The sequence below is a fragment of the Silene latifolia genome, chromosome Y (assembly GCF_048544455.1).
Source record: "Silene latifolia isolate original U9 population chromosome Y, ASM4854445v1, whole genome shotgun sequence".
Lineage (NCBI taxonomy): Eukaryota > Viridiplantae > Streptophyta > Magnoliopsida > Caryophyllales > Caryophyllaceae > Silene > Silene latifolia.
The window spans coordinates 472,140,427-472,212,515 of NC_133538.1; the positions used below are offsets into that span (position 1 = coordinate 472,140,427).

The 72,089-nt window shown below is 37.8% G+C and overlaps 1 long non-coding RNA gene and 1 other non-coding gene across 2 annotated transcripts; both read right to left on the reverse strand.

Moving 5' to 3' along the window:
• Positions 1 to 23,035: 23,035 nt before the first annotated feature.
• Positions 23,036 to 26,660, reverse strand: LOC141627224 (uncharacterized). Its single transcript, XR_012536787.1, has 5 exons — positions 26,449 to 26,660; positions 25,326 to 25,392; positions 25,033 to 25,113; positions 24,070 to 24,168; positions 23,036 to 23,153 (listed from the first exon to the last, which is right to left on the reverse strand). It is a non-coding gene; the product is annotated as an uncharacterized LOC141627224 (long non-coding RNA).
• Positions 26,661 to 58,183: 31,523 nt separating this feature from the next.
• LOC141634724 (small nucleolar RNA R71) lies at positions 58,184 to 58,290 on the reverse strand. The gene has a single exon (XR_012539449.1). It is a non-coding gene; the product is annotated as a small nucleolar RNA R71 (small nucleolar RNA).
• Between the last annotated feature and the right edge of the window lie 13,799 nt (positions 58,291 to 72,089).

Here is a 72,089-nt window from a genome sequence, read left to right on the forward strand (position 1 = left end):
ATTATTAGAAGAGAATAGAGCGGATTTTGGTGAAGATCAATTCAATGAAGTAAAGAGTATTTATACTCGGTAAAATTAGGGTTTCAACTGCAACTTGCAGAGTATTTATTGAAGAAGTTGCAGTAATTGCAACACGCATCAACAAACCGCCAATTAGCCATTACAGGATCCAATCAGTCATAATCCAGCCGTTGTAAGCAGTTTTTCAAAGTTAGAAGTTATCTCCTTATTTCTGGCCTGACCCAGCGAAGATAAGGAGATATGGGGCAATTGTTAGGCCTGGAAATCCGCAGATACTTCAGGATGACATTTTACCCTGGCCTGGCTATCAAGGTGTCAGGGCGTCAAGCTACCAGGGTGCAAGAAGACAGGCGTCAAGCCACGGAGAGGACAACGGTCAAAACAGCAGGGTGATATTTGACCAGATGACAATATTATAAACAATATTCGCTTAATAATTAGAACATTAATGGAGAACATTTAGTAATAAAGGACAGCAATTAAGGGAGTAATAATGAGCATTATTCCGGATAATTAAGGCAGAATATTCAGCATTGATGAATGAAGATCTGGCAGCCGTTCAGCATTGAACTATATAAAGGAACACTTAGAGCATTTGCAAAATACTACACAATACTTTAGCAGTACTCATTGATACCCGTCGTTGTGAGTACCAAAGATAAAATTTATAATTCCTATTAAGACTAACCTAGGCTAGTGGCAACAGGGTCGAACCACAAGGAGGCAGATGTAAATTCTAGTTGATTTATATTTAGTCTAAGGTAACAATTGTGGGGGTTGAGTTGAGATGAACTATAGCTAAGAGCAAATAAAGATAATAAACTAAAAAGACGGTTTAACAGATAAAGAAAGAGGTACTTGGATGATCGGTTCATTATAGCTTCGGCGGCAGCAAACTAAGCCGGTCTGAGTCAACACAGGTGAGGCGGGAAATAAAGAGGTCCTCTCGGTCCACTCTTAACAAATAGCATATCTCGATCTCGCTATAGGTCCCTAATATCACTAATACTAACTTTCGTTCTGAAAAGTGACTAATGGTCTAAACTATACCTATCTTTCGATCTTAGCACAGTTTAGTCGATTCAATTGATGGTCTAATAACTTTCCCTATCTTTCGATCTATTGGGTTAGTCACAAAAGGGTATCTAACTGGTCGCATGCATTCGATTCGTTAAATACAACATTAAAACAATTAAAACGAATATAAAACCCTACGAGGTCAGTCGATCGACCTACAATGTCAGTCGATCGACCAACACGCGAGACAGTCCGTGTATAACCTATTGCCGCCTATGCCATATATCACCTACATCCTAGCACTATAGAATTAGCTACTCAGGCTAAGGGTAGAAACAACAACATAAACTATAAAGCTAACTACTGAATTCATGCTTAAAACAGTAAAATAAACAATGAACATAAACAATGATAACGGTTGCGGGAATCTACTTAGCAATTCTAAACTATTGATAAAATAAAGATGAAATATAATTAGGGCAGAAGAATACCGAATTGCAGAGGAAAGATTAGTTATTAAGAACCGAAAATCCAATGCTCAACAATCCCAAACCCTAACTATCAAGAACCGTATTAAACTTAATCTAAATTACTCAATGTAATTTCGATAAAAAAGCTTGATGAAAACTAGGTATTTTCAGTTACGTTATATAGAAAGTAACGTAACTTCTTATTCCAAAACCTAAACTTAACGGGCTTCAAGATTCACGGTCTTTTAATTCACGCCGGAATAGCAATCTGGTCGATCGACCGATAGGACTAGTCGATCGACCGCTTGGCGATGAACGAGAGCTTCAGAACCCGAGGGTTGGTCGATCGACCGATTGACTGGTCGATCGACTACTTGAATCGCTACTTGACTTCTTAAAACTCGTGGACTTGTCTTTTGGGCCTTGAATTGCGCACCAAGCTCGTTCCTTAAGTGATTCCTTTACGTTATTTGCAATGCAGATTACTCGGGGACGGATTTGGCTTGATTTCCCGTTGAATTCTTCACAATTCTGCAATAATGTACAAAATACGAAAGTGGACGGAAATAGGGAGAAATGTAGCATAAACTACAAGAATGAGCTCTGAAATGCGTGTAAAATGGGATGTAAAACATCATATAAATGACACGTATCAAACTTCCCCAAACCAAACCCTTGCTTGTCCCCAAGCAAGAACTAGACTCGATCTAATGACCTAATGGAACGAGTTCAATCTCAGAGCGAAATGCAAACTGTTAAGCCTAAACCAAATTTAATGCACAACCAACAATCAACTAGCAAATGAATCATGCAAACGAGTTATGAAGCCGTCAAAAACTGCTGAACCGCCAACCGCAGAGACTTATCAAATTGGACTCTCACGGATCGCTCAAACCACTCAATAAGTACAGGTGATTATATATAAGATAGAAAGAATTAATTTTGTAGTGACTCTCACCTAACTACGACCTATGAAGACATGCCAGCAATGAAATATGAAAGAAATCTCTATGACCGTACATATGCATTCCAACCAAACAGATGACCAATGACACATGCCGAGGTATATATGGGATATGTGAGGTATGGGTAAGAAGAGGCAAAACATTTCATGGTAAAGTGGAGGTACAGGTGATCAAGCTAGTACCAAAACGGAACCAAATGGCAACATCCAACTTCTTGCTCATAATCAAACGAAACGGTGCTATAGCAAGCACAAAACTCACAATCTCCAAACTAACAAATCAATAAACTCCCCATAGGATATAAATGAAACATGGGAGCAAAAATCGCCAAAAGATAAGGATTAAATTATGCGAATTGACTTTTTCCTCGAATCTCAGTCGATCGACCAAAAGGGGCAGTCGATCGACCGCTATGAACAGTGCAGAACCTCTTTTTTCTTTCTTTTTCGAATCATTTTTTTTTTTTTTTTTTCATTTCTTTCTTTCCTTTTTTCATTTTCCAATCATCATCTCAACAGAGCAAATGCCACCAAAAACGAGTAACAATCCCAAGAACACAGACTACTAGCTTGACAAGGGTAGGCTAAATGTAGGATGTAGTAAACGGGACAAAAAGGCTATTTTTGGCAGTGTGGAGCTTATGGGCAAAATGAGAAAAGGAAACCTCTACCACATGTGTAAACAAACCACAAACCGAATGCATACAGGTATTAAGTAGATCAAATTCATATTTATGCAAATTAAGGAAACATGTCTCATAAGGAGTACTACTCACATTCCTAAACAAACCGGTCATAGATGTCACCAGTTATAGGCTCTAAATCTCAGAATGTATGATGTAGCTTGCCAATTTTCTAAGTCAAATCTCGAGTTCAGCAAGAATGTAACGAAAACTCGTAGATATGCATTTACGATTCTACTAATAACATGTTAATCTAGCAAGGCTCAGGCAAAACAGGTGCAAATGCAAAATCATCATAGAAATACTACCGTTCCGACTCGAACTACGTGCATTTTATGGGAATTTTTTTGAAATTTTTTCAAGTTTTTTTTTGGGATTTTGTATATATAAGAGAAATGAAATAAACAATGCAAAACAAGATTAAACGTGAATGCAAACAAATGATATGCGACGCAAAACCCTTCCCCAAACCAAATCACACAATGTCCCCATTGTGCAAAATCATGTAATGAAGAAAAGAGAAATGGGAATTTGCGAGAAAATAAATAAACAGGACACAAAGGAAATGTATGGAACTCACAAGACTTTAAGCGCAGCTAAAGGAAACCTCCCCAAACCAGCGTGAGCTAGGAGGTTTCAGTAGCTAGCAGTGCTACTAACAAGAGTGCCTGAAAGACAGAAAATACCACGCATAAGACTGAGAAAACAATTTTGAAGCGGTAAAATTGTGCGTAAATGAGAGAACAGAAGAAATAAGTAATATGACGGAAAGTAAAGCGGAGTAGAAAACTCCGCTAGGTCCGCATATCGACCACTCACAGCAGGGAAGAGGTCGTGAATAAGTACAGCAGCCTCAGCGGTCGATCGACCACTTAACCCGGTCGATCGACCAGGTATACATGAACTGTGTCGTCTGGAACCGCAGATCAGTCGATTGACTATTGGAACCAGTCGATCGACTGAAAGCACTGCTGCAACCTCATATTTCTTCGTAATGGCTCAATGATTGGAGCTAACAAGCTCTAAATACCTGCAAGTACACAATAATACGCGCCCAAAATTGCGCAAAACCCAGAATAAAGTCTAAAGTACTTAAGAATCCTAAACAAGCGAAATAAAATGCGAAGTTTTCGCGCACACAAAAAAGCAATAAAAAATTGTTTTACAAAAGCAAATAAAATGAAGTTTATAACGAGCTCGATCAACTAATAGTTAATCAAGAAGGACCACAGTATGGCCCACTTCGTCGGCTTCTGGCTACTAGAGGTAGCCTCAATGGTGCTCAGTTTATCGGTTGCACCCTTCTCAGCTTCAACGATCGGAGAGCTCAACGGATCAACTTCGTCATCTCCCAATCAAGGACTTCCTTGGAATTGTCGAATCCAAATCACCCATCTCACCTTGGCTGGCTCATCTTCCACTTCCTCATCAATCCCATAGCTTAGGCATCCAAGGCCTCCTCTTTGAATGATAGGCTTTGTTGCGACTAGAGTGACTGCACTCATCCTTCCCCAAACCGGCTCCTGCAATGTCTAAAACAATAGATTCTTCCTCCTTTTTGCTCCCGCACGGGGCGGAGGGGTTAGCACGGGGAGTAGTAATAGAGACAGGCAATTCAAGAAGCACAAAGTACGATTTTTTTCGAAACCGTATTACAAGTAATGAGGCCACATGGGGTCCTTCTTTTTAGCAGGTTGGGCAAAAATGATAGAATGTTTCCCAACTTTGAAGGTCAAAGTTCCGGAGCCTACGTCAATAATCGCACCAGCGGTGTGCGTAAACGCCTACCTAGGATGATCGGTATATGGGCATCCTCGGGCATGTCGGGGACAACAAAGTCAACAGGGAAGAAAAACTTCCCTATTTGGACGGGTATGTCCTCTAGGACTCCTATAGGCTCGACCGCGGATCGGTCGGCCATCCGAATGTCATGTCTGTGATAGCAAACCGGTCAACTTAAGCTTCCTAGCTAAACTCAAGGGCATGACGCTTATACTAGCCCCTAAATCACACAATGCCTTCTCAATAGAGAAGTTACCTATTTTGCAAGGAACAGAAAAGCTACCCGGATCCTCTAACTTATGGGGCGCAGTGTGAGACAGATAGGAACAAGACTCCTTACTAAGTGCGACAGTGTCACTGTTTCAAGTGACCGCTTTTTGGACAACAGTTGTTTCATAAATTTAGTATAAGCGGGTACTTGGTTTACTAACTCAAGGAAGGGGACTTGTACATTCAGACTACGGATAACTTTTTCAAATTTCTTTGAAAGATACTGTTCCTTGGTCGGCACTAGCCTCTCCGGGTAAGGGGTCGTAAGAAGGACCTTAGCCCTCTCCTCCAATTCACGCGCCGCATCCTTGGACTTAGGTGAAAGTCCGTCACCTTCTCTTTGTTGAAGATAGACCCCTCTTCAGACCGTCTCAAATGTGAGCCATTAACCGTCATTGGGTCGAACTTGGGCGGGGGATCGACCCGTCAAGCATTCGGGTCGGCACCCAATATTTTCGGGATGTGGTACCCCGAAACAAGTGGTCTCATGATTATTTGGCATCAAAGGACGAAATTCCTCAAGATCGCAGCGATCTCGTCGATCGACCCATCGTCCTCGATCGATCGACCGAGATGTACAGATTCGAAGCTCAGTAACCCGTGCTTCGATCGATCGACTAGGTATATCGTCGATCGATCGATACCTGGTAGACAATTTGTTTCTTTGATTTATTCGTTGAAGCTTTCTTTTGACTTGTTTCCGCTTATCGTTTTCAATGCGCCCTCGACCATGGCAGGACCATCAAGGGTGGACCCGCTCCTCAAAGTGATGGCATTTAGGGTCTCCTTTTTTTCAGGTTGAGTCGGTAAGTGTCCGGGAGCTCGAGTGTTACTTTTGCTAGCCAATTGAGCAATTTGGCTCTCTAGTAGCTTCATCCGGCCTCTCTTGCTTGGGACTCCTTTAGCAACAGGTTCTTAAGCTCGGAAAATTCAGAATTCTGCGATTGTTCCTGCTGCGGCACATAAGGAGGTTTACGATATTGTTGTTGCTTTTGATGAGGGGCACATAGGGTTGTTTGCGGCGGAGCTTGAGTTGGATTCGGGACATTTTGGCTTCTCCAACTCAAGTTTGGGTGGGTTGGCTCGTAGTAGGTGTTGGTCCGCCTATAGTGTTGAAAGGCAAGACAAGATTCAAAGGGGCTAGGCGCAGTTTTTCGAGACATGGCCCTCACCTCCACACCTTTCACAGACGAAAGGACCGTCTGACACAGCATTGACTTGGTACATCCCACCTTTAGAAGCTCCTCCTAGCTCATACTTGTCAAATCTCGCAGTGAGAGCCTCAAGTGCAGCAACAGAGGAGGATTCAGCAGCTCTCCTCTGATTCCCTCTAGAATTCCCATACTCGGCCTTGTGGGTAGCTAGATTGTCAATGATCTTCCACCCCTTGGTTGCTCCCAAATTTTCAGCGAATCTTCCATTGGCTGCAGCATCCAAAATGGCCCTCTGATCGTCGTACAACCCATTGTAGAAATGATTGCACAAGCTCCACTTTTCGAACCCATGGTGCGGTATGGTTCGCACCAACTTCTTAAATCGGACCCATGCTTCGTGGAAATTCTCATCTGGCCCTTGTTTAAAGCCCGTGATTTGAGCTCTAATAGCAATCGTCCTTGAAGTAGAAAAGTACTTCTTGTAGAATGCCAATGCCAATTTATTCCAATCAGTGATCCCCTGAACGGTCCGGTCCAAATCTCTATACCACTCCCTTGCGGCATCTCGAAGGGAGAAGATGAACATGGTCTCCTTGATCTGGTCTTGGGTCACGCCAGCTGGTGGGGGTATGAAACAACAGTAGTCAATAAAGGTCTCCATATGCTTAGTTGCATCTTCATTTCGCAGCTCCCGAATCAGTTCTTTTCAACCATGCTAATGTATGAAGGCTTTGGTTCGAACTTCCTGGCATCTCTGGTAGTTCGAGCCCCTTATATAAGTTTTCAATTTGTCGGCTCAGAATGACTAGCTATACTCGCTTCCTCGGCCATGACCGGAATTTCGGAGAAGTAAGCTGTCTCGGTGAAGAAGTGGAAACGGTGAAGATCTGTGGGTCTTCTTGACAGCATTGTTCTCGTAATAGCTTGAAAGAGTACTCGGCTCTTCCTCGTCGGTAGTACTCTTTGTGTTCGTCTCAACTCGCGCAAGGATTTCTCTATCTCAGGGTCAAATGGCACTAGTTCACCACCCTGTGACCTGCGCATAAGAGGAAACTACAAAAAGAATATAAGAAAAGTTTAAGGAACAGAAGTCCCTTAAACTAAGAGAGACTAAAAATAAAACAACTAAAATTAGGACTATTGCCTCCCTAAGCAACGGCGCCAAAATTTGATACCCGTCGTTGTGAGTACCAAAGATAAAATTTATAATTCCTATTAAGACTAACCTAGGCTAGTGGCAACGGTGGTCGAACCACAAGGAGGCGGATGTAAATTGTAGTTGATTTATATTTAGTCTAAGGTAACAATTGTGGGGGTTGAGTTGAGATGAACTATAGCTAAGAGAAAATAAAGATAATAAACTAAAAAGACGGTTTAACAGATAAAGAAAGGGGTACTAGGATGATCGGTTCATTATAGCTTGGCGCGACAAACTAAGCGGTGCCTCGAGTCAACACGGTGTGAGGCGGGAAATAAAGAGGTCCTCTCAGTCCACTCTTAACAAATAGCATCTCTCGATCTCGCTATAGGTCCCTAATATCACTAATACTAACTTTCGTTCTGAAAAGTGACTAATGGTCTAAACTATACCTATCTTTCGATCTTAGCACAGTTTAGTCGATTCAATTGATGGTCTAATAACTTTCCCTATCTTTCGATCTATTGGGTTAGTCACAAAAGGGTATCTAACTGGTCGCATGCATTCGATTCGTTAAATACAACATTAAAACAATTAAAACGAATATAAAACCCTACGAGGTCAGTCGATCGTCCTACAATGTCAGTCGATCGACCAACACGCGAGACAGTCCGTGTATAACCTATTGCCGCCTATGCCATAAATCACCTACATCCTAGCACTATAGAATTAGCTACTCATGCTAAGGGTAGAAACAACAACATAAACTATAAAGCTAACTACTGAATTCATGCTTAAAACAGTAAAATAAACAATGAACATAAACAATGATAACGGTTGCGGGAATCTACTTAGCAATTCTAAACTATTGATAAAATAAAGATGAAATATAATTAGGGCAGAAGAATACCGAATTGCAGAGGAAAGATTAGTTATTAAGAACCGAAAATCCAATGCTCAACAATCCCAAACCCTAACTATCAAGAACCGTATGCGAAACTTAATCTAAATTACTCAATGTAATTTCTGATAAAAAAGCTTGATGAAAACTAGGTATTTTCAGTTACGTTATATAGAAAGTAACGTAACTTCTTATTCCAAAACCTAAACTTAACGGGCTTCAAGATTCACGGTCTTTTAATTCACGTCTGGAATAGAAATCTGGTCGATCGACTGATAGGACTAGTCGATCGACCGCTTGGCAGTGAACAGTAGCTTCTGTAACCCGAGGGTTGGTCGATCGACTGATTGGACTGGTCGATCGACTACTTGAACTACTACTTGACTTCTTAAAACTCGTGGACTTATCTTTTGGGCCTTGAATTGCGCACCAAGCTCGTTCCTTAAGTGATTCCTTTACGTTATTTGCAATGCAGATTACTCGGGGACGGATTTGGCTTGATTTCCCGTTGAATTCTTCACAATTCTGCAATAATGTACAAAATACGGAAGTGGACGGAAATAGGGAGAAATGTAGCATAAACTACAAGAATGAGCTCTGAAATGCGTGTAAAATGGGATGTAAAACATCATATAAATGACACGCATCACTCATATACAATACTCAAGCTAAATTATAGTCATTTGTGCGAATTACTCAATATTATAGTGAAATCCTCTCCTGGTTTGGTGTCTGTGGTTTTTTCCCATTTAAATTTTTTCCACGTACAAAATTCCTTGTCTCATTATAGTTTTATTTACCTTGTTTTACTTTGCTAGTTTCGTACCCTGCCCTACATATTCACGGATAAGTTTGAGCTAGTTAACCCTGCCTAGACCTACCCTGACCTGATTTCGCCTTGCGTAAAATCCATACAAAACAGTACCCCTTAATGTAACGGTCTTTGGCGGAATATTAACTTTTAATGACGTGACAATAATTATTAAAAATTAATAAAAAAAATATGAAATAAAAATAAAAGTTTGAGCATTTTCCATGGTACCCCTGTAATCTATACACTTTCCCCATATCCCTAAGTTACAACAATAGAAGCATCATTTTATGCCATTACAACTCACCACCCAAAAATTTAACAAGGTTATGAATTGAAGAAGAGATTATATAGCAAATGAATCACGACTTACTTGCCTATGTTAACTTAGTACAAAAAGCTAGATAACTGTTCAACATGGCTATGTAATTTAAAAAAAAAAGATTTGAGAAATTAAGTTAATGATGACATGAAGGCAAAGATGAAGATTTTGTTCAAACTCTTATATTTTAACTTAAAATTAGCATTAGTTATGTACATGTTGAAGTTGAGTAAGAGTAAATCGAGATGACACACATAATTATAGCAAAATGACTACCTTATCAAGCTATTACATTGGTTAAATAAGGAATCTAGTGGAAAAAGTGTAAAAGAAAATTGCTAAGGGTACCATGGGAAAATTGTTACATCTCAGGGATATCAGAGGAAGAATGTATCAAGTACAGTGGTATCATGGAAAATGCAAAACTTTTATTTTTATTTCATATTTTTTATTAATTTTTAATTTAATAAATATTGGCACGTCATCAAAAGTTAACGTTCCATTTGCCGTTACATTAAAGGGTACCATGGGAACAAAAATGGCACCTTAAGGTTATCACGGGCAGATTCATAAAAGTAGGGGTAATATGGAAATTCTGACAAAATTAAAGGGTACCATGGGAAATTTCCGTATTTTTAATGATTTGAAGTCTTAGGAACCCATTATACTAAAAATGGCTATGTCACAAGTGTAATACCTAGATATTTTGGGACCCACAAAGGAAGCTTGGAATGTGTGAGATGACCCTAGGGTTTGATGAGTCTACTGGGGAGTGAAGTATGACTATAAAGTGGACCGAGTATAACCTATACTAGACTTAGTGGAGTTGTTATAATGTCCGCCTATAGAAGGGTCGTCTTAAAATTGTCATAACTTGACATCTAAACATGGTGTTTATGTTATTATAGTTTGAGGTGATATATTGTTCTCTTATGATTTCAACGGTAGGTCACGCGCCCAAAATAACAAAGAAATGAGTGAGATATGACTGTTTTACGAAAATTGTTCATTGTTGAGAACTGCGTTGTACTCGACCAAGTGGATTGAACACTCGACCAAGTGAGGGTTACTCGATCGAGTGGGCTCGTTACTCGGTCGAGTGCACTCTGGTCAGACGGGTTTAAAACCCGTAAAACCCTTTCTCCTATTTCATTTATATCTTCTTCCTTATCTCTCCAAACTCTCTCCCTTCTCTCTAAGACTCTCACAAACACCATATTAGAGGATTCAAGCATGGATTAGAGGATTTCTCACCTTCTCCTTCATCCTTTCACCTTGTAAGTTGAGATCTACCCTTTTCTAGTCTTATGAACCCTAGCTTTTAGGGGTTTCTTATTGGCTTATTTATTTATTAATTAGTAGGTATATATGGTAATTAATGGGTAATAATAAGGGTTTTTGCATTATGTTATAACGTAGGACGATTTGTGATAGTTATTATGTGATATTGTAGGATGAGACGGTCTTATGAGACAGATCTTGCTTATTAATTGGATTGCTTGTGAAGAATGTTAAAAGGTAGGTTAATCCTAATTAGTTTCAATAATGTGGTGTTGTTTATGTTGTTGTTAATGTTGTAATTAGTCTCACATGATTAGAGCATTTGTATTATAATATGTTTAGTGGTTAATTGCATCATTAAGGAGATGATTGTGATATGTTGGGTTGTACTTTATGTATTAGTTATTATCGTATATGTTGAGGATATGTTATTGTTTAGGAGACGTAAAACGGTTGGGAGACCGTCTTATGCTGTAGTCGCCTCTTGGATCTTCCGACTCCAAGAGGGATGTGCACATTAATGACTTGAGTACGGAGGGACTCATGTGGTTGAGGCACGACATCTGGCAAGGGATCCGGTTGGCTTTCGGACCCGGTACGTCTGGGCGTGTCCTGGTACCTTGTTGTGAGGTGGTGTCGTGGGCGTGTCTCTGGCAGCTGTGGTTGTGGGTACGTCTGGGCGTATCCCGATACCGGCGTGGTGATGGTATAATCGTGTCTCATTCATATAATTGGTATATTGCACATTTGCCTATCATGTTATGTCATATGTCTAATTATTAAAATTGACGTGTTGTGTGTATGTGTAAATTGTCACCTATTTCCGGAGTCGCCCGTGTTGATCCATATGATATTTCCGATCATATGGGTGTTGAAATATGTGTCCTCCGACAATAATGCGATCACAACTGTTGATCATGATGATCACATGTGTAAGTCTCATTATAAAGAATACAATTGGGAAGTAATTTTTACTGTCAACTGGTCAACATATATCGGTAATGATTGGCTGACTAGAGTTTGACATTCTTCGTCGTGCGACGGTGGTGATCGATTGACCCCTAGGTCATACCTATAGGGCAACACTCTTAATTGATCATTTAATTAATCGTAAAACGTTACGAGTTAATTAAATTACTTGAAAAATTGACGGACGATTTTGGAAGTAAAATTTACGTATCTCATTGAAATTTGATTAAATGAGATACGGTCTGAGTAATTGAATTGTATCATTACTCAGATGAAATTATTGTTTAAAGAAACAATTGAAATTGAATGAATTATTATAAATACAATTTATTGTGATTTGTAAATTGGTAAAATATTTTGGTACAAGTAATTATGAATTACTAAGTCGATTTTTGTATATGACGTATTTTTATTAATACGTTGATTTTTAATATGTTAAAAATACATAACAAATTTATGTTACATATGACATGTGACATATTGACAAATTTGACAAAAACAAAATGGGTTCCATTTTATGGAGGTGCCGAAATAAGGAGGAGGTTTAGACTAATATTGTGTTTGTTTAAATTAGTGGAAAACATAATCATTCACTAATAGCCTAGCCATGCAACCCTAGTTTGCATTGTGAAGACAAACAAAGGCATGCATTGGCTCCCCTACCCTCCTCCTACCCGGTTTTCTTGACAAAGAAAGGCAAGGGTTTTTGCCTTATATTTTTGATAAAACAATACATAATGTTGTTGTTGTCACCACAATTATTCATTCATCAAAAATTAAGAATTTTAGAAAGATAAAAATACTTCCTCTCCTCTCCTCTCTCAACCGGTTTTTGGGAGATTAAAAACCAAATTATTTTTGGTCAATTTTCATACAAAAATTAATATTATCTAGTATTCATAGTATTAATTTTATTAAGAGTAAGCTTTGGGTATAAATCCTTGGGAGAGATCCTACACTTGGGTCTTTGTTCATCCAAAAGGAAAGCTCAAGAACAAGAGAGAAAGGTGATCTATCTTGTGCCCATTTGAACCGAAAATCCAATGTAAGAATGGATGTTTCTTCCTTATTTTGTTTATTTGTTTGCATGCATAAGATCATTAGTTAATTTTATGACAAATTAAATTAAAACATATATGAGTATCTTAAGTATATAGATCTACTTTTCCTTCAATCGGTATCAGAGCCATGGTTGTTTGCATGCAAATCGGTTAAAAGTTTTTCCGAGTTATAAAGATTAACATATAAAACTTGTATAATTTGTGTTATTATGATATATCACGAAATTAATTCATGCATGTTAAAATTTCTGGTCCTAAAATGTTTAAGGATATTTTGGTTAAATTTACGGATTTTTATTGTTCATATTATACTATAATGGCATTTAAATATGATTTTACGAGTAAAAATGTCATTTTCGGTCTAAAATTAGCTATGCTTCGAATTTTCCAGTGATTTTTGGATATGTTGTTACATATATTATTTTGAGATAACCTGTAAATTTTCATAATTTTTGGACTTATTATGCTCGAAAAATGGATTTTTCATTATTAAATTCGGATTTAGGTGAAAAATAGGTTAATATGAGATAAATTTCGAATCTGATCATAGAAATTTAGTATATTGTTACATGCAATTTTACAAGATGTGTGTAAAATAATAGGCTATAGTGAAGTCTTTTTGCATGATTTATGGATTTTTGAAGAAAAATAGCATAAATAGTGACATTATTAGTAAAAAAAAATTAATAAAACATAATCTATGACTAAGGAAAAACGTCCAATGTTGCATTTTATTATCTTTTTCAGATCTAAAATTGAAAAGTTAATGTATATAATTTTTCACATGTTTTTATGATTATTTTGGTTAAAACCGATAAACCGCAACATTGTTTTTCCGGAAAAATTCGAAATTTTTAACCTAAGGTTTTGAACATTATGAGTGTCATGGTATTTTTTCCAGAATGTTCATGAGTTTAAATTTCAAATTTTGAATTTATTTGAAATTTTGTGATTTATTTGAAGTTTATAGCTTATTTTTGTAATTTTAAGTCCATTAATGAACAAATTTTATAAATATGAGTTAATTATGGTCAAATAATTAGTGAAGACTAAATTTTGAGTCCTAAGATGTTAGGGTAATTAACTTATGCATAAATATGAATTTATGTAATTTTTGTGATTATAAAATGTTGAAATCACGCAAATCCGTAAAAACCGAGTAATATACGATATTGGCTAATTAAAGGCGATTTAGCATAAAATTGGGCATGTTCATACATATTATAATGCTGCATTTTCTTTATGATTGTCATAATTTTAATTTATGTAATTTTTGAATTATGTAATTTTTACTTAGTATGGCCGTAGATTTCAATTGGTATTTCCCGAAATGTATGGGAATATCGATTCGGTTGTAATTTATTGTGATCTCGTATCACCGTTTTTTAATTTAATAGATTTATTTTATTTTAGTTACAAATGTATAATAGGAAATTATGTAATTTGCTATGTAATTTAATTTATCTCGGAGTTCCCAAAGACGGATTTCTTCAAGATGGCGATACATAAAGACGGTGTTACCTCGAGACGCGTGCCACAACCGAAGTTCAAGGGACCAATGTAGTTGGTTTCCGAATATGTAATAGTTAAATAGTTTTTCTATTTTAGGAAGGCCATACTAGGATTTATTTTATGTTTGCATTTTATTTATATGTCACATGCATCGCTAAATCGCCATAACTAAAACATGCATCCTCATCTCATCGAGTTTATCGACCGTGTCAATTAGAATTATCGTAGTTCACCGCTTTAGTTCACTTAAAACGTGATAGATAATAAATTGACATGACCTCTCGCTAAAACAATTAATTGAGACATAGCCTTACCAAATAGTAGAAACCATGAAAACCTATTTCGCGAGGGAGTGCACTCGGCCCTACCGGGGTACAAACCTTGTTACGTAGGGGAAGTGGGTGATTAATGTTAATCCACCGAGTTCATGTTAATGAGGGTTTCATCGGCCATACCGTGCCTAAATTGATGTGGATTTGGATCATGGACACATTTATTCGAAATTTGGATTGAACTCAACAAAAGTTTTTCGATAAGGGTTTCATCGGCCATACCGTGCCCTTGTCGGATGTGTTTTGGGCTATAGATAATTATTAGAGTAATTTTATCGACCAAGAGTTCTAAAAGTAGAATCGATTAAAACGTTAATCCACCGAGTTATATTGATAAAGGTTTCATCGGCCATACCGTGCCTAAGTCGATATGAATTTGGGTCTTGGAATCATTTATCTAGTTGGGTAGAGGTCACTAGAAAAATGCATAAAACTTGTTTAAATCATACATTTTTACGAGTATTATTATTAAAACGACATTTGTTTTACTCCTTCTATCTTGTTTTGTAAACCACTTCTTTTTCTCATAACAAATGGCAATACCAACCCCTAACGCCACGCCTCTCGCTAGTTCATCATGGCTCCGATCCTTCATGGATCGATGTAAACTTGAAAAGAATGGGTCAAATTTCTCCGATTGGGATGCCCAACTCAAATTGGCCGCCCAAGGTGACGACAAGCTTCGTTACCTTACCGAGGCCTCTCCACCCGAACCTACTACTAGGTCGACCGCCGCCACTAGGGAAGCATATGAGGCTTACCAAAAGGAGTCCGCCGCAATGAAAAATGTCTTGATATTTGCGATGGAGGCAGACCTCCAAAGGAGAGCCATTAAAATGGGCAATGCTAATGAGATTTACTCCAAGCTTGTGACAATGTTTTCACAAACTCCGCGGATCGTCCAATATGAGGCGGCCGCGGCATTCTTTGATCTCGACTTCAAAGAGGGCCAAAAGGTTAGCCCTCATGTGCTCAAGCTTATGGAGCTTGTCGAGACCTTGAAGATTCAAAAGGTTGAAATCCCCAAAGAACTTGTTGTAGATAGGATTCTACACTCCTTGTCCAAAGTCAAAGCATATGTTCAATTCCGGGTGAATTTTAACATGCAAGACAAGGATGTGTCTCTTGAAGAATTGCACAAGTTACTTGTGCAAGCCGAAAGGGACATGGGGTTAAATGTGAACCCACCCAAGGATGTGCTTAACATAAGCACTAAGAGTAAGGGGAAGTTCAAGAAGAATGGGAGGAAGGGTAAGAAGCAAGCTCCCACATTCACCAAAGCTAGGACTTGTGAAGCTAGCACTTCAAAAATCAAGAAGGGTCCTCTTGATAAATGCCATTATTGTAATGGTATTGGACATTGGAAAAGAAATTGTTCCAAATACCTTGGTGATATTAAGGCTGGAAAGATTACTCCAGTAGGTAAATGACTATCCTTTCTTTTATGTTTCTAATTCAACTATGGCATTATGATACAAAGTTGTGATAATGTATCTCCCTTTTTATTGTAAATAGGGCCTCCACCAAGCAAAGACAAGGGAAAGGAAAAGCAAGCATAAGATACCACCAAGAAGCTAGGAATAGCTTTCATGGAGTTTCGCTTTTTATTGTCTTATTTTATTCATGTTTTGAATTTTAGAACCTTAAGTTTCCGTGTTCGACATGGAAAGGTATTTTGGATAATGGGTTGTATTTTGGATAATGGTGACTTGGTTTGCAACCCAAGTCACCCGTTTTATCATTTTATCCTTTTGTTCTAAAATTCATGTTTAAATGCTTAGTCTTAGAAACATAGAACTTAAAGTGATCTAATAGACAAATATAATGACGGGTTTCATTATATGTCCACATGCTTAAGGCATGTGTATGATCATTTATAAAGCAATTTTTAGTCTATGAACTCTCTTAAAGGAATGTCAATCACCAAGTACACTTACGAAATCTATAACTATTAGTCAATCTATGAGATAGTTCTCCTTATAACTTCAACATCATTATTTGTGTCTCATATGCTATCTTTGAATCTCTAGTGTATTTATTCTAAAGACAGAGTGGGAGAAAAATGAGGACACAACCCACAAGACAAGATAAATTTATGTACTTGTGTAAATGAGATCTACGCAAGGTAGAATGATTTGAATGAAGGGTATATCTATTCACATAGTATACCAAATAGATGAGATCTATGGTCTCAAGTACGTCCTATATGACTAAAGAGACCAAGTGAAGTAATCATAAGAGCATATTCTTATGATAACTACACGAGGAGACCAAAAGAAAGTTTTGGAACAAAATGACTAATGTAAAGTCTTAACAAGAGTTTTGACTAAGTTTATGAAAATTATGACCAATAGTTTCAACCTTGAGATTTACTTAAGAGCCTAAATGAATCAATGTAACATCCTAGTAATAAGCGATATTTATGACTAGAGCTTGCAAGGATTGATATACCGATATCTTCAATAGCCAAAGTTTTAAACCACGCAGATGTCATTACTTGACCTCATTATGAAAGTGAATTGGTTAAAACCTCCTTCTAAAATGGATATTTTGAAGGATGTGTATTAGGTATTACTCATATTTAATAAATGACATTGCCACACATCATTATGACATGAGTGTGTTGGAGATTTAAAATCTCTTTCCATAAGGTTAAAATGAGACCTCTTCGAAATAGGAATTTTGAAAGGATATGATGGGAACATATATGGTTTCATCTTAATAACTTTGCAAAGCAACATACATTCCAAATTTTGAAATATGTTCAATTGAGTAATCAATTTCGAAACATGTGGAATTAAGTGGGAGCATTAGAAATTTTCATGTGAAGACATGGAATTTAGTGGGAGCCTTCATCCTTTGAATGTTTACAACTCATCACTCATTGAAGAATGACGAGCTAATATCTTCTTTCACAAAGAAGTATTTGAGTTTTCAATTCTGGATGAATTTGGACTATGATGAATCCAATTACATCAAGAAATATTGGATTAGTATTAAGAGATACACATCGTATCAACATATACATAGGTTATTCATGTAGATCAAAATGGAATTGCCATTAGCAGTCATGGTCATTCATTGAACCTATGAACGGTTGATCTCATGATTATTAGTAACTAATGTTTCCACCATTAGAATAATCATGCACATGTCCAATGGTGAATCATATGCATAAGAGCATGATAATTCATTGGTAAGCCATAATAGAAACGTCATGAATTCTCGAGTAGAATCCGATGAGCGATTTCGGTGTTTGACCGAATACTCTATTATGTGTTAAGAGGTTGCACATATTATAGAGAGTTCGAACACACACGTAAAGATTTATGAAAATCCTAAACTTTTCAAATCAAAAAGAGAAATAAGAGGTTATTGGAAAGATACTTAGTTGAATAAGAAGTTACTCAAAACTAATCTTTCCTAACTATGCTAGGACTTGTAAGAAGTGCTAGGCTAATAATCTTGACAAATTGTTGCAAGACTCTACAAAACATGTACCTAGTGCATTGTGTGTGGATGGAGTACTTGATCAGTACAAGTTATATCATTCACCACGAATTCGTTCGTTATGTGATAATCGATAAGGAAGTTATTTCAAGATAAAGAACCAAAACCGAGGTCGGGAACCTTGATGTGTACTTGGTAAGATTCATGCTATGAGAGAGAACATGAATGTAAAGGAAAATGCGATTATAAGAAGTTTGAACACATGGACACATGACATGTTAAACTTCTATTGCAATCAACAAGTGTTTATACACTTACGATTTGCATCACAAGGTTGTAATATGGTATTGACTACCCGAGTGTGATGTAGACATTTGTCGTTTGAGTTATTATTAACTCACCTTATACATTGTTATATCCAAACGGGTTGTAGAGACAATTGAACCCCGTTAAAGTGAACATGGATTAACATAGTATTTGCCCATAGTTACTTACATGAGGTGACGTCTCGAAGTGACTAGAGTGTGATGCGATTGATGGCAATTTCAAGTGCCATAGAGTCATGTGAGATGACTAGTCGATCACATAGGCAGACTGTTAGGAACATTTTGTCGGGCCTAATGACCGCTTATAGAGTTCTGGCAAATATATATAGCCTGGTCGTGGCGATAGATGCTATAGTATTCAAATGAGTCGATTCTTTTGACTAAAGACTATTCGCCTAAGATGGCACAGTTTCAGATTAACTTTGATTTGTGTTACTACGACCTTCGTAAATGGGGTCAAATGGGCATATTTTGGGTTATGATGGTTGTGGCTAGTCGAAGGGAATGAGTGCGATAGGAATTGTCCATTCCTAGTCAGGGTTATAAGAATATCTCAGGGCCACTCGAGGAATAATGAACTGGAAATGCGTGGCCACGCTCGGAATATATCCATGGTGGATAAATCCGGTCAATCAGTTATTCTCCAGATCGAGGAAACCACTCTCGATATGATCACTTGCAAGTACAACCTGAAAGACACCTTGCATTGAGTGGGAGATAGTAATAGGACAAGAGAATTGGTGACGCACACTTGTCGAGGACAAGTGGGAGATTGTTGGAATATGTGTCCTCCGACAATAATGCGATCACGACTGTTGATCATGATGATCACATGTTTAAGTCTCATTATAAAGAATACAATTGGGGAGGTAATTTTTATGTCAACTGGTCAACATATATCGGTAATAATTGGTGACTAGAGTTTGACATTACTTGTCGTGCGACGGTGGTGATCGATTGACCCCCTAGGTCATACCTATAGGGCAACACTCTTAATTGATCATTTAATTAATCGTATAACGTTACGAGTTAATTAAATTACTTGAAAAATTGACGGACGATTTTGGAAGTAAAATTTACGTATCTCATTGAAATTTGATTAAATGAGATACGGTCTGAGTAATTGAATTGTATCATTACTCAGATGAAATTATTGTTTAAAGAAACAATTGAAATTGAATGAATTGTTATAAATACAATTTATTGTGATTTGTAAATTGGTAAAATATTTTGGTACAAGTAATTATGAATTACTAAGTCGATTTTTGTATATGACGTATTTTTATTAATGCGTTGATTTTTAATATGTTAAAAATACATAACAAATTTATGTTACATATGACATGTGACATATTGACAAATTTGACAAAAATAAAATGGGTTCCATTTTATGGAGGTGCCGAAATAAGGAGGAGGTTTAGGCTAATATTGTGTTTGTTTAAATTAGTGGAAAACATAATCATTCACTAATAGCCTAGCCATGCAACCCTAGTTTGCATTGTGAAGACAAACAAAGGCATGCATTGGCTCCCCTACCCTCCTCCTACCCGGTTTTCTTGACAAAGAAAGGCAAGGGTTTTTGCCTTATATTTTTGATAAAACAATACATAATGTTGTTGTCACCACAATTATTCATTCATAAAAAATTAAGAATTTAAGAAAGATAAAAATACTTCCTCTCCTCTCCTCTCTCAACCGGTTTTTGGGAGATTAAAAACCAAATTATTTTGGGTCAATTTTCATACAAAAATTAATATTATCTAGTATTCATAGTATTAATTTTATTAAGAGTAAGCTTTGGGTATAAATCCTTGGGAGAGATCCTAAACTTGGGTCTTTGTTCATCCAAAAGGAAAGCTCAAGAAAAAGAGAGAAAGGTGATCTCTCTTGTGCCCATTTGAACCGAAAATCCAATGTAAGAATGGATGTTTCTTCCTTATTTTGTTTATTTGTTTGCATGCATAAGATCATTAGTTAATTTTATGACAAATTAAATTAAAATATATATGAGTATGTTAAGTATATAGATCTACTTTTCCTTCAATGGGAAGCTGTCTTTTAGATGTTGTTTTGGCATTACGTGGGAGACGGGAGAAGCCTTGGACGAGGAGTCGAGTACATGGATAGTTGTTAGATGACATACATGGTAATCAAGTTGTATAGTTCACATTTATTCATTTATGGTTATGTAATTCACTAAATACTTTATTTATATTTAATTATTTCTTAATTACAACTCCGATTTCACCGCCTCGGGAAACCGAGATGGTAACATTCTCCCATTACCTTGGCCGGGTAAGAAGGGGGTGTTAGAACAAGTCCTGAAACTCAATTTTTTCATTTATTAAATTATTTTATTTTCCTAAACTAAATGTAAAATAAAGTCTTTTAAAAAAAATTGTAAAAAATAAAATATAGTACTAAAAATATATTGAGGTTTTGAGTCGAGCTTGACTCATAAAGGACACGAGCCGCACCTTGACCAAGCTTTGAACGAGCCGATCCCGAGCTGCTTACGAACAATCCCACCACATTATCACCCCTAAATAAGATAGATATTTATGTCTAATACTTTATCGAACCGCTACATATTTTCTAATCATATATCATATATTTCTTTAATGCAGAGGCCAAATTCGCCGACTTGGCATTCTAATTAATTAGCATAGTCCTACGTGACGGTTAAGGAGCACCATTAGCAAATTCTAAAAAAAATAAATAAAAATAAAATAAAAGGATGATTCCTAATTCAAACTAATCCTAATTCAACGGAAAGTAAGATCCTGAATCATTGAATTGTGAATCATTTCACATTGAATATTCGATATACAATTCCTTGACTATATATTTTTTTTTTCACGATGGTTTAAAAGAAGTAAATAAATGTTGATTGCTAATTTGACGGAAGTAAATAAGAAATGAAATAGTCATCTCATATTGAATATTCCATATAGAATTCCATTTGACTATATTTTTTACGATAATTTTACTTTTTTTTTTAATTTGATTTTTATTTTATTTGACGATATCCTCCAGAAAATATAGCTAATAAGTTCTGAAAACAATTCTACGAGAATAACTATATAATCAAATTTATGTTTTTAACCGAACTTTTTGTATTTATTTTTATTTACCGAGTCTTCTAACAATTTGTAATACACGAATTTTATTGTACGATTATTTTACATATTTTAAAAATGGCGCAATGGGTTATTAAATATATATTAATTTTATTATAAGTCTGGATCACACTAATGAACACGATATAACTCATGTGCAGTTAATAATTCGAAAATAATAGCTCCGTAAATCATTAATCTGTATATCTTTGTTGTTATTAACCATATGCATCTAAAATTCTAAAGCAGACTCGTAAATTTCACGGATTTTAACCTAGTAAAGTGAAATATTAGTATCACTCGTGATTTTTTTTTCACTAGTTGTCTCTCCGCGCTCGTTGCGCGCGGAGATCCAAGACGCGTTTCTATTTGTTATTGCAGCGAATTACCGAATGAATGTAGATGTAATTGCGTTTTGTTCTAGTGTAGAAACCTTTTTTTTACGTGTAATGTTCAACGTAGTTGCCTTAATTTGACGTTTTAGTTTCTTAATCTATTGCACTGTCTTCAAATATTTAATGATAGAATTGTCATTTGTGCTCTCTATCAAATTATTTGGTGCACCAAGAAACAATAGAATTGAGCATCTTTAGCTCCAAGGACCATATTCGTCTCTTCTGAAAATATTTAGCTTTGCCATGAACTGCAAATAGTATCTGGTCACGTACACCTTTTAAGGTAACAATTGTTAATAATAACTACAGCTTTGTATAGCAAAAACATTATTAGATAATTAGCTAAAATTCACGGTACATTCTATGAGCATTCTAGGTTATTTGACCCACATTATATATTGAACGTATACATTGACTGTCGTATTTGACCAACTCTTAAACCCCAACATTAAAGTATACATACCCAATGTACTACCATCACAAAGAATAGTATCAGCTTATACATCATGAAACCTACATAGTATAAATTGTAACATTTCGCCATCGCTGCTTGTAATTAACGACCGACTTGATTGTTTACTTTTGAAAGTGTTTTACAAAAGTGCCATTAAAATAGGATAAATGAAAGAAAGTTATAACAAGCAATTTTCAAAAAAGTCAAATGTATAAGACAATAGTTATAGCTAAAAAGTAGCGACTTCTGCCATTCTCACTATGATAACCTAATTCCATAAAATGAAATGCATCATCCTTCACTCTCCGGTCCTCGTCTTCTTCTCCCTATGCATCTTCATTATCTATGAACACCACCAGTCCTGATGTAACTGAACTCAATCACCAGTCTAAAACCATCTTCATTATCTCGGCTATGGTGCTCCACATACCAAGAGCTGCATCAACAACCATACATAGCAGTAAAGCTACATCTCACGGAAATACTAACAGCAATCGCAAAGTTGGGGATAACAACAGATTTGTAGTCCAAAGCCAACCCGAAAATAATATTTGGTGTGGCTTCAGTCTTGCAAGACACTTGTCAGAAATTGAATAAACTATTGTTCTATTTTTCATATTAATACCCGTATTCATTGCTATTGTAGCATTTCCTCACAAATCCAATGATGAGCCCAGACCACAAGGCAATGGCAACATATAAGAACAGTTCCCTCACTTCCCTGCATAGGTAAACGGTAAAGTCACCATCAGTACGGAGACACGTAAGATTGAGATGGAGTACCAGAAGAATGATTTTAATGGGGAGGATGTTGAGAAAAGCAGGGAAAAACTGAGTACGACAAATATCCTAACAGATTCATCATGCAAAGACAATCCGATCAAAACAATGCACAAACTCTATCCCTCCTTCCTCTCACTCCCACCGCCACCCTATCCCTCTCCATTCTATTTCAATCTGAACAAAACTAAACAGGGAGTCTCCCTCCCCCCCTCCCCCCTCCTTCCCTACAACCCTCTCCACTTCTCTAAATCTGAGTTAAACTAAGCAAATACTCTCTTCCTTCCCTCCCTACCTTCCTCTCTTTATCCCTCTCCCCTTCTCCTCTTCTCCCTTCCCCTCCCCATCACCTGTGATTCCGTGATGATGTGATAGGTATACCCTATACAGTTAGTTGTATAGTTCTCCTTCCTAACGTATCCCTCTCTCTTTCTCTCCCTCCCACCGATCACCCTCCTTCCTTTTCACCTCTCAATCTGTTATGCACATACCATGAATTTGGATACTCTAGGAATATATAGAATAAGAGAGGCACATAACAGAGCAATTTGTGGTGGTTGGCCACTAACAACAGAATACTGCTGTCCAGGCATAAAAGTACCTATCTAAATGTTTATTTAGACTACTCTTTTTTAGAGATAAAAATATCATACGAGAGAAGAGAAAAAGGGGATTAATACTGATGTCCAGACAAACACAGTTGAATAACATTAGCTTGAAAACGAAACACACAATTAATACTGAACCAATATACCATACCAGAGAAGAGAAAAGGGGATATGCCAAGGAAAAGAGCGTCATGAAGAGTCTTAACCACCAGCACCAACCCTAATCAGACATGAAAATAATACTATCACCTGATTTAACTTTGCTTCCTCTAATTCTGGTATCTCCATGATCAGTGTCAATCCTGCCGCCACCAGCCCCAGACTCCTTCATCACCATCATCGTCGGAACTGCAAGCCAAAAGAGTGAACATTAAAAATTGACAAAGGGGAAGCAGAAGAAACTCATCCTGAAATCTTAAATATAAGAGTAGATTAATATGTTAAACCTCTCGTCGGATTGCCTTCCTCGGCAAAGATATGCAACAGGTATAGTATTCATAATAGTTAACTATTAAACAACGGAAGACAGGATGTATATACAAAGAACCAAAACGTTTGATATGAAAGCCGTTGGTGCTTCATATAATCTCAGTTTCAAAAATAGAATAAAAAAAACTTAGACCATCCAAAATGGAGTTATTCATTGCCAAATCTAAAGAGTAGTGGTTGGCTGGTTGTGGTGTCAACAAGCTCAGTTGATAAAATCATTGACTAGTTCTCATGACATTGGATTTGAAACTGGACAGTACGACAAGTACCTTAGTGTCCTGTAAACTAATGCATAAACTAAAACAAAAACACATATGCTAGGCACACAATTCATACCGCAAATTCTTCTGCTTCATAATACATATCACCATTGTTTGTCACTACTTTCTTTTGTTTTATTTTTGATACTACAGCATTCACAATCCATTGTTGTAATTAGAAGCAATACAAGGAAAATCGAGATGAATTCATTGATTTAATTGACTATCCTTACCCTTAATACAGCTGCAGATAATTACTAATCACCCAAAACCCCTCAATAACCTGAGATCAATTTATTAGCACCGAGGCTATTACCATTAGATCAAATCAATACTGATTACGTACCAGAAATTGCTGCACGTGATTGAAAGGGTTGTCGCACATGATTTAAAGGGAGTTTAATTTCATGTTAGTTAAATAGGATGGTATCGTCTAGAACAAGGAACAAGGGAGGGGCAATACCTGAGAAAGGGCTGGGTTTGCCGAATTGGAACCGAAAGGGAACCACAAGGGTAGAATCAACAATTTCCAGCGCAGCAAAAGCTGGAGAATTTAGTAAAAGAAGACAACAATTAAGATGAAATTCAAAGTAGATAGATGGCGAAATTAGTATGTGAAAAAAACATAGTACTAAACATTCAAACTTCAAAGTAGATAGATAATAATATTTCTGAGAAGAAAGTATTGGTACAATTCATTCCACAAATGTGACAATATAACAGAGATGCATATATTGTCATTGAATAGAGGAATACCTAATCGACTGTTTTGTCATTGAGCCTAAACTGGAGTCCAATTCTCTTCGTCTTCAAGAACATTCACCTTACCCATAACAAAAACCCAAATATAAGAAATATCTTAAAGAGCACATGAAAAGGAAATTAAATAATAAATAAAGATGAAAAAAATTCAAATTCAATATCCTTTATAATAACAGATCCTAACCTTTTTTCTTCTCCCTCGTTTCTTCCTTCAATCACTCATCATAACATCATAACCTAACCTAATTTTTTTTCTCCTTTTTACAATTAATTATTTTCTTCACCGCTGACTGCCTCTCTCCCTCAATCCCCAAGTATCCGATAGTGACTCAATTATACAACATCTATATAAGAACCAAATGAAAGACCGACTCAAACCAAAAAGGGTGAGCTCGTAATATATTTTTAAGATTTTGTATCAGCTCGTGTTCCATAGTAATGAGTAGAGTAGTATATAACCTGGCACTTACAAATTGAAACTCTTAATCCATTAAATTGTACATTTGAAAATAAAGACAAAAGGAGCTAGATTTCACACCTATACACAGCGAACTATCTTAGAGATAGTCAGACAAGCATACTTGATTTATTTCAAAATCTTTAAAATGCACCACATATGATAATGTTAAGAAATGCCTATGTAATTTGGTACCATCTAATTGTCTATACCAATGTAGCTACATACTATATGAGCAACCCAAACGTACAAACACTTAATACAAAAGAGAAAAGGTACAAAGGATCTCCCCGCCTCTAATTATAAATAAAGTAAAATAAAAAATAATTTTTTTTTTCTTTTTTTATAAGATGATTCTAATTAAAATGTGATTCAACAACTGCTTTTGTAGTTGTTTCTATTTGATGCAAAGAAAAATATCGTATATAATATAAATCAACACGAGGAGCGTTATCAAGCTCCGATTCCTATATCTTAATATAAGTCTTTCGCGCCAAACCAAGAAAGCGCATTATTGAATTCATATTAAACCAAACCAAGCGCATTCCATTCTTACTATCATCTTGCTTAGATGGAGAGTTATGCAACATGAATTTTGATTTAGTAAACAAATGCAAGAGTAATAACAGGCTATGTTAATGTGATCAAGCTGACACATACCTAAGTCGCTCCTTTTTTGTCATTTTTCGGACATATCACTCTCTTCATCAAATTTTATCACAGCCGTCTCTCCCTGAAATTGAGCACCTGAATGTCCATAACATTAGGCAATATCTAGACTCTAACCGCTTCAGCATTGTCAATACGATAGAAAATTGAACTCCTAAAAATAGTACTCCAACTATAGCCGATAAAATACTCCACAATTTGTTTTTTTTGCTTGCTTTTGTAACAAGGGCACTACCCTACAATGATCTCACTCCATAGCCAACTTCACATTCACAACATAATATGTGGTCGGAGTATATCTACCCAATTGGTACCCCAGTTTCTGTAAAGATGCTCCAATCTCAACAGAATAATCAAAGTCTAAGACATAGCATGCTCTTTCTAATGATAACAAAGACCGAAAGACTGTTACACAGTATGTTGTTATATAGCTCTGCTTCTGAACTGATCAAAACCTGAGTCAAATACGACAACATTACCTAGGTTCCTAGGCGATTATAATTATATAAGTAATGATTATATGAAGTATATCTAGGTTCCTAGCCGATTCTTCGTAGTTAGTTTCAGCAGCCCAATCAGATCCCCTGATATCTAATGTCACATTCTGGGTGTCTCCAATTATAGAGGTTCTTGATCACACAACAAACCGAACACGGGGGGTTGACACCACTTAGTAACGCATGTTATAAATATTAGCATACCACAACACAAACAACTAAGGGTATTGGAAAGGGCAGAATGCACAAACACATCTTAATTACGAACACAAGACACAACCAATTGAAATTACTGAACAACTGGTGTGCAGACGCTTAGATTATCAATATGCCAATCTAAATTAGTACACCACAACACAAACAACTAAGGGCATTGGAAAGGCCATAGTGCAAAAATACATCTCAATCACAAACACAAGACACAACCCACTAGAATCATTGGGCAACAGTTGTGCACATGCTTAGATTAATATATGATCCATTGATTTTAATATTTTCTTTCCTAATCTCAGAATTAACAGAATTTGCAAGTTGATTTAGTTGTCTTTCTGTATGCACCGAAAATGGAAGGAAAGATGACCCGTAGGTCAAAAGGGCCTTAAAATCTGAAAGTCAAACCTCTATTTCTGATACATATCTCGGCAATATAATGGACTGGCTTTGATCAGGGTCAATACACAACCTGAGACAAACTCACAGTATAAGTACTCTATGAGATAGAAAAATTGATTAAAATAAAAAACAAATAAATAACTACAAGGGAGAAAAATAAACACAAATACACTCTCATCTTACCATTGTCGCATCTTCAAGTTTTCAACTAAAGTTTCGCAATGTTTGACAAGGTGTCAAGGAAGATGGGCACTTTCTTATGTACCTACGACATTATGATCATGTACTGCATAGCTACCCAAAGTTAAGCTCCCAACAGTTGCTCGGCTAAAATATAGTTGCCGATATTAGGGGTCTCACAAGGCAAGACACCAACCAATAAGAAGCTACCCAGCAACGTATTCCTCAACTACTCCCTATGACTGGGTCAAGCTAAAAATCCACTCTCACTTACATCAATTAGACAACAAAGACAATTAGTTTATACGGAAAATATCCCCTGTTTTAGACATGCCTATAACTGCAATTACCGTATAGCTCAGACATATACCACAAACCCAAAGTCTAAGGCTTTTTAAACCGCATTATAGCTAAGAAGCATGAAAGGGTGTTCTGTCTCCGAAGAACGTTATCTTTGAAAGGGTGATAAAGTAAAAGTTTCATTGGTGGAGATTGCAGTGGATAGTTGAGGTGCAACGGATATAAATCCTTAAAATTTCAAAAAACAACAATTAATAAGACTCCTTCGAAAAAAGAAAAAAAAGAAATAAAGGTGGTTGGGAAATTATCATATTCGGCATTGAAAACCTGAAAGTGCTTCATTGAAATTTGGAAACTCTGGACAGTATAGGATAGCAGTAGCACTGAACTTTGGAGTTTACGGGGTGAAATTTTGGCATTAAATTACACTTGACATGAGAGCATTAAACCTTCCTACATGTTACAACTTGCAACAACATGATGTTATACAGTGGGATTGGGAGAATCTAGTAACCTCACCTACAACCATTGGACATCCGATCTATTTCGTGATTTTGTCGCATAGGATCACTAAACTCTAGCTATCTTCTTCACTACAAGACACTGTGACATCCCTGATTTCTCCGCTACAAAAACTAAATCAAGTGTCACGAAACCTGGAGCCTGCTTTGTAGATGTACACAGTCAATACTATGGACACGGTCAACTCCGCTGCCATCACCAGGAGGATGGTTATCGGGATTATGTACATCGTCGACACTATGGACACTCTCAACTCCGCTCCCATTATCTGAAGGATTATCAGAATTTAGTAAACCGTCAATACTATGGACACTGTCAACTCTGCTGTCATTATCGGAAGGACTATCGGGATGTGAATCTGGTGAATCTTTAGATGAATTGACAAGGGAAAGACGACATAGTGGACAAGTAGTATGAGTAACAAGCCAGAGGTCGATCACCTAAAAAATGGAATCGTAAAGCCAATAAATTCATGCTAACAAACAATAATAAATAAAATTACCAGAACTTTTGAAATCCACCATTGAAATGATCCACGAAAGTTTGAGAACATCCAGATTCAAGTAATCAATCAACCAGCTTCAACAAACACAATATCTAAAAATTGTACCCAAACGAAAAATACATCAAAACCCTAATTAAGTGATTGAAAGCAGTAGATGAAAAAAAATAGGAGATGAGTGTGCAATAAAATGATGAGAGATGATTAAAGATGAAGAAAAGGAGAATGAAAGAGTAGAAACTAACCAGATCTAGGAAAGAAGGAGGAGGATAGACGAAGAGAAGCAAGAGAGCAGGAATAATAGAAGTAGAATACAGAGAGAGCAACAGTGCATACACTATATCTCACGTGAGCAGCACGAAGTTTACTGCCCTACTATTCATAAGCCCCCAATTTTCACAACTTTAGACATTTATAAGGGTTTTAGAAAAGATAAGGCAATTGTAAAATGGACGCACAAAGAGTAAAAAAAAGTTGATCAGCCGATTGTAAAAAGAGACTAATTACTTGAAAATCGGTGAAAGTGGCTCAAAAACAAAACAATTTAGTAATAGTGATATCCTCTTTCTGCTTTACCCAGCTTTAAACTTTGTCTTTTTGACTTGGGAGATTAAACCTCTTTCATTGTACAATTAGTCGCACTATAGACGAATTACATGAATATATCCAAAAGTAAAAAAAATGGGTCAAATATACTTAAAGTGGTGATATTTTTTAGCTCTATCATACAACTTGTTGTTTGTCTTATGATTAAAGTATGTGAATATTTAACCCGTTTATAACTATAGATGCATATCTCCCATATATAATGAGTATTTGTGTCCATTGTATCATTAACCCTTTAACTTAATCAAATAATTAAGTATGTCACGCTAGTTTTAGCTTTATGCCCATTCCATCATTACCCTCAGAATCATCCAAATTTATGTCTGTTTTCGACAATTAAATATTATTACAATGATCGTCCAGTAAAAAGTCGAGCCGTGGCATAGTTGCTTATGAGTTGTTTTTTTGTCTCTCTTTATCATTAAACAAGAAACATGATCAAAAGTCATACTAGGTTAGAAAAGACCCAAATTTTTATTATAGACAGCCACTATTCGTCTATAGTTATAGATGGATAGTGGTCCTCTCCTAAAATGAAAGTAAATTGATAGTGACCGTCTATAATAAGACGGATTGTGGAAAAGAATATGTACATAAAGAGGTGTTATTGCAATTGTAATTAAGGCCCTTTTCGTTTGGATATTTAATTCAATTCTTAAAAATGTAGTTCAGTTCAATTTAATTCATTTTAGATCTATTAAGTTCCACAAATTCTTGTTTCAAATGGGTTATTTTTGTCTGAAATAATAAGGAAGAGATTTTATTACCATTATATGGCCAAATGTAACCACAATGGTCCAGCCAGTGTTATAGCTTATGGTAACATATTTTCCAAGGAAGAGATTTTGTTACCATTATATGGCCAAATGTAACCACAATAGTCCAGCCAGTGTTATAGCTTATGGTAATTTATTTTCCAGAAATGGTAACATTTGGATGTCAAATGGTTTCAAAATCTCGTCTTATTGTTTCAAACCAAAATGACCTGTCAAGAAGGAAGACCAACTCATTAAGTTCCGCTCAGATCCATTAAGGCTCTGTTTGGTAAAACTAACTGAAAAGGTAGCTGAAACCTAATAAGACATCTGAAAAATTGAAAAGCTAACTAAAACCTGAAAAGGTAAATGATAAGGTAGCTGAAATTTTAAAGCTGATATTGTTTTTTGGTATAGTAGAGGTGACGAACCCTGAAATTAAACGGACAAAGAAGCTATATAATGAGGGATCGCAACCCCTTGAACGTCCTCTCGTATAATGACTCGAAGATCGGGGGAGGAGCATCAAACACCAATATCTCAGTAGAGGAAAAACTCCTTGATTAGTGAGCCAATCACTTGCTCGATTTGCCTCCCTATAAGAGTGCTCTATCTTGACGGTCCAACTATCGCTTCTAATGAGCTCTTTGCACCTTTAAGATCAAAGGACGAATACGTAACGCCCTGTAAACAACAGGAGTACAAAATGGTATATTTTATTAATTGCAGCGGAAATTACAAAACGTTACCGCTGTATTTCCCCATACAGAAAAATACAAGACTTACATTATTTTTCAGTACAACCAATTATCTAGCAACAAGTCTTATTGATAAGATTTTCTTATTATGATACATTATTCTTATTCCATTTTGTTGCATCAACCTCACTCATGCCTTTCCTTGTTTCCTATACCTGAAAAAACTAATAAAATAAGGGTCAACCAACCACAGGTTGAACATATTTCCCATAACCTCTTGTAATACCCGCCCTATTAGGCACCCGTTGACCGACCTGTTGACCTTAAGTGGCTTTTGGTAAAGGAGACAAAGGTAGACTTGTGGATATGGGCCACCCGCGCGTTGTGGTTTTGAGGCGGAGACACTTCTCACACGGAACCTTGGTTTGCCAAAGCACGTCATGGGCCGTTACCGATTTGTGAGGCATTGAAATCGGTGAAAGGTTGAATAATCCTGCATTTGTGGAGTCGCCACCATGTTATTGTGGAAAAATTGGAAACCGTTCAAATAGCTCGTGCCATGTCAAGACAGAAAGTAATGACATGAACACTAAGAACTCGTTACCCTTAGCATTCTATGTCTAGAATGACTCTCGAGATGCCAATGGACACGGATGTCCAGAGATAGCTCGAGTAAGGGGTGAGGGTACGTATTAGGAAGTCTTTTAATTCGAACACCTAATCCCGCCCGCCTCGATAGTGGCCTCGACTAATGATTAGGGAAGTTGTTCATATTTGATATGTCGTCGATGTAATGCATGCAATGCAACAAACATGGATTAATCCTAGCATGTGAAATTTAACTATGTCGGTTAACACGTATTTTAGCAAACAATTTAGACGAAGTAAATGTTAGATTCAATACATGTTAATGCCATATAATTAAATCATACATAGTAATAACGATAAAAAAAAGAATGAATAACAATAATTAAAATTACAAGTTTTATTTGATCTACGTCAAAAGCACGCTCAAAGACGGGATTTCGAAGAAGAAAATAAAAGGAAAATAAAATTAGAATTAAAATATGAAAATACGTCAGATTAGAGGTAATAATACGAATAATAGTTGATTTAAACCGTAATTAGAAGCTACGTCAAAGCGAGAAAGAGTTCAGGGGCAGAAACCAACCCAGAACAGGCGCAACATCTGTTGTGTCCTCTGGAAGAGGCGCAGCACTTCATGCGTCTGTTCTCGAGTTGGGTTCTGGCTGTGAAGTCATAATCGCAATATTGTTATTGTTCATTGGTAGATTTAAGATGGATTATTGATATTAGACTCGAATTAAAGTGATTTAATCGATTATATGTATCTAGGCAAGTCATAAAACGAATTAAAAACGAAAAATTACAGCGGTTTACATGATTATGCGATGAACTCGTGCCGAGAATACAAAAAGGCGAAACTTGAGGTTAGATTAAGACGAAACTAGATAAATGAGATTCAGAAGAAAACTTATGTATCAAATTGGGACTGCAGAACCTCGACATGAACAAGTCGAAACCCCGACGAATCGATTTGAACTAAAACGGCGAAAACCCACAAGTATTGAATTACTCAGAATTAAGGACGAATTAAGCATTGTAATTAAAAAGGGATTTGTTAAAATACGATTTATATACGGAAATAACAAAAGAACGAAGGAAAATGAAAGAATAAGAAAAGAGAAAATTTTGCTGGAAGTCGAGGAAGAAAAAGAGCAGGAGCAGCAAGCAACCTCTGGAAGAGGCGCATTAAAGCTGCGATCCTTCCTGAAGGCGCAGCAGCGTTTATTCTCGACGTCTGACTTCTGCTGTTTTATAAATATGGTTTTAAACGGTGGATTTTAAATTGGTTTTTGAACGTTCTCTTGATATAAATTTACATTAATTGATACAAAATAAAAGTACAATAATAAAATGGGATTTTACACCCCAGACTTACATGTTTGATGAAACGAGATGACTAAAGTTATCGTTTAGTGATTTCTCAACTTGAATATGCATGGAAAGTGCCCTCGTTAGAGGATTTAGTAGATTAATTAAAGGTGGAGTTGGTCAAATTGGTCGGTCTATGCAACGTTACTGGTACTCAGAATGATCTGAGCTTACGTGGGCGATTGATCAAGCACGTAGGCGTCGAAAGGCAATATCATAGTCCAGAATGCAAAGAGAGAGAGAGAAGGGGCGGAACAGCCGCGTGGCAAATATGGAGGCCGAAGGCCTATATTTAAACTAAACATATGGAAGAGTTTAGGAATGACACGGATACGGAAACAAATCTCGGAAATATTCTAAAAAATGCGAACAGAGGACTGGAGGAGAGGCGCATCAACTACCGCGGTCCTTCGAAGAGGCGCAACAGTTGCTGCGTCATTTCTCCAGAGGTTTCCTCCTTGGCAATTAAGATTTCTGCGTTTTATTATGGAATTTCTGTAGATCTACACTTCTTTATTCCATAAAATACAATATTACGGAAGATATTTACTTAAAATATTAATTTTAATTAGGAATAAATATATAGTGAATTCTAGAATATTCTGGAATATTGCGACTCAGCATTTAAACAGTTTTTAGAAAATGAAGCGGTTTTTGACCCGGACTCCAAATGAACTCTAATTACTGTCAAAACGACCATACCAGTGCGTAGATGACAACCCAGGGGTTGACTCGAGTGTTTGAGATATCACTTAATGATGAACTTACGGATTATAATAAATCGTTGCGCGTATCAGACATGCGACCCAATCATCACTGGGTGGTTGGCGGGAGGTGTAGAAATGAGGTATCTACAGAGCCCCCACTTTGACTGAGGCTTGGACAAGGCAAAATTCAAAGTATAGCCATCAGGTCAATCGAAGATTACAACCTGACGACTATGGCGACGCGAGGTGGCTCAAGGGGTCTGAACTAAGGACCTGTCGTCGGGAACATTTTAGAGTCTGTCGACTATCGGAGAGGTTCGTTTAAAGTCCATTAGACTATGTAAGGAAGCTCGCCATCCATAAGAAGAAACCATACCTAAGACACCCCTGGGTGAAGGATTCGAAGGTACAAATACTCCTCGGAGAATTTTATCTTAAACTCTGTGAGGAAGAATTATATGTTGAGTCGAAAACGTCGCGTCCTCAGCACTGCTGAGGAGAAAATAATAGATCGACAACGACGCGTCCTTAGCATCGTTGAGGAAATAAAGGTGTTTGATCGACAACGGCGCGTCCTTGGCACCGCTTAGAGAAAATCCGCTCAGGTCGTCGCAAGTAAAGTTCCGATAAAAAGGAGAAGCCCATGAACTGTATTTAGTGATCATGAATTCTCATCGGGGAACAAAATGTCATGGTTGTCTGCAGTCTGTTAAAGAGAAAATATCGATTCGGACGAAGAGAACGCCAAAAAAGAGCCATATGTTGAAGATAAGATGTCGGGGAAGAGAAGGCTATCATCGTGCGGGGAGCCTTTGGTGCCTTGGTACAAGGCTCGGGGGAGATCAAGGAGAGGAAGATTCAAGCTAACCTCAGCCTAATTCGAGCCTTTTTTGATCGGTTCTTGGACAAGACCTCGACTTTCTACATGCCTTTTGGAGAGATCGGGTTCACCATGGAGGACTACGACATGATCTCTGGTCTTCCATGTGGATAGGAGCAGTTGGTGTGGCCATTGACGGCCATGAGAGTAGACTCGGTCGAGGCGAGAAGTCTGGTTGGCTGGAACCTGGTTGCGGGTGCGGCCCTACCTACGTCAGAGACTATTTCGGTGGTAGGGTTTCGGCGAAAGTGAGGATGGATGGACGCATGGTGCCTCCACCACCTTGTACTGCTGAGCAGGGGGCCCGTTTGTGGTTGTGGTGGTTCTTGTCTTCGATTTACTTTGGAGACAAGGGGGAGAGGCTATCGACAAAGCTTCTTCCGTTTCTTTATGACTTGAGTAGCCTAGGTCGCAAGGACTGGGTTACTCCTAGTTTTTCAGTCCTCACGCGCTACATGAGGGCCATGGTTCGTCCGGAGCTGATATAGAAAGGGACTTCTCCTGCCACTGTCGGTCCTGGACTCCTCTTGGAGGAATGAACATTTCCTGTAAATATGAAAGATCATTTTTGTTGAAAATGATTTGTAATCATTATTATTTTGCCTGCAGGCATGGGTGTATTCTTACTTCCCTAGCTTTGCACCTGTGAGGGCGGCTAACGTACCGAGAGCGTACCCCGTCGTGAGAGATTGGGTAGTGTGTCGTCAGAAGAGCCAACGGTCTTCTTACGATGTTTGTCGGAGGGGCGTGAATGCCCTGATTTTAGACAGCGTAAGTGTCTTTGATCTTCATTTTATTTCCCCTTTATTTTGAGATGATTATAGGAATGACCCCTCGTTTTCCTACTTTAGTGGGTGCCCCGGCCTTGGGAGAGCTACTATGGGGCTCCAGCCTTTGTGGCTGAGGTTCTCCATCCCCGGAGTTCGAGTAGGTTACTGTTGACGACGACCATGGGGCCTGTTTGGTACTTGGGTGAGCGTTTGACTCGGCAGTGCTCTTGTGATGTCATTATGGGTCCCATCGACCCTCCACGGACGGTGTTTAGGGAGCCTTCAGAGGCTGAGAGGGCAGCTGACCTGGCTGGCGCAAGTGGTGACGCCCTCCTTCTCCTTGGTGAGGAGTACGCTGGGTTTGTTCACCGGAGGCTGGCGTACTGGCCGATCGTGGTAAGCATAATTACCGTTTACTCGTCTTTGATAAATCCGATAAATGATGAATGATGAGTGAATAATGAACCACTTGAGTTTTGTAGGAGATCGAGGTAGCGAGCGTCGAGCCCCCAGCTTTTCCAGAGACGTTGGAGTACACTCACTCGACGAGCATGACGATAATCTCGGATTTCAATTCGTTCAGTGAGGCAGTGACTGACGCTGGCTTAGATGAGTGGCAGCACGTTGTGAGGAAGGTAAGCCCCCAACTTTGGCTGTCTTTAGTATTTTATGCTTCATTACATAGGAATGCATTTTCTTGAACCTTTTCCGTTCATTTCCTCATCGCCAGGCTTTACTGCAAGTAATGGCTAAATTGAACGTAGCACACCCATCCAAACCTTTCACGGGCTTTACTGTGAACATGGGCCACCCGCGCCGCGCGCATCCGCACATTGTGGTTTTGAGGCGGCGACACTTTTTCCACGGAACCTTGGTTTTCTAAAGCACGTCATGGGCCCTTACCGATTTGTGAAGCATTGAGACCGGTGAAAGGTTGAATAAGCCTGCATTTGTGGAGTCGCCACCAATTTATTATGGAAAAATTAGAAACCGTTCAAATACCTGGTGCCATGTCAAGGCATAAAGTAATGACATGAATACTAAGAACACGTTACCCTTAGCATTCTACGTCTATAATGACTCTCGAGATACCAATGGACACGGATGTCCAGAGATAGCTGGAGTAAGGAGTGAGGGTACGTATTAGGAAGTTCTTTAATTCGAACACCTAATCCCGCCCGCCTCGATAGCGGCCTCTACTAATCATTAGGGAAGTTCTTTATATTTGATATGTCGTCGATGAAATGCATGCAATGCAACAAACATGGATTAATCCTAGCATATAGAATTAGACTATGTCAGTTAACACGTATTTTAGCAAACAATTTAGTCAAAATAAATGTTAAATTCAATACATATGAATGCCATATAGTTAAATCATACATAGTTATAATTAACGATTAAAAAAAGAATGAATTACAATAATTAAAATTACAAGCTTTATTTGATCTACGTGAATAGCACACTCAAAAATGGGATTTCGAAGAAGGAAATAAAAAAATTAAAATTAGAATTAAAATATGAAAATACATCAGATTAGAGGTGATAATACGAATAATAGTTGATTTAAACCGTAATTAGGAGCTACGTCAAAGCGAGAAAGAGTGCAGGGGCAGAAATCAACCCAGAACAGCAGCAACATCTGCCGCATCCTCTGGAAGAGGCGCAGCACTTCATGTGTCTGTTCTCGAGTTGGGTTTTGGCTGTGAAGTCAGAATCGTAACACTATTATTGTTCGTTGGTAGATTTAAGATGGATTATTGATATTAGACTCGAATTGAAGTGCTTTAACCGATTATTTGTATCTAGGCAAGTCATAAAACGAATTAAAACGAGAAATTACAGCGGTTTACATGATTATGCGATGAGCTCGTGTCGGAAATACAAAAAGGCGAAACTCGAGGTTAGATTAAGACGAAACTAGACAAATAAGATTTGGAAGAAAACTTATGTATCAAATTGGGACTCAAGAACCTCGACATGAACAAGTCGAAACCTCGACGAATTGATTTGAATTAAAACGGCGAAAACCTGCAAGTATTGAATTACTCGGGATTAAGGACGAACTAAGCATTATAATTAAAAAAAAAAAAAGGATTTGTTAAACTATGATTTATCTACTACAACAAAAGAACGAAGGAAAATGAAAGAATAAGAAAAGAGGAAATTTTGCAGGAAGTCGAGGAAGAAGAAGAAGAGCAGGAGCAGCAAGCAACCTCTGGAAGAGGTGCAGCAAAGCTGTGATCTTTCCAGAAGTCGCAGCTGCTGCTGCGTTTCTTCTCGACATCCGACTTCTGTTGTTTTATAAATACGGTTTTAAAAGGTGGATTTTAAATCGGTTTTTGAACGTGCTCTTGATATAAATTTACATTAATGGACACAAAATAAAAGTACGGTAATAAAATGGGATTTTACACCCTTAGACTTACATGTTTGACGAAACGAGATGGACTAAAGTTATCGTTTAGTGATTGCTCGACTCGAATATGCGTGGAAAGTGCCCTCGTTAGAGGATTTAATAGATTGATTAGGTTAATTAAAGGTGGAGTTGGTCAAATTGGTCAATCTATGCAACGTGTCTGGGAGTCAGAATGATCTGAGCTTACGTGGTCGATTGATTAAGAACGTAGGCGTCGAAAGGCATTAGCGTAGTCTAGAATACAAAGAGAGAGAGAGAGAGAGAGAGAGAGAGAGAGAGAGAGAGAGAGAGAGAGAGAGAGAGAGAGAGAGAGAGAGAGAGAGAGAGAGAGAGAGAAAAGGGGCGAAAAATTCGCGTGCCAAATATGGAGGCCAAAGGCCTCTATTTATACTAAACGTATGGAAGAGTTTAGGAATGACACGGATATGGAAACAAATCTTGAAAATATTCTGAAAAATACGAAAAGAGGACTGGAGAAGAGGCGCAGCAACCACTGCGATCCTTCAAAGAGGGACAACAGTTGCTGCGTCATTTCCCCAGAGGTTTCCTTCTTGGCAAGAAAGATTTCCGCGTTTTATTATGGAATTTCGGTAGATCTTACACTTCCTTATTCGATAAAACACAATATTACGGAAGATATTTTACTTAAAATATTAATTTTAATTAGGAATAAATATCTAGAGAATTCTAGAACATTCCGGAATATTCCGACTCGGCATTTAAACGGTTTTTAGAAAATGAAGCGGTTTTTGACCCGGACTCAAAATGAACTCTAATTACTGTCAAAATGACTGTATCGGTGCGTAGATAATGACCCAGGGGTTGACTCGAGTGTTTGAGCTATCACTTGACGATGAACTATTGGACTGTCATAAATTATTCCGCGTATCAAACATGTGGCCCAATCATCACTGGGTAGTTGACGGGAGGTGTAGAAATGAGGTATTTACAGAGCCCCCACTTTGATCGAGGCTTGGACAAGGCGAAAGTCAAAGTATAGCCATCAGGTCAATCGAAGATTACAACCTGACGACTATGGCGATGCGAGGCGGCTCAAGGGGTCTGAACAAAGGTCCTATCGTCGGGAATATTTTAGAGTCTGTCGACTATCGGGGAGGGTCGTTTAAAGCCTATTAGACTATGTAAGGAAGATCGCCAGCCATAAGAAGAAACCATACCCGAGACACCCCTGGGTGAAGGATTCGAAGGTGCAAATACTCCTCGGAGAATTTTAACTTAACCCCCGTGTGAAAGAATCATATGATAAGTCAACAACGGCGCACCCTTAGCCCTGTTGAGGAGAAAATAATAGATCGACAACGACGCGTCCTTAGTATCGCTGAGGAAAAAAGGTGTTTGATAGAAAACGGCGGGTCCTTGGCACCGCTGAGGAGAAAATCCACTCAGATTGTCGCAAGCGAAATTCCGAAAAAAAGGAGAAGCCCATGAACTGTATTTAGTGATCATGAATTCTCACCGAGGAACAAAATATCGTGGTTGTCTGCAGTCTGTTGAAGAGAAAATGCCGATTCGGACGAAGAGAACGCCAAAAAGGGGCCATATGTTGAAGATAAGATGTCGGGGAAGAGAAGGCTATCATCGAGCGGGGAGCCTTGGGTGGTACGAGGCTAGAGAGAGATCAAGGAGAAGAAGATTTAGGCTAACCTCAGCCTGATTCAAGCCTTTCTTGGTCGGTTCTGGGACACGACCTCGACTTTCCATATGCCTTTTGGAGAGATCAGGGTCACCTTGGAGGACTACGACATGATCTCGGGTCTACCGTGTAATACTCCGTATTTTAATAATAATTTATAAGAATAATTTATTTAATTTAATAATTGATTAAATGACATTTCTAATAATAAATACAAGTAAGACGTTAATTAAATGAATAATTAATAATTCAAGTCGGGAAATGGGTTTGGCTAATATTTGTGCTTTGGACCGTGTGCTATTATTATATGGGCCGAAACTTATTAAATTGGTATGAGTATAATCGGGATTTGTATCAGGAAATTTATAATAATATAATAAGGAAATGATAATATATAAAGGTAATTATAATTATAATAATAATAATAAAGTTATGGCAATAATAAATTAGTAAATATTATATGAGGAAATCCTAGTTATGGTAAGGTTAATAATATGTGATAATAATAATGATATAATTATAATGACAATTCCTATACTAATTAGAATAAGGAGTTTCCTATTGACCTCATATTCTCTAAATCTTACACTATAAATACCACTTTAAATCTGAGAAATAATTCATAAATTAAAAGAAGGAGCTTTAGGAGACGGAAGAAGAAGGAATTAACATAAATCAATTAATCAACTCGAGGTAATTATTCATCTTAAATCGGTTTATATTCTTTTCATGCAAGCATCTTTAGATCGATAGTATGACTTCTATAGACCACCATAGGACTCGGGAATTGGACCTATAGTAACATTGGACTGCAAAGTTTCTGACCTGGCCATTGTTGACCGTCATTGACCGTGATAGGGAGGTGTTTGGGGCGGATAAAGGTGGCTGGTCAGGGGGTTATGCGGGTTTGGTTGTGAGGGATTCGAATGGGTAATTGAACCCCTAATAGACCTTGTCTTGACCTGGGTATAGAGGGGATGTGACGGGGGAAGGTAGTCGACCACATTGGTGGTGTATTGGTGGCCGGAGATGGTGGGTTGTGGCGGTGGTGGTGAAAACAAGGGATTAACCCGTGTTTGGGCAGGCGGTTTTTGAGGGGGTTTTTGGTGGTTGTAGGAGGTCTGGGTTGGGGTGGTTTTTGGCGTCTTTTGTCGAGGGTGGTCTGGTGAGTTGGGTGGTGGTTGTAGGTGGCGACATAAGTGGTGTTAGGGGGTGTTTTGGGACGGGTTTTGTGGGTGTGTCAGAGGGGTTTTGTTGGTGTCGGGTGGTTTAGGGCGTAGGTTTATTGGTTGCTGGTGGTGGTTTGATGGGTGGTGAGTGGGTGTTTGGATGGGCCGTAGTGTAAGGAGGAGGTAGGCATGACGGGTGGTGGCTTTGGTGGTGTGTGGTGTTGGTTTGGCGGGTATTTATGGGGGGTGGTTGCACGCGGTTTACACGGTGTATAGGGTGGTGTTTGTTGTTTTTTTGTGACGGGTTTTTATTTGGGTGACTCGGTTTTGTATTGGGTCGGGTCTTAATATCGTGACCTTTAATAATTATAATAATTAATTAATTTGAATAATTAAATAAAAGGAATAAATAAATGAATAAATAAATAAAGTTAGTAATTATAATTGTTGTAATTGTTATTATTATATTGGTGACGGAAATTGTGAAGAGTTTATAATCGGATTTGTGAGCTTTAATTATTGGATTACGTAATTGGAGTGCTTGCTTGCCAGGTAGGGATAAATCCTACTCAACGTTTACTCGATAATGATTGTTGGATAATTTATATTAAAGTGAATTGATCTTATGAGAATTGTGTTGGTTGATATCATTGAAATTGTTGGAAGGGAGAAGTATATTGTATATGTTGGTTGGATTAGTTATGATGAAGTTACTGTTATTGCATTGGTTATTCAGTTTAATACTGGCAGACATCCCTTCGTGGTGATGTAGATTATTATTGCGGTTATATTGGCAGACGTCATGGTAAGAGCCTTCGGGTGACGTATTTCAGATTTATTCTGGCAGACGATTTTAAATCGTGATTTCTCGCAGGCCCAGTTGGTGCGAGGCCATCCAGTGGATATTACTCAACTATATGTTGAGGCAGACATTACCTTTTGGTAATGTAGTGTGTGTTTACTTACCTTCGGGTTGAGGTTGCTCCGGCCAGGGATTGGCGGGAAGATTAGGGTAATGATTAAGTGAAAGAAAGGAGCACGTTGTCAGGGGGTTGGGCAATAAAAAAGGAAATTGGATGGTTTATATCGTATGTTTTTGTTGTTAGTATTTATTCCTACTCAACCTCGCGGTTGACTGTGTATTCGTGAACACCTGCGGTGAACCGTTTTATGGGGAGCAGATTTGACAGGTACCAAAGATTAGCTGACTTGGGAGCATTGGGATGAGAGCCAAACTTGGAACCTTAGATGAAGTCTAGATCACATATATAGTTATATCACTTATTTATTTTCTGCTGCGAGTTGTATTTATTTTTATATTAAGTTTTAGTTGATTAAAATTGTAAAACATATGTAATCATTAATGTTTTTATTTAAAGTACTTTGGTGAGTTGGACTTTGTTATTCACTACCTCGGGAAATCGAGATGGTAACAGTCCTATTTATTTGGGAATGTCTAGCTAAAGGGTTCTAAATAAATGGGGGTGTTATATACCGTGTGGAGAGGAGCCGTTTGTGTGGCCGTCGGCGGCTATGAGAGTAGACTCGGCCGAGGTGAGGAGTCTGGTTAGCTGGAACCTGGTTGCGGGTGCGGCCCAGGTTCCTGGTTTGGTGCCGAGATCCTACGTCAGAGACTATTTCGGTGGTAGGGTTCCGGCGAGAGTGAGGATGGATGGACGCATGGTGCCTCCACCACCTTGTATTGCTGAGCAGCGGGCCGTTTGTGGTTGTGGTGGTTCTTGTCTTCGATTTACTTCGGAGACAAGGGGGAGAGGCTATCGACGAAGCTTCTTCTGTTTCTTTCTGACTTGAGTAGCCTAGGTCGCTAGGACTAGGTTACTCCTAGTTTTGCGATCCTTATGCGCTACCTGAGGGCATGGTTCATTCGGAGCTAATGGAGAAGGGGACTTCTCCTACCACTGCCGGTCCTGGACTCCTCTTGGAGGTATGAACCATTCCTGAAAATATGAAAGATCATTTTTGTTGAAAATGATTTGTAATCATTATTATTTTGCCTGCAGGCGTGGGTATACTCTTACTTCCATAGCTTTGCACCTGCGAGGGCGGCTGACGTACCGAGAGCGTACCCCATCGTGAGGGATTGGGTAGTGTGTCGTCAGAAGAGCCAGCGGTCTTCTTACGATGTTTGTCGGAGGGGCGTGAATGTTCTGAGTTTAAACAGCGTGTCTTTGATCTTCATTTCATTTTCCCTTTATTTAGAGATGATCATAGGAATGACCCCTCGTTTTCTTGCTTTAGTGGGTGCCCCGGCCTTGCGAGAGCGACTCTGGGGCTCCAGCCTTTATGGCTGAGGTTCTCCGTCCTCGGAGTTCGAGTAGGCTGCTATTGACGACACCTATGAGGCCTGTATGGTACTTGGGTGAGGGTTTGACTCCGCAGTGCTCTCGTGACGCCTTTACGGTTCCCATCGACCCTCCTCGGACACTGTTTAGGGAGCCCTCAAAGGCGAGAGGGCAGTTGACCTGGCTGACCTGAGTGGTGACGCCCTCCTTCTCCCCGGGGAGGAGTACGCTGGGTTTGTTCACCGGAGGCTGGCGTACTGGCCGATCATGGTAAGCATAATTACCGTTTACTCGTCTTTGATAAATCTGATAAATGATGAATGATTAGCAAATAATGAACCACTTCAGTTTTGTAGGAGATCGAGGTGGCGGGCGTCGAGCCCCCAGCTTTTCCAGATATGTTGGAGTACACCGACTCAGCGGGCATGACAGTGATCTCGGAGATCCAGTTTTTCAGCGAGGCGGTGACCGACGCTGCCTTAGACGAGTGGCAGCACGTTGTGAGGAGGGTAATCCCCCAGCTTTGGCTGTCTTTAGTATTTTATGCTTCTTTACATAGGAATAAATTTGTTTGAACCTTCTATATATTTGAATGAAGGTGGCACCGTCCAGGCATGTGGAGCTGTGGAGGATGGCTAACTAGCTGCGAGCTACAACCATTGAGGCACTTACAGGTGGCTCGGGGCCGACAGGTATGAACCTTTTCTATCCGTCTTTATTTTTATATCTCCAATTTTGTAAAGTGAAGTATCACTTCATTTTCCTGTGTAGAGGGTGCGTGACCTGGAGCCCGAGCTGGCGCAGTCACAGGAGGAGACGGCCCGTTTGCTGAGAGAGCTCGAGGCCAGAGATGCTGAGACCACTGCCCTTGAGGCGATTGTGGCTGAGATGAGGGGTCATTAGGACTAGTTTGTGCTGACTTATGTTTGTACATTTGTACATTTCGGATGTCATTTTGGGCAGGAGCCCGTATTTTGATGTATATTTTGCATTTTGGTCTTATATATGACGGCCTGTGTGCCTTTGTTGCTTGGTGTTTGTTGTATCTGCAGATTAGCTTTGAAAAACAGGTTTGGCATGTGACGGTTTGCGCCTTCATGCTGTCGAAATTCACATAGGCAATCACAAGAAAAACATATAGTAAAAAGAATTAAGATGGCCTAAATTAGCGCAGAAAAAGAAATTAAGAAAATGAAAAAAGTGCCCAAAAATGAACAAAATGACGCGACCGGACGGTAGGAAGTGCTACTGATGGGGTGATGTCGTCGGGTCACATCCAATCAAACACATTTATAATACTCAACAAACTACTAGTTAGCGGTAAGTCGAGGTCGATCCATGGGACGGTGTGGTTTGGGTTCTAAGTCTATCTATCTCAATTTATGCTAGTGTCACAATTTGTTTGGGTTTGTAGTTGTGTCTAGACTAATGCAAGCAATAAAGTATAACAAGCAATAAAAGGAAAGGTGTAAACAAATGGTTAAAAGTGCTAGGATATCTTGGGGTCATAGGGGATTCATGGTGTTGATCATACAAACATGTTTACAAGGTTGCAAGCAATTAATGTTGTGGGGGAACCGAGTTGGTTTATATCTTACGGTTCTTAGGAAGAGTTGGGTCCCGGAGCCGAATCGATTAGATTGTACAACACCTACAAGTCGACTTACTTTCCTCCTAATCAACTTCTATGCATGGTCTAACAAGACTCGAGTTGGTTTATATCTTACAAGTCAAGTTGAGTAGATAAGAGATGGTTGTAAATGCAAGGATTCATAGGCTTAGCATTTCATCAAACATAACATGTGCATAAAGTTGGCATCACAACAAGCAAGCAATTTAAACATGAAAACATATTAGATTAAGCATGAATCAATCCCATGTTGGTTTCCCTTAATTATCCACTAATCCTAGCTAAGAGACTACTCACTTATTATCAAGTTTAGCATGTTAACAAGGTTGTCAATCATATTAACAAGGTAAAACATGATGAACAAGTAAGAAAGATTAACAATAATTAAAACAAGGATTAAGAGGATTATACCTATGGAGATTCCAAAACAATAATGCAAAGAATAATAGAAGAAACTTGATGATTGATGGAAGGTTGTCAATCTCCCAATAATAACCCAATAATCTTCAATTACCCAATAATAAACTTGAATAATAAATTTGAACAATAATTATGGAAAGATTAATGTGTAATTTGTGGAAAGATTAAAGAGTAATCTATTCTAATCTACTCCTAATCTAATCTAGGAGGATTCCCTACTAAGAGAGCCTTTTTTCTAATCTAATAAAACTTGATTGTTTGATTATTACAAAATGGGGTATTTATAGTGGAAATTAGGTGGATGCATTGGGCTAAACTAGTAATTACACTTTTGAGTTTAGAGCAGGGAGACGCCGGTATTTTTCGAAGGAAGGGCGTCTTTCTTTGAAGCTTGAAGAAGACGAAATTGTGCTGTGAGGGAATCCGGGCGTCTTTGGGTCGGGACAGGCGGATTCGGTGGTCTCTGCCCGGGCGTCTTTGGGAGAATCCGGGCGGATTGGAGCAGGGGAAGACGGGCGGATTTGGAGCAAGACGGGCGTCTTGTGGTTCACGTAGCAAGGAAAAGTTTCCTGTCCAGGAATACGCCCGTCCCGAGCGAAATATGGGCGTCCTGGGCTTCAACCCGAGCGGGTTGAAGTTGACCCGAGCGGGTTGAGCTGTATCTTGAGCTCGGATTGTAAAACGGACGTCATTTTCTCATCCGGACTCCTATTGGAGTGATTCAAAAGCCTAGATCACTTGATTTTTCGACGCCGTTCCATCTAGCATATTTTCAGAGCCAAAGGAGCAACTCTTGATTCGGTTTTCGAGCGATTTCTTCTTATAATGCCTTCCCTCTCGTCATTCTTACTTTTAACCCTTTGATCCTTCTATATACACTTTATTCCTACGTCTTTGGTCATCATTCTTACCTCCTCTTCATATTAGTCCATCTAATATCATCAATAAGCTTCCAAATATGCACGAAAGACGGGAATTTCCGCCTTATTATCTCCTTTTCTACAAAACATATGAAATGCGATAGAAAAGCAAATAGGAAGGTTTTGACGAATAAAATGGCCATGAAATGCTATAATAGTATGCAAAATAGGCTCAATTAGGGGACTAAATGTGCGCAAATAATGGTCACATCAGCTACACCCTAAAAAAAGAATTCAAAAGAAACGTCTAAGTGTGTCATAAACATTTTTAAAAAGAGGGAGTGAAATGATTTCCCGAAAAAAAAAAGAAAATAAGAATGAGTAAGTTTGCGTATTTGGCAAAAATTCGATTTTTCCTCGAAAAGCGAAGCCGTAAAAGATTAGGAAACATAAATTTTGGTAACTAATCGAAATTTTCGAATTAAGTCCCTTTAGGAATAGGAAACTTTAACTAAAACAGATTAGGAAAGATCGACGGTTGTCAAACGAGGAAAATAGCCTGGGGCAGAGGCGCAACATGAGCAATCCTTCAAAGAGACGAAACTCTTGCGTCTTCTCTTCAGCTAGTCGGTTCTCTGCAGATTTTAGGAAACGTCGAATAGTATAAATAGAGGCTTTGGTTGAGCTTATATTTTCACAATTCTCCCTTCCTTGACTTCGTCTATTAGCACGAGCTCGTAGACTATAAGATCCGTGAAGTGGCGAAGGAGAACCAAAAGCACCTAACTGAGGAGGAAGAAGAGGCCGGATATCTGGTTGTCCGTCCGTCGAAGAAACCAAAGAATGCTCTTGCCGAGAAGATGGTGGTGGATCGAAATGGGAAAGCTAGACCACGAGAACGACCGTTAGTGATTAGGTCGGAAATAACGCAAGAGCGTCCCGCTCGTGGTCGAGACAAGAAATGTGACAAAGGCGACGAAGGCAAGGGGAAAATGGCAGAGTAACCTTAGTCATTTTATAGTATTATTTATTGTTTGAGTTGTAATAAATGGCAAGGTTTTTAGAATTCTAGCCTAGCATTTTAATTTTCAGCATTTTTAATTTATATGTATTTGACGTATTACTATTATTTAAGGTGTAATGAATAAATGATTTATTAGTTATGAAACTTTTATAAATTTTCTTTATTTATTCTTGTCGAATTTCAAATACAACATGCAAATGTCTTTATATTTACATCTTGAAATGATGGGTTGTATCCAGTAAAGGATTGCCTACGTATTCATTAGAAAAAGTGAAATCAAACCCTGTACGTAGTTTGAAAAAATGTAAAAGAATAAATGTTCGAAGCAAGAGCTTGTAATGAACTTAGAAAAAATAAGCGTGTGCGTTACTTACTCCTAAGGAAAAGGGCTTGCAAAAGGGCTCATGAATGACATGAAAGCTAGAATAAGGGAGAGGGATAAAAACCAGCTGAGAATAGTTGATATAGAATGGTTAGAAAGCAAGAATCATTTGTAATCTGATCATATAAACTTTGTACATTGATACCCTTTTATTTAATATACTTACATTTTACCAAAACAAAAAACTTACTCCTAAGGAAATGCATTTCAATTTATTTGATGATATGAGGATGTCAAAATGTCAAAACGCAAGAGCAAAATGTCATAAGCTTTTTAGCGGGCTAGGGCCCATTTTTATTTCTTGTCGCAAGAGCGGCACGCGTGTCACGTGAGGCGCGTTTTATCCAATTCTAAAGGTAGTACCGTTTCAATTGGTCAAGGTTAGTCGTGTTAGGTTCATATACCTATTATTAGACTTTTTTCTAATGGTGAACTAATTAACATATTTATATAAGTTTATAGAGATCTAGTGCATGCATAATTAAATAAGACATAAAATAAGAAAATAATGGTTCTTATATTGTTATTGGTTCGAAAATTAGGGCACAAATAAGGATACCTTCCTTATTTGTTCTTGAGCTTAAAAGTATGGATGATCCTCTAACCTCAAATATAGAGATACTCCTTAACAATTGCACCCAAGACTATTTCCCTTAAAACTAATATATATAAATTAACTAGATTTATATATTAGTATCCTTAAATGATTCTAATAATATGTATTACTACACTAGTAATGATATTTATGATAATATTAGAATAAAGATGAACAATTTTTTTAGAGTTTCTAAAACTATTTTAGAGAGATGATGGAGGAGAATTGGAATTATAGGATATATTGTATGAATGGAAAATAGAGAACCAATTCTCTAGGTATGAAGGGGGGAGCCGGTTTTGGGGTTGGTGGAAGGCCAATGCATGGCCTTCTCCCTTTTCCTGTTGTTCTTCACAAGAATTATAGATGCAAGGCTACTTCAAATAGGTTATGATTGTGTTTTATAAATCAATTAAAGAAAACACCCACAAACTTATAAACCCTCCATTTTTTCGGTCATTAGGATAAAATGGACTTCCATTTTATTTTGTAAATTTGTCATTTGTCACACAATATGTCACATGTAGTATGAAACATGTTATTAATTAATTTAATGCATATTTATCAAATAAATATCATTATATACATTAATTAACTTACATATAACAAATTGTCTAGTAATTCTTGATCACATAAATAAAATGGGTCATATAATCATAATTCACAACATTTTGCAATTATAACTAATGAATTACTCTTAATTTAATTGTTTCACAAACAATAACGAATTTTAGCAATAAAATATTTTAATTACTAAAATAAATCTTATTTAATCAAATTACAATAAGATATAAATATTCTCACTCACAAAGTAAATTGTTTAAATTTAGGGAATTGATTAACTTGTATCAACATACAATTAATCAACTTATCTATTAAGGAAATTGTCCTATAGGTGTGACCTTATTAAGGGATCAACTGTTCACCACCGTCAAACGACAGCAATGTCAAACTCTAGTTGGCCAATCATTACTGCTTAATGTTGATCAGTTGACTATATAAATGAATCATCCCTTACGTTTTCTTAATTTGAGATTTAAACATGTGATCGCACTATTGTTGAGGACACATACTCCAACAATCTCCCACTTGTCCGAGACAAGTGTGAGTCACCAATTCTCTTGTCCTATTACAATGTCCCACTCAATGCAAGGTGCCTTGTAGGTCGTACTTGAATTTGATCATATCTTGACTAGTTTCCTCGATCTGGAGAGTATCTGTCTAACCGGAATTATCTACCGTAGATACCTTCCGAGCGTGGCCATGCATTTTCAGTTTACTACTCCTCAAGTGGCCCTGAGATTTCAAACAACCCTGACAAGGGGGTGGACAATTCTTATCGCACTATTCCCTTCGTATAGCCACAGTTCATCATGACCCAAAATATACTCATTTGACTTCACTTACGACAGTCGTAGAGTATAAATCAAAGCCAATCAGAAACTTGTGCCAACTTGGGCGAATAATCTCTAGTCAAAAGAATTGACTCATAAGAATACTATAGTAGGTCTTGCCACGACTAGGCTTTTTGAATTTCCAGAACTATATAAGCGGTCACTGCCCGATAGTGTGTCCCAAACAGTCTGCCTATGTGATCGACTAGTCATCCCATATGACTCTATGGCACTTGAACTTGCCATCAATCGCATCAAACTCTAGTTACTTCGAGACGTCACCTCATATAAGTAACCAGGGGCGCATACTATGTCAATCCAGTTCACTTCAATGGGGTTCAATATTCTCTCAACAACCCATTTGGATATAACAAAGTAATGTATGAGTTTAAAAAAACTCAAACGATAAATGTGATTATCATATATGAATAGTCAACACTTATTACTACTTCATATCTTATAATCTATAGTGTACATTCTACACTAGTTAAGTTGCAATATAGCTTGGTAATTGGATATACCATGTATCCATACAGTCCAACTTTATGAATTGCTATTTCCTTCTATTCAATGTTATTTCTAATGACATGAATTTATCTAAGTATATGTCTAGTCTTCTTACTAGACTTGGGCTCTTATACTTGGAAGATGGTCCCACTGTTATCATATAACTTGTGATAAAGTCTATGGTAGAGGGATCTACTCTTAGTCCCTATGTTGACCATCTTATCACAATGTACTCAAATTCTATTTGTAGAACTTGCAATGATTGAAACTAAAACATTTTCTTAGTCACTAACTCCTAAGTCAATAAAATCAACCTAGGATTTCAATAAATCCTTATAGGTTTGGAAACTAGAGTTTGTGCAACCCTTCAACACACAACTTAGTATATCATCCAAACATAAGAACGAATCCCCAATCCTCCTCAAGAATCATAAAGGATGTTCTTTACACTACGCCAAATCTGGCAATCAATAAGGAGCGTATCACAATGGTTTAATGCATTTAATAACGACGCTTAGATTACCGTTTTCCAAATATTGGCGGAAACCTAGACCGCGCTAATAGGAATAACGGTTTCCCTCGAAAACCGTTATTATAATTTTACAACGGCTTCTTAACAAACCGTTGTCAAAAACTTTTAACGGTTTCCAAAAACTCGTTATAGAATCACTCTTATCCACAATTGTTAGAAAACCGTTACCAGTTTAAGATATCGGCATTTCAAAAACCGTTACTAAATTAACACCTGCAATGGTTTTTGTTACCCGTTGTTATGTTATAGCTACGGATTTTTTGTAACCGTTATTATTTTCTATTATGAGATAACGGTTTTTTAATTCAACCGTTGTTAGTATTTGATTAGATTTTTCAATTTCATTACTGCATTTAAAACTGAACTTTAATATATATTCAATTTGACCACTAATACTCAATTTGACCAAAATAATTTTATAAATATGTATTCATAATGTTTTAGGTCAAATTCTAAATTATCAAACATTTACTCTTTAATTTCTTTCTAAATTTCTCTCTAAAAAAATATGGCTGGTGTATCTGAGCTACAATCACATTCTTGTTACGCACAGCCTTTTACTTGCATTCTCCATAATCTCCCGGTTTATTATGGTGCGAATGGAAAGTGTTTAAACCCTAATTTTGGGTGGTTGACGCAAATGCTTCATAACTCCGGTTTCACCGCGGTTAAAAAAGTGTACCCTGTGTCTACAAACAAGCAAGGTTTTGTAGGCTTTACTTTTATCGTGTTTGACGAAGCCAACTGCCATGATAGTTTTCGTCAGGCATGAAAATTAGGGGCTAGATTTGCGGGGGAAGATGCGGGGAAAGAGGACTTCTATTCGGATGATAAACAACAAGGCCCTTATCTATGGGTTGCGACCCATCTTGAACATCAACTGCTAAAACATTGCAGGAAGCATCACATTCTTGCCACCGTGCCTATGTCATGGGAGAGAGAGAGACCATTCTACCTGCGCTTCCCGGTTAGGGGTGTTCATTCGCGGTTCGGTTAACCGAACCTCTAATTTAATTCGGTTCGCACACGGTTCGGTTCGGCAAAACTCCGAACCTAAACCGCACCGTTTGAAACGGTTAGAAACGGTTCGGTTAACCACTTTAAACGGTTTTTAGCGGTTCGGTTACCGGTTAACCGATAATCGTTCTATATTACTTTTTTTTTTCAGTTTTCGTTAATTTTTTCTAGTAGTTTAATTAAATTCTCATTATATATTATACCCAACAATAAAGTTAATAATCTAAACTTTAGCATTAAGCAATTTAAGAAATTTTAAATTTGGATACACTAAGAAAATTAAACGAAAGAACAGTTTTTTATATAATATTTTAATTTATTGCTTACTTTTTGTGAAACGGTTCGGTTCGCAGTTAACCGGTTATCTAAAATTGCGAACCTTAACCGAACCTTTTCCATAATAAAGTTAACGGTTCGGTTCAACGAACCGCTTTGTCGAAATGGTTCGGTTAATCGAACCTTAAAAATGGACGGTTTTTCGGTTTTACGGTTCGTTTATTGCGGTTCGGTCTATTCTAAACACCCCTATTCCCGGTGATAATGAAGGGCCTATCTACGACTTGCTATATAACGAAATTCATAATGAGTATCCTAATACTTCATTAGATTCTAATAATTAAGTCTCTAATTATTACCGGGCATTGTAAGTTGTATTTGGATTATGGTGGTGGTTTGAATTAATGTTTTATTATTTATGTTTTTTGTTACCCTATCCTCTGGAATTCAGAGACAATATCACCAGAAAATATCAAAATTTTATTATAATGACTTAGGTTTTTAAGAGTACATTAAAATATTAAGCTAAAGAAAAAAAATCGCGTAAAACAAGCGTTGACAAGCGTGAAAAAGAAAATGTGTAGTGTGGAGTTTAATGGAGGGAGTATGTTTTTTGTTACCCCATACTCTAGAATTCAGAAACAATATCACCATATATGTCTCTTTCACCTTCATCCCAATCCACACAGTCGATTTTCCATTGCAACGACATTGTCCCCTGCTCGGCAATTCGACCTTGGCGGTGCAGAATCGGAAGTAGTAGGAGACGGTCAAATTCATTCGCAACCCATAAATATGAGCCTACCAGCTGTTCATCTTGATCAAACCAGAGTCTCGAAGAGTCATTGTTATAGAATGCCCGCTCAATTTTGCGAGCCTGACGAAAGCATTCCCGCTCCTCACCCCCTAAACTCGATGAGGGCGCACCGCCCGAAGCCATGATGCGCATCATTGTCCGGGTAGATAGTTTGAACCAAATTCAATCCGGCTAACTGAATCAAACCTATTAACTAGTGAAGGCTATACGAGAGTATAGCCTTTCCATGCCCGTCCTCTGTATACGGGAGATTGTGAATGATGCACGTAAAGGGTTTAGCGTACATAAATCTACTTGGGGGTAATACAAGAGGTTCATATGATGCTTCATCATCATCAGTGGATGAATAATATGAACCACTATAAGTTGATGAACTTGACGACATAATTGATGTGGAAAATTAATGGAGGACTTAACAAGTTAAGAATTGGAAAGTGCAAACGGTACAAGTTAAGATTGTGAAAATTATAATTCTACTTATAACGAGTTTGGGTTGTATTGGAAACGGTACAAGTTAAATAAGAATTGGTCAACTCTACCGTGTTAAACATATTAACTTACAACGGTTATCAAAAAACCGTTGTCCAATGAGTAAAAACACAAAAGTTATCAAAAAACCGTTGTCCAATTAGTGGCAACAAAACGATTATAAAAAAACCGTTGTCCAATGACTACTGCATGCCTTGTGATTTTTACTTTTTCTTATTCAAAGTTGTAGTATTGCGTGTTTGACCATATGTATAACACAAAATTATAACGGTTCTTTGTTAAACCGTTATCATATTACATATATCAACAACGGTTGGATAGAACCCGTTTTAAAAAAAATTGTTTAATTATCTGTGATTTTCTAGTGTTAGTTATTTGACTAATGCATGCCCTATAATTTTTACTTTTTCTGATTCAAAGTTGCAGTATTGATTGTTTGACCGTATGTATAATACAAAATGATAACGGTTTTTTGTTAAGCCGTTATCATATTTCATATATCAACAACGGTTATTGTAAATCCGTTGTCATATTACACCAATAAACAACGGTTCTTCTTATAACCGTTGTAAATACAGACCCACTGTGAAAGGTGAAAAGTTTGTGGTTTTACCAATGCATGCCCTATCATTATTGTTTGTTTGACCATTATTCACCTCATGCATACATGCACAATTAAGACAAGTTTGAATGTAACGTATGGATAAAATTAATCCAATTAATTATAGCTTTATTATACAATAAATAACATCACATGTCCAGTAACAATAAGAATCACTTTATTATTACTAACCTTTCTACTTCACTTTTTAAATAATCTACATATACATACATATCATAATTAAAAGAATGTCGTCGTCTTCATCATCCGTAGTCGCACCTCCTCAGAAATCGGTAACCCGCTATATCAACCCGATTACGTGCATAATTCACTTCCCAGTCACACACGATGCTGCTGGGAATCCAGCTTCTAAGTCTCTTTACCCACTGAGGGACATCCTCATTGAGAATGTGTTTTCAAATGTTAGGGCAATCTACCCGGCTTGGATTTCTGGTGGTGGGTTTCTTGGATATGCTCTGATCGTGTTTCGAGGGGATGGTCTTGACGATTTTCGCCAAGCAAAACAACTCGCTGCAAGGTATGCATCACGTGACCATCAAAGGGGCAAAAGTGACTATTATAGCGACGACCCTAAGGATCGTTATCTTCACGCTGGGCCTCACTTATGGGTTGCCACCACTAAGGACCCTCATCTGATGAGATGGCTCATTCCGTACAATTTTATTAATGTACTGAAATCATGGGAAGACGAAGAAGTGCCTCATTTTGATCCCTGTCTTGATGGCGTTGTCGTAAGCTTGATTTATAATCATGTTTATCCTCAGTACCACCTCCTAGTCAAACTCCTGTTAGGGTGTTTGATTAATGTACTAATTAGTTAGCTGTTTGTTTTATTGTTTTTTTATTTTTTATTGTGTTTCTTTTTTTCCCCCTTGTTGTACTATTTTCTTTTTTTTACGCCATTGTATAATATGCTCGTTTTAATATATTGTTCTACTCTTTATTACATGCAAATGCTTATTAACATAGATTTTAAATAACTTACGAACAGACAAATAAATGAAACAATAACATATAATATAATGACTACGGTAGTGCATAAAAACCGTGTTAGATCACAAACACCTCTAAAAATAAATGGAAATTGAAAGATATTAATAAGATAATTACAACTGTTCTTATAAGAACCGTGTTAAATTATACAATTGCTGAATAACATTATTTTAAATAACCTTATTTCTTTCTTTATTTCTTCATTTCTCTCTCTCTCTCTCTCTCTCTCTCTCTCTCTCTCTCTCATTACTCAAATTATGTCAAGTGGTAGCTCTTCTTCTTCCTTTATTTCAACAGGGGCATGTAATTTCTCAGTTCCGGTAGCATTGCGGACTTTTTGGACTTTGCAAAATCCGGGAAGAAAGTTTCTTACTTGCAAATTCTATAATTCCGAAACTAAAATGCATGGATGCAATTACTTCAAGTGGGTTGATGAAGCAATGACTAAGTGGCAGAGGAAGATTATAAACAGGTTAGTGAATGAGAAAAAGAGCATGGATATCGAGATTAATCAAGTGAGAAGTATACTATATCAATTTGAAGAATCGAAGCGAGGAAATAACAGTGAAATATTGAAGGCAAAAGAAGAATGCAAGAAGTTAACCATGGTTATCGTAGAACTCAAAAATAATGACGCATGGCTTAAGTTAATTGTCAAATTTCTTCTTCTAATTGTTATTTACCTAGTTTATTATGTATGGTGGTAGTTTGTACTCTTTATAAGTAAACTTGTAATTCTTTAAATTAATGGAAATAAGCAAGATTTTCTAAGAAACATATTGTAATTAACTGACATATAACAAATGATGCTTTATTTCTTGGCGGTAAAATCAAACACAATGAAATATAAAATAAAACGGTTATACCCAAACCGTTGTTCAGAACGTATACAGTTATAACGGTTCCGGCCGTTGTTATGTATATAAAAATGATGCTTTATTTCTTGGCGGGAAAATCAAACAACATGAAAATATTACAGACAACGGTTATTTCTAACCCGTTGTAGATAGTGCTAGTCAATTACGGTTTCACACAAAACCGTTGTCTGGTTGGGAACAAAACACAACAGTTTTTCTTATACCGCGTTTATTACTTTCCAATAAACAAGGTCTTATAAGTGTTGTATTATTCACACTGATGTGACCATAATTGGCGCATATTTAGCCCCCGAATTAGCCTTGTTTCCATGCTTTTTAGTGCTTATTTGGGTCATTTCTTATCTTTAGTCCTTTGTTTTGCATATTCTTTGAGATTTTGATCCCTTGGTAGGAAAGGAGTAAGAATCTTGCATTTTCATGGCAAAACGAGACTAAATTGATCAAATTCAATGACCAAGCATCAAGGAGAGACAAGATTAGAAGGCCTTTGTACATATCATAGTAGAAGAGCAATGTTGAGGAAAGATCCTTGAGTCCCCAAGGAAATCCCCAAGGAATTTATGAAGAAAAGGGAAGAAAAGAAGAAGTTGCTATGCTGACTGACAATCCGAGCGGATTGTCAACAATCCGAGCGGATTGTCAACAATCCGCCCGTCCAGCCCCTGCACAATCCGAGCGTCCCGTGCCTGAATCCGCTCGGATTCCCCCTCAACAATCCGCCCGGATTCCCCAGAATCCGCCCGGATTCCCCAGAATCCGCTCGGATTCCACCGCCCAAATCCGTCCGTCCCGACCATATTCCGCCCGGATTTCTTCACAGCATGGATTGTCTTCTTCAAGCTACGAAAAGAGAAGCCCTTCTCTCAGAAAATACCGGGTCCTCCTTGCTCAACTTAAAAAGTGTAATTACTAGTTTAGCCCTTAGTTAACCCTAATGCATCCTCCCTAATTTTCACTATAAATACCCCATTAGGCTAATTAGAGGAGCATGTTCTTCTTATCAATAATTAGTGTAGTTAATATCAATCAAATCTCTCTTCAATATTGTAATCAAGTATAAATCAAGTTTTAATCCAAGTTTTAGTTCTTTAATCTCTCTTTTGTTCATCCTTTATTTTGGGTAATTGAAGATTATTTGGGTTATTATTGGGAGATTGAAAACCTCTCAATCTAGCATTCAAGTACTTCTATTATTCTTGCTTTGTTATTGGAATCATTAGTAGGTATAATCTCTTAATCCCTTTTTAATTATTGCTAATTACTTTTATTTGTTCATCATGTTTCATATTGTTAGTATGATTGACAACCTTGCTAGCATGATCAACATGATAATGAGTGAGTAGTCTTTTAGCTAGGGTTAATGGGTGATTAGGGGAAACCAACATGGGGAATGATTCATGCTTAAATTAATATGCTTTCATGTTTTATTTGCTTGCTTGTTTTGATCTCAACTCATGCACATGTTATATTTGATGAAATGCTAAGCCTATGAATCCTTGCATTTACTATCATCTCCTATCTTTTCAATGAGACTTGTAAGACATAACCCAACTCGAGTCTCATTAGACCATGCATGTTGTTGAGTAGGGAAGATTAAGTCGACTTGTAGGTGTTGTACAATCTAATCGATTCGGCTTCGGGACCCAAACTTTCCTAGGATTGTAAGATATAACCCAACTCAATCCATCACAACAATAATTGCTTGCTTATAATTTGAGAACATGTTTGTATGATCATATCCCATGATTCCCCTATGATCCCATGACACCCTAGTGCCTTTAATCAATTGTTTGCACCCCTTTTTATTCATCTTGCTTGTTTATTTTCATTATTATTCTAGTTTAGTAACCTTCTACATCAACCCAATTTGTGACACCCCTTATACACCACTAGTTACAATAGAAATCTCATTTCAACTCCCGTCCCTTGGGATCCGACCTTTACTTGCCTCTTTACTAATTGTAGAGTTGCTTGTTAAGCTATAAATTGTGTTTTGATTCGACCGTGACCAACGACCACATCTTAATTTGTGAACACTTAGCGGGATCGCATAAAAAATGGCGCCGATTCGGGACGGTGTTTGTTTGACTTAGATTTCCTTTTTGTTATTAGTTGTGTCTTTCTTCGCCTTGAGGAAGTAAAACTCCTCAAGGTTTGTTCTAATTGTTTTTGAGTTGTTTGATATTTTGCATGTCTAGAAGGTTACAAAGTGATTTGTTACCTTTTGACCGTGAAATCGAAAGAACCTTGACGAACAATAGGAGACTTGTTAGGAGGAATTTGAGAGGTGTTGGTGAAGTTGTTCAACCCACTAGTGAGTTTGTCAATCCTTTCGCAATAGAAGGAGAAGAAAACCCATTACACAATACCCCACAAAATCCACCTACAATGCCAAAATTCTCGTCACACTCCGTACCCACCGAGGAGAATCTACCAAATGGTACTCCTACACCACAACATCTCACCGGAAATTTTATTGCCAAGTCCGCCTTCATCCAACTAGTTGAGAGGAGCCAATTTGGGGGGATGCCTAGTGAGGATCCTCATTCTCATATGGAAACCTTTTGCGATTATTGTGATGCTATCTCTCAAACGGGTGTGACTCAAGACCAAATTAGATGGGTCTTATTTCCTTTTTCCTTAATCGACACCGCAAAGCAATGGTTGAAGGGCCTTGATAAGGCCACCCTTGGAATAGATTCTTGGAAGAAGTTGGCTCTAGCTTTCTACAAAAAATTCTACCCACCGGAAAAGACCAACATGCTAAGAGCTCAAATTACGGATTTTAAGCAAAGGGATGAAGAGTCTTTGTATGAAGCTTGGGAGCGGTTCAAGGGAATTTGTCGCTCATGTCCTCACCATGGACTTAGCGAATGGTTTTTGGTGCAACAATTTTGGAATGGTTTATATGAAGATTCTAGGAACATTCTCAATATGGGATCGAATGGGATGTTCACCGAGGTTGATGACAACCAAACTTGGAGCAAAATTGAAGAGATGGCAATCCACAATTCACAATATAGTAGGCCTCGCAAGGCCACTAGAGGAGGAAAGTATGAAGTGGACGCCGTTACTCAATTAGGTGCCCAACTAAGCTCCCATATCGATACAATCAACTTGAAGTTTGAACAAGCTATGGCTAGACTTGAGGAAAACTCAAAATCATCGAAGCATCATGTCAATGCCATGACGGCATCCTCATCAATCCCAAGTGGGATATGTGAGAATTGTGAAACTTTGGGTCATGACCCAAGTGAGTGTAGGGGAACAACCGAACAAGTGAATGCTTTCCAAGCATACAAAAGTGGTACCCCTTATTCAAATTTTTACAATGAAAACACCAAGTTCCATCCAAATCTCTCATACAAAAGCCAAAATGTTCAAAACCCTCAAACAACATACACTCCACCACCCATGAGAAACCAAAATCAAAGACCCTTTTACAATCAAAACCAAGGTTACCAAAATCAAAATCCATACAATCACCAAAATGACCAAGGTTTTGATGTCCAAAAAGCGGTCCTCCAAATGCAAAAGAATCAACAAGAATTTTTCACCCAAATGCAAAAAGATAGCCAAGCAAAGGAAACCACCATCAACAACATTCTAGCTCACACCAAGATGTTGGAAACACAATTGACTCAACTAGCATCTTCAAGCTCACAAAGACAAAAGGGGCAATTACCACCTCAAAGTAATCCCCATAGACATGAAACGGTTAGTGCCATTCACTTGAGAAGTGGTACAAGGTATGAAGCACCGAAAAAGCAAGTTGAGGATGAAGTTGTGGAAGCTAGTGAAAAGGAAGAAATTGTGCAAAACTCCAAAGATGGAGAATCATCAAAAGAAGAAGGTTAAAAAAAAAAATGAAGACAAGGCCAAAGAGAAGGAGCCCATTGTGATTAGACTTCCTTTTCCAAGTCGTCAAGCCAAACCCAAATTTGATGATCAACTTGGAAAGTTCATGGAAATTGTGAAGAATTTAGAAGTCTCAATTCCTTTCACGGAATTAATCAATCACGTTCCGGCCTATGCAAAGTACATGAAAGATATCCTCACAAAGAATAAGTCGATCCGGAAACTTGAGACTATCGCCTTCACTAAGGTGAGTAGTGCAATACTTCAAGGGAGTTCACCTCCAAAGTTAAAGGATCCGGGAAGCTTCTCAATACCGTGTACCATTGGCGACACGACGATCAACAAAGCCTTATGTGATCTAGGGGCTAGTGTGAGTGTCATGCCGTACTCGGTGAGTAAAAGGTTGGGGATGGGAGAGCTTAAATGCACCAACATCACACTCCAAATGGCCGATAGATCGACGAAGACACCGTTAGGGATATGGGAAGATGTCCCCGTGCGAATTGGGAAGTTTTTCATCCCGGTGGACTTTGTCATTGTTGATATGGAGGAAGATTCCAACATTCCAATCATCCTAGGAAGACCTTTCCTACACACCGCCGGTGCGGTAATTGATGTGAAACATGGAGAGCTCACTATAGAAGTGGGAGATGAAAGCATAAATTTTAATCTTGACAAGACTATGACAGCTCCTCGTTTGCATGAGCCATGTTTCATGATTGATCATTATAGCCGAAAAGATGAAAGGAAGAAATCGGAACTCCAATGGAGGAAGAAAATTGAAGATGCTCCATTCAAAGAGCAAGTGAATTATGACAAGGAGAGCTTGCAAAGCTCATCAAAATCAACCAAGGAAGAAGAGGATGGCCTCATTGGCCAAGAGAAGAAATTGGGAGAGTTGTCTCCATCTAAGCAAGAGATTTTCAATGATCAACTCAATGAAGTTTGTGGTCTTTGGGACGACGAATTTGAAGGGATTTTTAATCCCTACATTGGACATGCCATCGATCATGATCAACAACAAGGGCCAAGGTCTATTGAGGACCTCTACCATAATAATGAACAAGCTTTTGATTACTTCTTCAAGGTGTTGAGAACCATCAACAACACCTTGAACATGCCCCCTTGACATCTCATCAAGAATGAGAGTTTGGTGGAGTCCTCCCTAAACCACCACTTGTAAATATTTCTAACTCCCTAACTTACATTTCAATTCTTGTATTGCATTTTTGTCATCTTTGGATTTTTATTTACTTTGATCAAAATAATTGTCATGTAAGAGAGAAGTGAGGGAGGGACTAACAATTTCAATTGATGTGTAGTGCTTTACCTTAGTGTGGGGATGGCAATTGCCTAGGCTATCCATGCCTTAGTAGTGCCCCCACAATGAAGAACACAAGACTTGAAAGAAAGAATGGAAGAATGATAAAGGGAATGCGCTGTGCATGGGTGGAACTGAATCCGTGTACACAGGGGAAGAATCCGAGCGGATTCCCAAGAATCCGCCCGTCTTATGCAATCCGAGCGTCCTGCAGAAAAGACGCCCGTCTTGAACTGAGCTGAATTTTGAAATTTTCTTGACTGTTAAAGAATCCGAGCGGATTTCTGGAAATCCGCCCGTCTTGAAGAATCCGTCCGTCTTGTGAGAAAGACGCCCGTCTTTGCAGCTGAGGAAAACAAGCAAATTTCTCTGGACAGAAATCCGTCCGTCCTTGAGCAAATCCGCCCGTCCCGTGTTCAGCAAATCCGAGCGGATTCTCGAGAATCCGCCCGTCTTTAGGCGAGTTTTTGCAAAGGTAGAAGAAGCAGAATCCGCACGGATTGAGCCTAATCCGCACGGATTGGCCCTGCAGATTCGAAATTTTCGGCCTCTTTAAAACCCCTCCCACCTTCATTCATTCATTCATTCATTCATAAACACTACCCACAACATCAAAACCCTCATCCTCTCCATCATAAAAACAAAAACCCTCAACAACATTCAACAAAAACAAATCAAACCATCCTTCCAACAACAAATTAATCACTCCTTCTTCAACAAAAATCAAAACCAAGAACAAAATCTTCAACCTTTGAGTCGATTTTTGTTTTCATAAAGGCAAAGCCTTTCACCTTCAAATCGATTTGGACATACTACAAAGTGAAGATTTTTCACTCTTTTCTTGGTTAGTTCATCAATGGCAAGGACTAAGGGTGCAACAAAGGCAACAAAGGCACCAAAGGCTAAGGCACTCTCACAAAGGCAAAAGGCTCTTCAAACAAAGAAAGCTTTGGCTATGGTGGTAGCAACACCAAACTTGGAAGTGCAACAACAACAACAACCTTCTATGGGACCATCAACATCTTCTATTCCGGTAATTAATCAACTTTTGCATTATCCGGAGGTAACTTTTATTTCTGATACCCATAGAAATACCTTTGTCAAGTTTGCTATGAAATCTATTCAATCCACCAAATTCATATGTGAAGATACCTTGGAAAAATTGGGTGTTCTTGAACAAACAAAAGCCTTTTTCAAAGCCATGGGGTTGAAGAAATTGTTTGAAACAAAGGAATTGACATACCCCTCCCTTGTCTTGGAATTTTTAAGTTCTTTGAAAGTCACCAAAGTTGAGAATAGAGAAAATCTCGAGTTTCGTCTAGCTAATGTTAGTAGACGCATTACCTTTACGGAATTAGGTGAAATTTTGGGTCTTAGTGATGAATCGCGTTATCTTAAGCATTATGGGAAGTATGACCCCGAGCCTCTTTGGGAGGCAATCTCCGGGAAGAAATTTGAGGATTTTCATGCATGTCGTGCTCTTTTGGTCCATCATCCGGGCATAAGAGTATGGCACAAGGTTGTGGGAAATACCATAATTGCTAGGAAAGACACCAATCATTTCACAAGACTTGATTTTATTCTCCTTGAATCGGCTTTGAATATCGGAAGAATTTATACCGAGCCTTACAATTCTTTGAGGCTCTTGGTAGATAGATGGCTTAATGTTGATAGTGGGAAGAAGGGCACGACCGTTATTGTCAATGGCGGCCTAGTCACGGTCCTAGCTAAGCACTTTGATCCTAACTTCAATAAGGATAACAAGTACAAAGCAAAGGAAGGTGGCCATCTTATTGATATGCATATTATGATTCACAAGTTCAAGTGGGTTGCTCAAAACCCCCTTGACACTAAGTATGGATGGCTAACTAGTGAAGCTAGATCGTTCACCTTGCCCTCGAAGATTTGTCGTCTAAGCGTCCACCGGACCAATTATCTACTTCCCCTTTCCGAAGAAGCCGAGTATATCATTCAACAACAAAAGGGTGATCTTGAAGCTCCCTTCTCTTCCATTGTCATACCACCTTACCCCTTTGAGTATGAAGAGTTCAAGCCGGAAGGAATTGAAATTGGGAAAGACTATGTGACTCTTCTCATGCAAGCAATGCACAAGCAAGCCCATGAAGATCGGAAAAATGCTTATTTGGCTCAATATCCTCCCCTCCTACATCTAGCTAGGCAAGGACTCCTTGATCCATCTTGTCCTTTGCCTAGTTGGGCGGATAGAGAAGTCTTATTTCCGGGTGCATCTAGGGACGTTGTGGGTGACAATGAGGTTGTTGGAAATGATGAAGAAGTTGATGATAATATTGAGGAAGAAGCAAGTGAAGAAGAAAGGGATGGTGAAGATGATGAAGATAAAGATGAGGAAGAAAGTGAAGAAGCAATTGACAAGGAAAGTGGCAATGTGTCCACTTCTCATGAGGGAAGTGATGATGATGATAGCATGATGGAAGACTAGCAAGCCTTGGAGACTCCTACACTCCCATGGTTTGTCTATATCTCTTTGTATTTTATTTAATTTTGATCATTGTTGGTTTAGTCCTAGCCCCATCAAAGGACTCACACCTCGGTACCATTGAGGTGTTCTTATTTTATTGTTCCCATTTGTAAAATCCAAAATGACAAATTAGTTTCATGCATAGCATAGTGTGTGCATGAACTATACACATCCTTGGACATTAGCAATAGTGTCTTACTTGGTTTGGGGAAGTTAATGCATACGCAACGGGAGGTAATCTAAATTATCCTCTCCGTCATAACAAAAACCATGCATCATGTAGTGTAGCTTAGTATAGAATTGCATTTAGTATAGAAATCATGCATCATCTTTGCATAATTTCCATCATTTTGGCCATTGAGGACAATGCCCATATTAGTGTGGGGATGGGAATTCTAACATTTAACTCTTATTCAAAAACCCATAAAAATTGAAAAATTTCAAAAATCATAAAAATTGAAAAAATTGAAAACCCAAAAACAAGTTCATTTCCTTTGTATATATTGTCTTGTATATATTGTGTTTGTTCATCCTTTTTCACATTGATTGACTACGCCACATCCGAGACATGAGGATATTGAAGACCGCATGGTATGATCTTTCCAATCTCCTTTTTCCTCTTTATGTTAATGACTATGTGGTTTTATTTTGATTGATGCGGTATAACAATGTGAATCTAGGACTTGCATTTAGATTGTTTGTCATATTAGTTGGTAGAATCATATGCATTAGGATGTTTATATGCTAGTTGCATCATGGCATGTAGTTTGCATGTTAGAAAAATTTTGCGAAACCGTCTACTTGGGAAGCTTGACAAGTGTATATAGGTCCTAGTAGATGCCTTTTGTTCTTAAGACTTTGCTTGTTAGAATGCTTGTAAAACACCCTAGGATGTGTCATGCTAGTATCCTTTGACCCATGGTTTAAGGCCGAGTCAAGAGTACCTTGTGGTGTGATAACTCCTTGGCTACCGTTTATTCCAAGGTGACCCTTGAAACCATGCACCCATCCATCATTCATCCATGTTCTACCATATTTTTGTCATCAAAGGGAATGGGCACAAAAAGAAATCAATTTGAGTTCAATGAAATGAAAAGTGAAAGAAAGTTTGCAAAAATGCATCAAATGAAAAGAGGAGCAAAAATAGAACTCCTAAGCTTCAAATACAAGGCACCCTCGTTACTAATTGGGGTGACTTTGAAAATATTCAAAAAGAAATGCAAAAAAAAGTTGTCAAGTATTGAAATGCCAAAATATTCAAAAAGAAATGGCAAAGAAAGTGTTCTCAAATGTCAAGTGCCACAAGAAATTGGGGGGAAAACAAAAACAAAAGCAAACTCCCAAAATGAAACTCAAATATCTATTGATCCCTTTATCCACCATATCCATTTTTGTGCATGGTAGAGAGGGGACGACCCTTCTTCTTGTCTAGGCAAGAGGGGGAATTCCGCGATCCTCCAGTGTTTCTAACACCATAGGAAGTCTACTCTTGACAAAATCATTTAACGATTGAGGACAAAGGTACCCTAGCTTGACACATCTTCGAGGTGATTTATTGGTATCCTTCTAGGCTTAGTAGTTTGAACAAATTGCATCTATGAAGGATTGTGTACCCTTGAATTGCTCCCCTTGTAGATAATTTCCGCCACTTGATGAGGGAGTGGCTATTCTTTTTGTAGATGCATCCATTATGTGTTTTTGTGTGCTTAATGTTTGGATGTGTCGCCATTTTGGCAAGACCCACCTTGCCTTGCAAGAAGGCATCTTACCTCATGGTTGTCTTGTTGTGAGTTGAAGGGGCGGAGTGAGACCCGCTAATTGTCTCATATCAGCTATATTATTAAGATAGGTTAGTATTGGTCCTAGTCTTTGTCACCTCTTTACTCGGGACGAGCAAAGGTTCAGTTTGGGGATATTTGATGTGACCATAATTGGCGCATATTTAGCCCCCGAATTAGCCCTGTTTCCATGCTTTTTAGTGCTTATTTGGGTCATTTCTTATCTTTAGTCCTTTGTTTTGCATATTCTTTGAGATTTTGATCCCTTGGTAGGAAAGGAGTAAGAATCTTGCATTTTCATGGCAAAACGAGACTAAATTGATCAAATTCAATGACCAAGCATCAAGGAGAGACAAGATTAGAAGGCCTTTGTACATATCATAGTAGAAGAGCAATGTTGAGGAAAGATCCTTGAGTCCCCAAGGAAATCCCCAAGGAATTTATGAAGAAAAGGGAAGAAAAGAAGAAGTTACTATGCTGACTGACAATCCGAGCGGATTGTCAACAATCCGCCCGTCCAGCCCCTGCACAATCCGAGCGTCCCGTGCCTGAATCCGCTCGGATTCCCCCTCAACAATCCGCCCGGATTCCCCAGAATCCGCTCGGATTCCACCGCCCAAATCCGTCCGTCCCGACCTTATTCCGCCCGGATTTCTTCACAGCACGGATTGTTTTCTTCAAGCTACGAAAAGAGAAGCCCTTCTCTCAGAAAATACCGGGTCCTCCTTGCTCAACTTAAAAAGTGTAATTACTAGTTTAGCCCTTAGTTAACCCTAATGCATCCTCCCTAATTTTCACTATAAATACCCCATTAGGCTAATTAGAGGAGCATGTTCTTCTTATCAATAATTAGTGTAGTTAATATCAATCAAATCTCTCTTCAATATTGTAATCAAGTATAAATCAAGTTTTAATCCAAGTTTTAGTTCTTTAATCTCTCTTTTGTTCATCCTTTATTTTGGGTAATTGAAGATTATTTGGGTTATTATTGGGAGATTGAAAACCTCTCAATCTAGCATTCAAGTACTTCTATTATTCTTGCTTTGTTATTGGAATCATTAGTAGGTATAATCTCTTAATCCCTTTTTTATTATTGCTAATTACTTTTATTTGTTCATCATGTTTCATATTGTTAGTATGATTGACAACCTTGCTAGCATGATCAACATGATAATGAGTGAGTAGTCTTTTAGCTAGGGTTAATGGGTGATTAGGGGAAACCAACATGGGGAATGATTCATGCTTAAATTAATATGCTTTCATGTTTTATTTGCTTGCTTGTTTTGATCTCAACTCATGCACATGTTATATTTGATGAAATGCTAAGCCTATGAATCCTTGCATTTACTATCATCTCCTATCTTTTCAATGAGACTTGTAAGACATAACCCAACTCGAGTCTCATTAGACCATGCATGTTGTTGAGTAGGGAAGATTAAGTCGACTTGTAGGTGTTGTACAATCTAATCGATTCGGCTCCGGGACCCAAACTTTCCTAGGATTGTAAGATATAACCCTACTCAATCCATCACAACAATAATTGCTTGCTTATAATTTGAGAACATGTTTGTATGATCATATCCCATGATTCCCCTATGATCCCATGACACCCTAGTGCCTTTAATCAATTGTTTGCACCCCTTTTTATTCATCTTGCTTGTTTATTTTCATTGTTATTCTAGTTTAGTAACCTTCTACATCAACCCAATTTGTGACACCCCTTAGACACCACTAGTTACAATAGAAATCTCATTTCAACTCCCGTCCCTTGGGATCCGACCTTTACTTGCCTCTTTACTAATTGTAGAGTTGCTTGTTAAGCTATAAATTGTGTTTTGATTCGACCGTGACCAACGACCACATCTTAATTTGTGAACTTAGCGGGATCGCATCACACACATATATACTCTGAGCTTCCCCTCCCCCACATAATATCCTCAAACATTGAGCTTCCCCTCAACCACCAGCCTACCCCATCGCCGTCGCAGTCATCGTCATCATCGCCATTGCCGCCGCCAGATCAATCCGGATTCTCCTCTTTAAAGAAGTAATAAACCCTCCTCTCGGTAGATTTGTATATTTTTATAAGTATGCATTGTGATTATTTATTTATTAATTTCTGCTTTAGATATGGTCCAAAAGCGGAAACGAAACGTTGGAAATGCTTCAGGCGACGACTCAGGTGATGAGAATAATTTGCAACACACAGCGGGTCGAATGCGCCAAATGGTTTCCCTAGAAGCAATAAATTCAAAGATACCTAATCCTTTACAATGGGATAAAGATACGGGGCTGCCATATGGTGAGTATGCTGGGTATTTTGTGAGTTGGATTGGTTGTTGTGTAAGATAGTATGTGCCTCTCAGTACGCCGCGTATCAGTGAACTGAGTAAAATACGGAACACCATGCTAATAAACATAATAAAGGTATGTATATACAATAATAAATATTTTTACTGAAATTAAGTTACTACTTGATATGTGTATTAGCCGAAACACTTGTACCAACTATGCTCATCATATATGCAGTTAGATTACGTTGTCCCCGAAAAATATGATAAGTACCTAAAAAAAAAGACAGAGGAAGCCCTCAGTTCTTGGAAGTTAAAGAATGCTGAAAAGCACTTGTTCAACAAGGAAACCGGGGAGATGAACAAGAACCCACCAACAAAGAAGTATCCGTATGTCAGTCAAGACCATTGTGATAGCTATATCGCTTATAGGCAGTCTGACAAGTTTAAGGTAACTTAATCATAATAAGTAAAGAAGTATACTTAGTTTAGTGTTTGGTCATGCTTACGTTTCTTGATACAATTTATTTGATGAAGGCTATGAGTGAGAGGAACAAGGCGAACATTTCAAATAAAAGGACGGTCTTTTACAGCTCCCGAGGTGGTTATAGATTGATTAAGAAGAAACTTGTAAGTACATAATTCTTATAGTATTAGACTATTAGGTGATGAATGTTATATATGTTCATAGTAATCATACATATTTTGAGAGGATATCAATATGATGAATGAATTGTAGGCAAAGCTTGGAAAATTCAGTCGGCACGACATTTGGGTGGAAGGTCACACTCCTAAGAATGGAAAGACAGAAACTGAATATGATAAGGACATCAAAGAGAAAATTATAAGTTTGAATAAATATGTCACTCCTACCACTGGTAGTTGGAGTTATATAATGTGAGTTACTTAATGGTTTTATGTGTATGTAGAGGATCTATGAGAAGGAGGTACAGGAAGGAAAATGGAAGCTTGAAGGACGTGATGACATTTTTGCTAGGGTAATCAGCAAAGCAGAGCATCCAGGTCGTGTGAGAGGGGTATCGACGCATGTTGGTATCACTAAGTATTTTGGGAAAACTACTCAAAGTGGTGATGATTCCAAGAAGGTAATCTATAAATACTGTATTTGAACCAACGTAATTTATAAATATATATGCTGACATTAATTTCTACTGCACAGCTACATAAAATAGCCAGGTTGATGATGAGAATTTTGGAAACTGGGGAAAAGCCATCAGAAAAAGAGTTGGATATGGTTCAAAAAGTCATAAAGGAAGGATAGGAGGAGGAGAAGGAGGAGGAGGAGGAGGAGGAGGAGGAGGAGGAGGAGGAGGAGGAGGAGGAGGAGGAGAAGAAGGAGGAGAAGGAGGAGGATGATGAGGAGGAAAAAGAGGTAATATTATTTATGTCTTATATATATACAATGTGTTATATGATTTGGAAAATCAGTATGTGTTATATGGACAAGTGTTAATGTACAGAAGGAAGCCGAGGAGGACATGGCAAGGGAGATGAAAATGGCAAAGAGACTCAGGTGGGAGCCGAGGATCGATATCAGGCAGTTGAAGAGGAAGAGGAAGCCAGGAAGGCCGTGACACAGGAAGATATTAAGGTAGTTGATGATCAGACGTTCTTCTCTACACCGAAAAAGGTAATAGCTGCTATTTTATAATTATTCATCTCAGTACACGTTTTTTACTTATGAAATTTATTAAAGGTAGTGAATGTATGTGTACTTATTGATAAAAGCTGTCGTTAAGGGCGATTATAAGGTGGCTTATCATCTGTTCTATTTACAGGGGAACCAGAAAGTTGTTGTTGCCAAGGGATACGTGTTCGCTTACGACCGGCTTCAACAAGTTAAGGTTCATGGTATACCCCTTCGTCACAATTGCAGTAAAGTGGAAGTGTCCCAATTATATAAAGACGAGTATGGGGAAGTAAAAGTACCATTTTCTAATGAGGAGATCACTTATTTGAAAGAAGCCCCAAGCTCTTATGTGCAATGGCCTAACAACCTCATCAATGTTGTCATCCCCGAGATACCTATACGCAGACGTTAATTATTACTTGTTCTTTAAATATATTAGGGTACGAATATTAACACATCATAAGTACTTTAATCTTTACATTTGCAGAAGTTAAGCAAAGCCATGGCAGCAGCTAAAGCAATTACTACTACGTCAACAGAAGTTGTTGCAGTCAAGCCTGCTTATGATTCTTATTATGAATCGTGTGAACATAAGAAAAAAATGAAAACTGCTTCGCTGATGACTTTGCACAACCTGGCTGTAAAAAAGTCACCTAAAGGGTATGTAGTCATGATTAACATTGAAGAGGAAATTATGGGGCGAATCGATATAATCGTACTCGACCGAAGCTAAAGCGATGGAATTTGTCGACCTTGACAATTTAGATGTTGTTCACATTTTGATTTGGATGAAGTAAGTTTTATTAATAAAACTATTTAGTCATTTCCATTTACGAATAATGATGTTTGTTAAAATTATCAATTACAATAACATTTTTCATTCCATGTGGCGTAATAGGTACTGAATAATCAGATCGCTGAGTGGAAGTTCCCAATCCTGCCTACGGATTCTTGATTCCTAAGGCGTTCTCTGTGCACAGAATTTCATACGAAGAACAAATCAATAGTATCGCTCGTTTGTTGATGTCGTCCAAAAAACTATGGCTTGCCCCCTACAATGAGAATATGTATGTATAATACGTGATTATTGTAATGAATCACGGTTCTATAAATTTATTATTAACATGCTTAAATGCGTGTAAATGAACTAACAGTTCAATGCCAAAATTGAATAGGAAGCATTGGGTGCTACTGACAATCTAAGTGGAAACAAAAACAGTGTACTGGATTGACTCTCGCGAAGGCAAACCCTCAGACAGCTGTGTAAGGATGATAACTGAGTAAATTTACAACCTTCAATAATGTCATTTGTTATTGTATGACTTGAGAGATATATATGCAAATAATAATGGCATGTGTGTATATTTATGATTTAGTGTTTTTGAAGCAAAAAAAAGATTATGTCCACTTGGGAAATATGAAAGCGACGCTGTTCCCAATTTTATCACGCCATTAGTAAGTGTATTCTTAATAATTACTCGTATCATTTAATTAATGTTTATGCGAGAGGTTGATTATCTAATTCAGCTGATTTGTGTGTGATTTATATAATAGTCTCCTAAAGCACCAGACGACAAACAATGCCCCTTTTATGTTTGCCAGTCCATGTGGGAGGTTATCAACAGAAAACTATCTACCATTCCGATACGGGTTAGTGTGATTTAAAAACTATTTCAGACGTAAATTGAGTTCAATTCTATGTACTTCCATGTATTATATCTATTTTGATTATGTATATTTTGAATTGTAGTTTCCACTAATACTCAACAAAGCCCCAGAATATTCGCTAGAGGACATCAACCAGATGAGAAATATGTGGGCCAGTTATGTTCTTTCATTAGCGGAGTCTCAATAGTTTTCTCATGCTTTATGTACGAGTGTGAATGTATAAATCCATTGTGTATTGGTTTCTTTTGTTTTCTCAATAACAGTTGTGTTTTGGCTGTTGATCATCCTGTTTGTACTGTTTTTAAACCGGGTTTAATTGATTGTGGGGTGTAATATTTTGATACAAGTTTGAATTTTTGCACTGCACAGCTGCTGGAATGCTATTTTTCAGCAGCAGCTGAAAAAATAGCATTTCAGCAGCTGCTACAAACGCTGCTGAAAAAATAGCATTTCAGCAGCGGCTAGGACAAGCTAAAATCAATTTTTTTTAAAAAAAAAAAAATTAAAAACGATAACGGTTAAAAACAACCCGTTGCAAATAATTATTTGACCGATTTTATTTAGATAAATAACGTTGACATATTTTCCCTCCCATTCAAACCACCAAAAATTTAAGATGACGAACGATAACCATTGTCGAGTTCAAAACTTTTATAACGGTTTATTTAAGCAAAACTGTTGAGAAAATTTCATCAATATAAATAGATAACGGTTACATACTGTTATCAACATATGAATATAACAACGGTTTTGCACGCAATAAAGCCGTTGTTAAAGTTTGACATTCAATTAAATAAGATAACGAAATGAACCGTTATCATATATAATATTTAACAACGGTTTTGGAACGATAAGACGTTGTCAATAGTAAACTACGACAACGGATTTGAAACCGTTCTTAAGATTTAACAACGGTTTCTTAAAAGATTTTATAACAATTCTTGATGTTATATAACGGTCGCGTGTTATTTGTACAACCATAGTATATATTTAACAACCGTCGTTGTAATAACGGTCTCGTGTTTCTATTTAAAATGGTAATTGCATTATTTGACCGTTATTGGATATCTTATTTTGCGTAGTATTGTGGATTTCAAAAGACCTTTATTCGAATTAACTTGTTATTGACTTATTATGCTCTAAGCAAATGATTCATCACGGCATGTGCATATAATGGCACACATGATCGTTCTAATGGCGGAAACATTAGCAATCGATTTCATGTGATCAACAATTTATTAGGTTCAGTGTATGACTATGACTCTATCATAGTAACTCCACTTTCATCAATATGAATAACCTACTCAACCTTGTTGATGTTAAACAGATCAAGAATCTTATCAATATAGGATACTTATCTAAGTGCCAGTCTAAAATTCCCTATGTCATAATAGATTTGGAATTTTGGAATGCAATATGTCATCTTTCATTGAGAATTTGTAAACCAAAACACTCCCTCATAGATGGTAGTGTTAGCGTGTCATTCTCAATGAGTGATATGACATCGATATGGAAGACAATCTCTCCCACTGAATTTCATGTCTAAATATGGCAATTTTGACTCTCACTCAAATCCATGTATACATATGGCTTCTCGAC